At 45.4% G+C, this 69,897-nt stretch overlaps 5 protein-coding genes across 5 annotated transcripts in view; 3 read left to right on the plus strand and 2 right to left on the minus strand.

Moving 5' to 3' along the window:
• Window positions 1-6,217, plus strand: part of LOC143834474 (vomeronasal type-2 receptor 26-like) — a 6,416-nt gene extending 199 nt beyond the window's left edge. The window contains exons 1-5 of the mRNA XM_077331300.1: window positions 1-83; window positions 477-1,289; window positions 2,948-3,175; window positions 4,687-4,813; window positions 5,307-6,217. The exon at window positions 1-83 is cut by the window's left edge and continues 199 nt beyond it. Coding sequence (XP_077187415.1) covers window positions 1-83; window positions 477-1,289; window positions 2,948-3,175; window positions 4,687-4,813; window positions 5,307-6,217 — 2,162 coding nt within the window. The remainder of the gene's footprint in view (window positions 84-476; window positions 1,290-2,947; window positions 3,176-4,686; window positions 4,814-5,306) is intronic.
• A 6,439-nt stretch (window positions 6,218-12,656) lies between these two features.
• LOC143834475 (vomeronasal type-2 receptor 26-like) lies at window positions 12,657-23,939 on the plus strand. The gene is made up of 5 exons (XM_077331301.1): window positions 12,657-12,860; window positions 16,518-17,330; window positions 19,005-19,232; window positions 22,409-22,535; window positions 23,029-23,939. The coding sequence occupies exons 1-5, from the start codon at window positions 12,657-12,659 to the stop codon at window positions 23,937-23,939; spliced, it is 2,283 nt and encodes a 760-aa protein (XP_077187416.1).
• A 6,064-nt stretch (window positions 23,940-30,003) lies between these two features.
• LOC143834476 (vomeronasal type-2 receptor 26-like) lies at window positions 30,004-37,244 on the plus strand. The gene is made up of 5 exons (XM_077331302.1): window positions 30,004-30,207; window positions 31,558-32,370; window positions 34,030-34,257; window positions 35,720-35,846; window positions 36,334-37,244. The coding sequence occupies exons 1-5, from the start codon at window positions 30,004-30,006 to the stop codon at window positions 37,242-37,244; spliced, it is 2,283 nt and encodes a 760-aa protein (XP_077187417.1).
• Window positions 37,245-41,921: 4,677 nt separating this feature from the next.
• LOC143834259 (vomeronasal type-2 receptor 26-like) lies at window positions 41,922-52,607 on the minus strand. The gene is made up of 5 exons (XM_077330921.1): window positions 52,583-52,607; window positions 47,748-48,559; window positions 45,333-45,560; window positions 43,276-43,402; window positions 41,922-42,832 (listed from the first exon to the last, which is right to left on the minus strand). Exons 1-5 carry the CDS (start codon window positions 52,605-52,607, stop codon window positions 41,922-41,924), a joined length of 2,103 nt encoding a protein of 700 aa, XP_077187036.1.
• Window positions 52,608-58,350: 5,743 nt separating this feature from the next.
• LOC143834258 (vomeronasal type-2 receptor 26-like) overlaps window positions 58,351-69,897 on the minus strand; it is a 12,554-nt gene continuing 1,007 nt past the window's right edge. Inside the window, exons 2-5 of the mRNA XM_077330920.1 lie at window positions 66,712-67,524; window positions 62,889-63,116; window positions 59,971-60,097; window positions 58,351-59,267 (exon numbers count right to left, since the gene is read on the minus strand). Coding sequence (XP_077187035.1) covers window positions 58,357-59,267; window positions 59,971-60,097; window positions 62,889-63,116; window positions 66,712-67,524 — 2,079 coding nt within the window. The 3' untranslated portion in view covers window positions 58,351-58,356. The remainder of the gene's footprint in view (window positions 59,268-59,970; window positions 60,098-62,888; window positions 63,117-66,711; window positions 67,525-69,897) is intronic.

The raw sequence follows: 69,897 nt of genomic DNA on the forward strand, positions 1-69,897 counted from the left end.
AGCTCTTGGCCGTTCTTGAAGGGGCCAATTCTGAAACCTCCAAGGAGATTTCCACCATCTTAAGCAACTATAAAGTGGCTCAGGTATGGGTCCAAGGGGGAAAGGGGCCGAATCCAACACTGCCAATTGAAGTACAGTGGTATTCTAACTTCACGAGGTGCCATGGACTTAGAAGGGTGTGTGGTCAACTTTTCTTGGATGCTTTAGGATGCTTTGGTCTGATCCTGCGTTGAGCAGGGGGTTGGACTAGATGGCCTGCATGGCCCCTTCAAACACTATGATTCTATGATTCTACGATTCTATGATTCTATGATTCTATGATTCTACGATTCTATGATTCTATGATTCTATGATTCATGTAATCCCCACATGGAGGGTCTGAACTAAGAAGGACACTGATGAATGCTTCTATGTCAACAACTGCATCAGTTTCTCTTAGATGTAATCAGTCACCAATTTCTCCCTTTCCCAACTAGATCAACTACAGTGTGGATAATCTCATGCTCAAAGATGAGCCTCAGTCGCCTTTTGTGTACCGGATGGCCCCAAACCAAGAGGTATATTTCATGGGGATTACCAAGATGCTCCTGCATTTCCAATGGACCTGGATCGGACTTGTGACTCGGGATAATGCCCAAGGAGAACGATTCCTGAGAACGATGACCCCCGTGGTCATTGGGAGTGGGATTTGCATTGCCTTCACATTACGCATCCCAGCACATTTTTTTGGTATGCAGAGGTTATCTTCCATGACAAAATCCATTTATGTGCAAAGAAAATGTAATGTATTTGTTTACCATGGAGACGTCCACTCTATCACGGTTCTTGGGATGTTGATTATACAAGATGAAAAAACAGAAAACTCCCTTGTGGGGAAAGTTTGGATTACGACAGATTTGCACGATATCAACTTGAGGGTCTTTTTGAGGGTGCTTGAGACCCACCACATTCATGGTGCTTTTTCCTTTTTGACCCAGGCAAATGTGTACACTAACTATGACAATTTCGATTCCTTCCTCTTGACTGTCAGTAATATTGGAGTGGAAGCATTCCACTGTTTCAATTCAAATCCTGGGTTATCTGTGAAAAGCTGGAAGAGATGCAGAGAGAAAGAGGAACTGGAGGCCCCATCCAAGGATGTGCTTGAAATGATCCTGTCTCAGGACAGCTACAGCATTTACAACTCCATCCAGGTGGTGGCTCAAGCCTTGAATGCCGCCTGCTCAACCAGATCCCATTGGACGTTGAAAGGAATATGGAAGGGACTTCAGAAGCTGCAGCCATGGCAGGTAATAGTTTTCTCTAAAAACAAGGGGAAACCTGAGTAGTTACACAGTATCAGAGTAATACACTTCCATGTCCCATCTAATCTTTCCAACAGTGGCCTGTCTGATGCCCCCATGAAGATGGCTAGAAGGGCCCATTGACCTCAGCCCTCAGCTGTTAACTGTTTCGCAGCCTGTGATAATCAGAGGAATTCAGCCTTTGAAGCTGGAAGTCTCCTTCCACTGTTGTGCCTCATACCCTACTGTCTTCTCCTCCATCAATCTGTCCATTCCCTTTGAATTACAGTTAATGTGTGGAGGTCCACCACATTTTGTGTAGGTGTGTTTCAGGAGACAACTGACCCTGTGGTCAAATGCTCTTAGGTTATTCCTAGATCAGCTTTATCCTGAAAAGATTCCCAGATGATTTAGAATATATTAAAATGCAAATTCATTAAAAAAAACAATTTCATTGGTGGACCCCAGGTTCTACTCCATTCATTTTCTATATACAACACATAATTATATATTCCTTGTTTATTAACTAAATTAGAACAGTACACAGAATGGAGGAGAGCCAATGTTATCCCAGGCTTCTAAAACTGGAGGCGACCCACGAAAGTACAGGCCAGTGACTCTGACCTCAATTGCAGGAAAGATAATGGAGTAGATTTTAAAGGGTATAATGTGGAAACATCTGAAAGATAATTTCTGGATCCAAGAAAGTCTGCACGGATTTGTCTGGAGCAAGTCGTGCCAGACCAATCTGTTTCCTTCTTTCATTGAGTGACAGGCTTATTACATCATGGAAACCCAATTGATGTTATTCATCAGAATTTCAGTATGGCATTTGACAAGGTTCTCCATTGTGTTCAGATGAGTAAAATAGAGGACGGTAAACTGGAGTTTTGGATGGTTAGATGGAGAGAAACTGGATAGAAGACCGCACCCAAAGTGTGGTTGTTCATGGTATTTCATGAGATTGGAGGAAGGGGAGCAGTGGTGTGCCACCGGGTTTTGTAATGGATCTGGTATTTTTAGATCTGGATGATCTGGTGGAGGGAATCCTCTTTAAATTTGTGGATGGCACCAAATTGGGAGTTTCAGAGGAACAAAAATATGAAATGGATAATCTAAAAGATACACATTTCAAATTTCATAATCATTGCAGATATATGGGGTAGAATAGGGTGTGGGTAGGCATTGAGGTGGGGACGGACGTTGGTGGAGCATAATGCTATGGAGTCCACCCTCCAAAGCAGCCATATTCCCAGGGGAAACGTTCTTTCATCTGAAGATGAGCTATAATTCCAGGGGATCTTAAAGTCACATCCCAGTTCCTTCACTTCCTCTACTGGGCTCAGGTTTCCACTTTTTTAAACAATTCCCTCCAGAGAGCAAAACCAACCTTACATGTCTGATGAAACTAACGTTACAAAATGCTGGTGCAGAATTGGAATTGGGGTAATTGGAAGAGTATTGTATTTGTAGCCTGTCAAAATGCTGAAGCAGGAAAAGTAGACTCAGAAGAGAGGCCTCGGATCTATCGTCAGTGTCTGATAGAAATTTCTGAGTCTGGAGGCCATTGGCAATGATGCCGAAGCAGAAGAGAATGCCACAAGTATGCAAGGCTGCAGAGACCGATATGGCTTCCTGTGTTTCTATTTTGCATGTTCTCCTAGCTTCATCCTTTCCTGAAAAACTTCCAGTCTTACAATAATGCCACTGAAGGAGTCTATTTTGATGAGAACGGGGACATGGCTGTGGATTTCGATATCGTGAACTGGGTGGCAACGTCCAATCGGTCCGTCAAGAGGGTGAAAGTTGGGAGTGTGGAGAGACGTGGTGCGGAAGACATCAAGTTTACCATCGATCAAGACATCGTTGTGTGGCCCGAATGGTTTAATGAGGTGGGGGGAGAATGTATTTCACTTTATACCTCATAAAAACTCTTTAACATTTCAAGTTCTATAATCATTTTACAGCCTAAGAATGCACAGAACAAGAGCGGTAGAAGAAGAAGAAGAGTTGGTTCTTATATGCCGAAGGAGGCTCAAAGCGGCTTACAGTCGCCTTCCCATTCCTCTCCCCACAGCAGACACCCTGTGAGGTGGGTGAGGCTGAGAGAGCGCTGATATCACTGCTCGGTCAGAACAGTTTTATCAGTGCCGTGGCGAGCCCAAGGTCACCCAGCTGGTTGCATGTGGGGGAGTGCAGAATCGAACCTGGCATGCCAGATTAGAAGTCCGCACTCCTAACCACTACACCAAACTGGCTATCTGGTAGAGAGGAGTATGATGAGAGAAAGGTGTGGCAATGGGCTGCCAACAACATTCACCGTTAATGGTGGTCTAAGGGTCCAGTCAGGGTTATGGCCAACAGCCGCCACATCCACATCCCAAAGGGGCACTTTCTAATGGTCACAGCCAAGTACACCGAGCCTGAGCCATCTCTAATGAAAGTTTCTGAGGATCCCATTGTCTTTATTATCACTATTCAGGGTATCATCAAGAGAATCATATAGTCTTGGATTTGGAAGGTCTTGATCTTGGAGGTCATTGAATTCAACTTCTGTGCAGGTTTCCCATCCAGGCACTGTCAGGCCCACTTATCTTTCCCTGGAAATACTGTCCCTTCAGTGTTCAATGCCAAATACTTGGGTGGCCCAGGGAGTACCAATTTAGAGCAATTAGGGGTGTGGCTTATTAATGTGGCTCCTAAAGGCATTGGACTGGAACGATGAATCAGCTTCTGCAAGCCATGCAACATCTGGGCCTCATAAGGCCCTTTTATTCCTCAGTTATGTTCTCTATTGGCCAAACTATTTTTTTACAAAAATGTAAGCTGAAAATTGCATGACAGTGGGCTACAACAAGCTGAAAAGTGAGTCAGCCTGGGGTAGTGGTTTAGAGTGATGGCTTCTAATCTGGTGAGTCTGGTTTGATTCTCTGCTCCCTACATGCAGCCAGATGGGTGACCTTGGCCTCATCATAGCTTTGATCGTGCAGTTCTCACAGGACAGTCCTGTCAAATCTCTCTCAGCCTCACCTACTTCACAGCATGCCTGTAGCTGAAAGAAGAAGGGAAGGCAATTGTAAACTTCTTTAAGACTCCTGGTAGAGAAAAGCAGGGTATTAAAAACAACTCTTCTGTCCAAAATGAAGGCCTGGTTCACTTGATGATAAAATCGAAAAAGGGAATTGAGATTGTAGTGAGTGGTTTCTATAGAGCAGGGGTAGTCAAACTGCGGCCCCTCCAGATGTCCATGGACTGCAATTCCCAGGAGCCCCTGCCTGGGAATTGTAGTCCATGGACATCTGGAGGGCCGCAGTTTGACTACCCCTGCTATAGAGAAAGCTCACAGACACACAAAAGAAACTTCTAATGTATTCTACTTGATGCTCCTTGTCCTTCTGCCTAGACCCTGCCTCAGTCCAGGTGCACTCCAAGTTGTCCACCTGGATACGCTAAGTTGATTAAGGAAGGAGAACCCCTCTGCTGCTACGATTGTTCTCCATGTGTCGAAGGGACAATCTCTACTCAGGAAGGTAAGTCACATTCCCCAGTTCAAATTTTAGAGAAGAGGAAGTGTGGGGAAAATAATTCCCCCACAGCCTGTCCCCTTTGGATTACTTGGCACCCAATACGGATTATAGATCACCTACCAAGAGCCTCATGTCGAGTCTGATGTTCAGATCACTTTGCCAGCATTTTCCATACTGTGCTTGACATTCCTTGTCCAGATTCGGTGGGCTGCTCCTGCAGTATTATCAGAGGCTGAATTTGTTTGTGGAGCAATGAAGGATCCCAATCAGAAAGTCTCCCAACTCCATCCTTATTAGGCAAGGTTGTTACTGGACTTTTCCCTCATCTCTGTCTGGTGCTGCTTTTCTGGCAAATGTGTTCAATTGTGAATATATTCTCATGGTGAGCCTGTTTAAACAGTGGCAGGAAATGAATCAAATAATAATAATGATGATGATGATGATGATGGTGATGATGGCAGATATGGTGATATTGAAGTTAATATGTTCTTTTCAGACTCAACAGACTGTCTTAGGTGTCCCGAAGTTCAATATCCAAACAAGATCCGAGATCAATGTGTTCCCAAGCATATTGCCTTCCTAAACTACAAGGAACCATTGGGGATCCTCCTAAATGTTCTCACTCTTTTCTGTACCCTAGCTACGGGTTTTGTTTTGGGAATCTTCATTAAATACTTAGAAACGCCGGTAGTCAAAGCCAACAATCGGGACCTCTCCTATGTTCTCCTCATCTCCCTCCTGCTTTCCTTTTTGTCCTCTTTTCTCTTCATTGGTCAGCCTCACAAGATGACCTGCCTTCTCAGACAAACTGTCTTCAGCATCATCTTCTCAGTTGCCGTCTCTTCTGTGTTGGCCAAAACTGTCACTGTGGTGGTGGCCTTCATGGCCTCAAAGCCTGGGAGCAGGATGAGGAAATGGCTGGGGAAGAGATTGGCCAATTTCATTGTCTTTTCCTGTTCCAGCATTCAAGTGGGCATCTGCATTCTCTGGCTGGGCATTGCTCCCCCCTTCCCAGACTCTGACATGCACTCCCAGCCGGGAGAGATTGTACTGCAATGTAACGAAGGGTCTGTCGCCACATTCTATGCTGCCCTTGGCTACATGGGCTTTCTGGCCGCCATCTGCTTCACGGTGGCCTTCCTAGCCAGGAAGCTGCCTGGTGCCTTCAATGAGGCCAAGCTGATCACCTTCAGCATGTTGGTGTTCTGCAGTGTGTGGGTGTCCTTTGTGCCCACCTACCTGAGCACAAAGGGGAAATACATGGTTGCCGTGCAGATCTTCTCCATCTTGGCCTCCAGTTTGGGCTTACTAGGTTGCATCTTTTTCCCCAAATGCTACATTATTCTACTGAGGCCTCATCTGAATACAAAGGAACAACTCATGGTGAAATATGAAGATGGGATCTGAAGGAGTACATATAGAGCATGCTTTGTAATGCTAGTGATCTTTCTCCCTACAATTATGAATCCCGTGTTCCCTATTTATTATTGTTGTTATTATTATTGTTGTTGTTGTTGTTATTATTATCATTATTATTATTTCGATTTATTTCCCGCCGCTTCCAAATGGCTCGTGGCGGGTTACAGTGTCTTAAAACCCCATTCAAACTCCCATTAAAAGACTTTAAAATGTCACAGCATGGCGGCACAATAATAAGATCCACTTCCTACCTCCCTTCCTAAAAAAAGAGGGGGTGGAGGAGAAGGAGGTCAACGGTGTCCAAGAAGAAGCCCGGGGGGAGACCAGTCGATGTACCACCAAAGCCCCAGCCTCAACCATAGACCTGGCGGAAGAGCTCCGTCTTGCAGGCCCTGCGGAACGTTGAAGGGTCCCACAGGGCCCACAGCTCTCCCAGGAGCTCATTCCACCAGGTGGGGGCCAGGACCGAAAAAGACCTGGCCCTGGTCGAGGCTAGGCGTGCTTCCCTAGGGCCGGGAACGACCAGAAGATTCTCACTCGCAGAGCCTTGCGGGGGGCATAGGGCATTTGGAACTTTGCTTTGCTAAACTGCTATTAGATCAAGTAAATCTGCCTCTATAATACCTCTGTTCATCTATACCTATAATAATATATCTACAAGTACAACTAAAAGTACAATGATATAGGCTAGATATCAGGGAAAAAATGTTCACAGTCAGAGTAGTTCAGCAGTGGAATAGGCTGCCTAAGGAGGTGGTGAGCTCCCCCTCACTGGCAGTCTTCAAGCAAAGGTTGGATACACACTTTTCTTGGATGCTTTAGGATGCTTAGGGCTGATCCTGCGTTGAGCTGGGGGTTGGACTCAATGGCCTGTATGGCCCCTTCCAACTCTATGATTCTATGATTCTATGATTCTATGATTCTATGATTCTATGATTCTATGATTCTATGATTCTATGATTCTATGATTCTAGATCCACACTAACTAGGTAGAAATGAGAGCAAACTGCAGGAAAAACAAACTGTCACACAGAGGACTCTGGGAAGCAGGAGGTGCTGACCCAAGGCAGCCAATAGAAGAAGAAAGCATAGCAGGGAAATGGACAGCCCAGTCCTCTTAGTCAGCAATTCCTGCCAGAGAGGTCAGTTGGTGTCAGTGGGTGTGCCAGATGGAGGAGACCAGCAAAGACTTGGCCACCTGTTGATACCCAGATGCCTCAGAAGACAAGACGGAATATTATTCACAAGTCAGAAAGGCTGTTCCTCCCAACGAAGTACAGTAGCTGATCCCTACCTAACCAATATAAATGCTTGAACGTTGAATGAGGCATCAACCTGTCAGGATCAGTCCCCTGCTCTCTGCCATGGTTGCTTCAGGCTGACCAGAGAGACTCAATTTTTGTGTGTGTGTACCATCTTATGAGCCTCTTGTGGCGCAGAGTGATAAGGCAGCCGTCTGAAAGCTTTGCCCATGAGGTTGGGAGTTCAATCCCAGCAGCCGGCTCAAGGTTGACTCAGCCTTCCATCCTTCCGAGGTCGGTAAAATGAGTACCCAGCTTGCTGGGGGGTAAACGGTCATGACTGGGGAAGGCACTGGCAAACCACCCCGTATTGAGTCTGCCATGAAAACGCTGGAGGGCGTCACCCCAAGGGTCAGACATGACTCAGTGCTTGCACAGGGGATACCTTTACCTTTACCTTTACCATCTTATGCTTTATGACTCTGTAGCAACTCTTTGAACCTCTACCCTCCTTTGATGACCCTGAGCTTTTTCACACTGCATTCTCCCCTGCTGTGATACTCTGTTGCAAGTACCCCTGTAAACATCTTATCTACAAAGAGAGGCGCCAATTTGACCAAGGCCGTGGAGCCAGAGACGGTCTGGCAGGAAGCCCAGGATGGCACCTTGTGTGTGTGGGGGGGAATATTCCTCCCTGGGAACTGGGGACCGTTTGGGCGGGAGAATTGTATTGATAACTGCTTGCTTTCCCAATATCGAACAGTCTTGACTTCAGATGTTAGAGTGATCAGAACTACTTCCAATTAAAGCTTTCTATTAAACCAGAAGCCTTGTTGTGAGTCTGTCTGCCTTTGACATAACCTTCCATCACTGCTCTTTGACACTGAATCAGGAAGTGTACTTGTCCTTTTTGATCAGCAGGACGTGCCTGTTGGTTCATTCCCCACAAGCAGGGTAGTGACTGAGTCTCCAAATGATACCCAGGTATCCAGGATATGGAAAACAAAATGGGATTTTTAAGAGCTGAAAGAGGATCTCTCCTACAGTGGGCTTGATGATGATGTCAGCCATTCAGCCGTAACCGAGGGCCATTCCGCACAAAGGGCAATGTGGCTAAATCTGTGCACTATTGAAAAACGCTGCAGGCAAAAGTGGCAGATCGCGGTAACGCACACAGCCGTTTCTAGCGAGAAAAGGCTCTCCCACTAGCGCTGTTCTCGTAACGCACAAGTTTCTGGTCTCGCCGAAATCGCAATAGGGGAGGCGATTTTTTTTCATGCTTCCTCCCGCCCCTTAACAGCCAATTAACTGTTGTGTTCGTGTTTCCCTTTAAGAACTCTTTTTAAAAACCTGAAAACACCTGTAGCAACGCATATTCGTTCCTTCAGTGTATCAGAAAGACCTTTCCCGCAGGCGTAGGAGCTGGCGCTTCATCGTTTACAGGCTCCTCCAGTTAACCCCCTCCCCATGGGCGAGATTTGTGGCTGAAATTATGGGCAGTGTCGAACAGGGGGCTGTGTTGTGCTTGGGAACGTTAAAGACACTTGCAGTAGGGAGCTTTGTTTAACTTTTAATCACTTCTGTGGAGGGACTTTAGCCGGAGAAGCCTCTGAGAAGCCTCGCTCGTTCGTTGCTTTCCCCATCTAAGGGGAAAAAATGGCGATCGCTTGACTGGAAGTTCGGCGGCGAGAGCGGGGGAGGGACTTTCTTTCTACCGCTACATTGAAAACGCACATGCCTTTCACTGATGTGTTGCAGCTTGTGCGCAGAAGTGTAGCGGTTTTCTCAGGGGGAATCCACTTTTCCCGATTTCCTGAAAAGCGCTACAACGAAGCGCTTTTTGCAGGAGTGTTGCAGGAGCGTTGCAGATTGTGTGCGACGTCATGCGGAACCTTGAATCAGTAGCGTTGACCATAGGTAAGACTTCTGCTGCATTAAAGTCATGCGGAATGGCCCTGACTTTTCACAGTCCTGTGGCTCAGCTGTTTCCATGTCGTTGTACCACTTCTTGTGGCTGTTTGATGCTATGGCCAGAGTCCATTCTGATTGTATGTTGCCACAGTGTTTTTTGTTGGCTGGGTTTCCTTTTACCACTGAGGAGTCTTAGCAACACAGCTTTCTCCATCGGGCCAGATCGCATGATATGGCCAAAGTAAGTGCATCAGAGTCTTGTGATTATATCATGCAGTATGCGCTCTAGCATTTCCTTGTTTGTGACTGTTACTGTCCATAGAATCTGCAAAAGCCTTCGCCTGCACCAGAGTTCAAACAAATCAACTCTCCTCCTGTCTGACTTCTTCCCTGATTAGTAGAAGCCCCAGTTACAGATCAATCCGATTCCTTAAGTACAACTTGTGTACGCTTCCATATAAATAATAATGGATCCGCTTTGATGCATATTCCATATTCCATACCAATGAAACAGCTTTCATCCATGTTGCATATCGATCCATTTGATCCATCATAGAATCATAGAGTTGGAAGGGGCCATACAGGCCATCTAGTCCAACCCCCTGCTCAATGCAGGATTAGCCCATGTTTGATTTGATCCATAGTCAATGGGCCAGATTTGACCCACAGATGTGACCTATTGAAGACTTGGACAACCACAGTGACGGGACTCAAAAACATGTTGTTTCTCCTGCGCATGGAGGAGCAGAGTGTTGAGCTTTGCCTGGTAATGACGAAAATCATGGTAATTTCCTCTTCCTAATACTCCGGGGATTTCTCCAAGCCTCATCTTTGGAGACAACAATTGAACCACCAGAGCGAAGAACAACACGAAGCCACTTCTTGAACTGAGCTTGAAAAGGCTGCTGCACAAAGATCTCCTGAAGACTGGACAGGAGTGTGACAAGGCTGACACATGATTCAGAGTCATCCTGCTGGATCAGAAGCCATCAGAGGGCTACATATAGACTGGTAGTTGTCTCTGCATCTTGGCCTGACAGAAGAGGGTTGTGCTTCTTCTGCTCAGTGGGGTATTAGGTTGACATCAGTCACAGGAGACATGGCTTCAGCAGGCATACACAGGCTGCCTCTAATGTTCTTGCTGCTTTCTGATCTGCTTCCCCATCTCTCCTGCGGGGTTCTGAAGGCAAAATGTCCATTCAGTGTGATCAATGAAAGAAGCTACCCACTGAATTATTACAGGCTGGGTGACGTGGCCATTGGTGGAATCACTTCTACATCAATGTCTCTGCTTGCACCATTTGTGTTTTCAAGGCCACCCAGGATAGATTTTCAGAGGTAAGTAATCCCATTTCCATGGGTGTCGTGCTGCTCAACCTGATTCTGGTTTTACACTCAATGTTCCATGGACAGTCCGTGTGTTCTGGGATCCACCCTGGGAAAACTGTATCCCTCTTTTGCCTGATGGTTTCTCGCACTGTTTCTCTGCTCTTATGTCCTCATATTTCTGTGTTGTCTCGTGGGGATATTTGCAAAGGTATGAAAAGGGAACCTAGATGCTTCTCTGAACGACTCCCAAGGTGCCGGTAGAGAGCTCGTTCTCCACTGTTAAATATGATAAAGCATTAATCTATAAAAAGCTTTTGTCTGGATCTGCAAGCAAACTTTCGGGAGACGTGTAATTACAAAATGCCAATCCAGACTGTTGTCCATTAAGCATGAGCATACCTATTGTCAAATTAAATGTGCAATTTAACAATGTTAATTGTTAAACTTTATTCTTATGGCCAGTTCATTAACGCATTTCTTACTGTCCCAGGCTGACCACCCCCACCCACCCCCATTGCGTAGGCTGTGCTTGGCTTTCAGCCTTTATCGGTAGTTCTGGTATAAAGCAGAGACAGAGAAGCACAGGGAAACGGAGCTCAAGGCAACCAACTAGATGCTCTAGAATAGCGATCTCCAACCTGTGGGCCGCGGACCACATGTGGTCCTTCGACTAATTGGAGGTGGGCCCCGAAGGATGCCTTCTCCCCCCCCCCCCCGGCCCTTTATTTCATCCCCCCTGGCCCTTTATAACACACTTCATTGTTGTGGAGTGTCTGTATCTTATTTTGAAGGGATGTTTAAACATTACCATAGTGATCAGAGAGCGTTAGGGCAGTGGTTGAGAGTAGAGGAGTAAACTACTCCCCCCCCCCCCACCGGGCCTCAGTAAAAGGCGTTGAGTGGTCCCCGGCGTTGAGTGGTCCCCGGTGATAAAAAGGTTGGGGACCACTGCTCTAGAAGACATAAAAGCAAACTCTGGAGGTCCCAGGCGTTTCCCTATTGTGGTCCCCCAGCAATTGGTATTCAGAGAAGGACTGCAGTAGACCAATGAAGAGAGTGATGGACAGTAGCAAGAAATGGTTGTACCTACAGAAAAATGATATAGCTTACGCAGAGTCAAAAGTGGGGTGTAAATAATGAACTCTTCTTCTTTTCTAATGCAGCGAGTAGCCAACCTTTCTATTGCAAGCTTCAATCTAAGTCTTTAACATAATGCTATTTTATAAGTAAAACTGTGTTTTAGCCATATTATTTATGTAACTGTGAAATTGTTTTGACTTTGCTGGTGTATGACCGTAATAAAGAATACTACTACTCCTATTGCAAGCTTCAGAAATGGCAATCAGTTTAATTATTTCTTAAATTACGTATTTTCAAGGCATATGTATTACCCCAGATGACCGTTTAAATATAGCAGACGGTAGAACAGATAGCCTGCCTTGCAAAAATTCCACCACCACCCCCATTAGATCATGAACTTTCAAGGAACATTGTTATAATGTCTTCATTTGTCAAAGGCTGTGCTCTTCTCTCTGGCAACAGGACTGACCGGAGGCCTCCTATCCGATTAAGAGCCAAAAGACCACACCCCTCCCAACACTTCTGTCTTAGGATCAGCTGTTCCACTTCATGCTCTGAATATGAGGAACATGGTGTTACTTATGAGGGAAGGGCCCAGAGACTTCAATTGTCTGTAAGGGACACTACTAGTGCATGCTGGTAGGGGCTCATGGGAATTGCAGTCCATGGATATATGGAGAGCCACAGTTTGGCCACCCCTGCCCTAGTAGAAAAGAAGCCAGATTTTAGCATGGGATCTCTGAATACCAGGAGAAATATTAATAAACTTATTATGTTGCAGGGTAGGTCCAATGAAGTATCTGGAACTGCTGCCATTCATGTTTGCCTTTGAGAAAATCTATAAACATTCAAATCTCTTACTCAACATGTCTCTGGGGTACAACATCTATGAGAACTATTTAAATGCAAGAGTGACTTCGGATGCGGTGATAGACCTGCTCTCTGGGGGACAGAAGACTGTTCCAAACTACAGCTGCGGACAGAACAAGCTCTTGGCCGTTCTTGAAGGGGCCAATTCTGAAACCTCCAAGGAGATTTCCACCATCTTAAGCAACTATAAAGTGGCTCAGGTATGGGTCCAAGGGGGAAAGGGGCTGAATCCAACACTGCCAATTGAAGTACAGTGGTATTCTAACTTCACGAGGTGCCATGGTCTTAGAAGGGTGTGTGGTCAACTTTTCTTGGATGCTTTAGGATGCTTTGGTCTGATCCTGCATTGAGCAGGGGGTTGGATTAGATGGCCTGCATGGCCCCTTCCAACTCTATGATTCTATGATTCATGCTCTATCGGCCTCCTGAAGTAACATGATAAATGTTGATGTCAGAAGAAATATAGACAAGCCATCCGTGCCTCAAGTCTCCACTTGCTGTGCACGGAGGGGGAGTGGGGATGCTCACCAGGGCTCTGTAATCCTGCCTTAACCTTCCCATCTTAGCAATTTCTTTTTTCAAGTCAAGGAGGATGCTCAACTCTTTCTTTCAAAAAATATTGTAAGGCGCATTTTAATTCCTTCTTTTCAAAACTGACTCATCAGTCAACCTTGTGAAGAGGACCACAGGCAATCAACTTCAGCATGGCTAAGGTGGCCGAATGAGTCAGGTGTTTGCTTTGAGACTGCAACTTTAGGAGTTTAAGATTTGTTTTTCCTCTTCCAAGAGTTTGTTTTTTTTTACTTTTTCAAAAGTAAGAAAATGATCAAAAGTTAAAAACATGAACATTTCAAAAGTAAAACACACACACACACAACAGCGTGCGGAAGGGTAGAGAAAGGTTTTTCAAGTGCAAAAAAACCCTCCTTTGCAGGGGAGAAGGTCAACCTCAGCTAGGCTTGAATCTACAAAATTGTGGTTCCCAAGCAAGAGTCTTCACTGAACACACATTGTGGTTAAAGCCTCCACGCCAGGCTTTCTGCTTTTCCCCCTTAGTTTCTGTTTCCAAAGGAAGACAAGGAGGGCTCCTTAGATTTTTTTTTTTTTAATTCAAAGTTTTTTATTTTATTTTCCAAGATTAAAGATAGTACAATGCAAGTAATCTACATTATTGATACAGAAAGAAAAAGATTATGCTCTTCGTTTGATACACTTGATAGCCCGTTTCAATCCCCTTTTAACTTATTTTCTTAGGTAAATCAGATAAGGGCCCCATTGTTCTTGAAAAGACTCTTCTGTTCATTTAAGAGTATAAGACTCCACATGGCTACAATATTATGGACTTTTACCCAAAGCTTATAAACTTTTTATAAACTTTTTCACGTTTCCACCACATTTAAAAAGAGAAGCCTACTTTGTTACCATCGTTTCAACATTTGTTTGCATAGTTTTTAACAATTTTAGCAGTCATAAACAATTTATACTTAACGCAGTCTTAGAGCCATCCACATTTCCACTAGGGAAAAGAAAAAAAAAAGCCTACTTAGTTGTACGGAAAGAAAAAAAAAATATATATATATAGGTTAAGGTTGTTAAGTTATATAAGTGTAAGTTATTAATACAAAAAATGGTAAAATAGAGTCTTCATTAGTTACTTAGTTGTACAGAGGAAAAATATATGAGTTGTTAGATAAGTATAAGTTATATAAATATAAGCTGTTAATACAAAAATAGTAAAATAATAGTAAAATAAAGTCTTCGTTAGTTACATTTACATCTCCTCAATTAGGTGCCTCTTTTTAGTTATGCTTTAAGTTTAAGCTGAGAGTCACTACAGAGATATGTTAAATAATTCAAATTCAGCTAACATAGGAAATCTAAGACCCCACACTTACATGATAGTATAGACTTACAATGAACAGTAAAGTATAGTCTTCATCTGTTATTCTTAAACCCATTCCATTAGGTGTCTCCTTTTAGTTAAGGTTTAATTTTGGGCTGGGAGACACTACGAAGTTAGATTTAATAATACAGATTCAGCTTACTTAGAAGATCTTAGACCCCAAATTAACTTCTTAACTAGTTATATTGCCTATGTGGCTACAGAAAAAAGGAAAAGGAGGAAAAGAATTTCAACCACTGTTTCTCATTTCTGTTCCCCAGACTTCTTAAGGGGGTCTCATATCGAGGCTTGTTGTATCTTGTTGTTCCCATTGACTTATGTTCTGTCCAGTTGGCCTTTGGCTTAGAAAGTGCAGTTGTAGTCTTTCCCTCGAAGTATACATCGGTGAATCTTGAAGCAGTTGTACCTCCTGGGCTCCAATATCAGTACAGTTTTTTTTCCAAGAAGCTCCTTTAAATCGATTACTTTCACAGCAGATCCATATATCTTTTGATTGGTTCTTGTGTACTGTTGCTTTGGAGTGGCTGTATATCTTCTTAGGTAGGGTGTCCTTATCTGAGCTACAAGGCTCCGACATCCCCTTTTCCATCTCCATAGTTTCAGATTTCTCTTCTGCTGGTAATTTTCCACCTTGTTTAGAGCTGTCATCAGCCACTGTTATTGATTCATCATTCCTGTTAGAGACTTCTTCCTTGCCGCCTTTGATCTCCTTGAGCATATTTTTAAGCAAGCCATCTGTAAATGCTTTCAGATCTTGAGTTTGTTTCTCTATTAGATGAGCAATTTTTTTTAGCATAGACATGTTTTAGACTTGAAAATTTGTTAGTCTTAGGCAATTTTGCAAATAACCAGTAGAGATCCTACAGAGTCCTAACGAAAGCAACAGTCTATTTTGATCTCCGACGTATTGACGCTGCCAAGTGACGTATTGAAGTCAGTAAAGCAATGTCTCATACTGGAACAGAATTCTCGCGAGATCTTCCCACCCACGGCTCTTATCTCTTATCTCCGAAAACTAAAACAAATGCAGTAAGAGCTATTACTAATTAGTTTGAGTTCATTTAAGTCCTTCTTCTACTTAGAAAAGAGAATTAGCCTGCCTCATATCAAGGTGGCTTCAAGCAGAGTCAGAAACGGGGGGAAAAGGAGAAACGGAGAAACGGAGAAATACTTGCATCTCTGTGCGTTCATTGATGTATTGATATCTTGGAATTTAGCAGATGTCCTCCCCTCAGTTCACAGCATTCGTTTGCAGTAAATCGTAGTAGAGGGTCAAAGTAGATTCTTGAAAGAAAGAAAGGAAAGAAAAGTCCAGAATATGGCCGGTGTCCTCTTGGCCCGAAACGTTGACAGCCTATAATCCAGGGAGATATACACCCTAAAGGATTGGAGATGGCCCCAAGAATTCCCTAGAGCTTCCTGGGTAGAAAGGTGAGGTGGGGTTTGCGTACCCCTCCTCTTTTCTGCTAATTGCTTCTGCAATTAACCCCTGTCAGGCTTCAGAGAGATTGCTCTGTAATCCCCTCAGGACGCCATCTTAAGCCATACCTCCTGGAGGGCTCCTTAGATTGATTTAAAAAAAATGGAATCCAGCATCTCCTTCACTTTAAAAAAAAGAAACGACCAAGCTGGAAAGGAAACAGCAGAGAGAGGACACCTCTGGTAAGCGTTTCTCCCATTCCCTCATGTGAAGCATGTTGTTGGAATTAAACAGTCTGTAAATTGCCAGTTCATTCCCCCAAAACCTGGACCCAGCATGGAGGTTGATCAGAAATGGCTCCTCTGCAGTGGACCTCCTGGGTGTGCTCCATAAACATTCAGTCTCTTCACATGGTTGTAATCCCCACATGGAGGGTCTGAACTAAGAAGGACACTGATGAATGCTTCTATGTCAACAACTGCATCAGTTTCTCTTAGAGGTAATCAGTCACCAATTTCTCCCTTTCTCAACTAGATCAGCTACAGTGTGGATAATCTCATGCTCAAAGATGAGCCTCAGTCGCCTTTTGTGTACCGGATGGCCCCAAACCAAGAGGTATATTTCATGGGGATTACTAAGATGCTCCTGCATTTCCGATGGACCTGGATCGGACTTGTGACTCGGGATAATGCCCAAGGGGAAAGATTCCTGAGAACAATGACCCCTGTGGTCATTGGGAGTGGGATTTGCATTGCCTTCACATTACGCATCCCAGCACATTTTTTTGGTATGCAGAGGTTATCTACCATGACAAAATCCATTGATGTGCAAAGAAAATGTAATGTATTTGTTTACCATGGAGACGTCCACTCTATCATGGTTCTTGGGATGTTGATTAAACAAGATGAAGAAACAGAAAACTCCCTTGTGGGGAAAGTTTGGATTACGACAGATTTGCACGATATCAACTTGAGGGTCTTTTTGAGGGTGCTTGAGACCCATCACATTCATGGTGCTTTTTCCTTTTTGACCCAGGCAAATGGGTACACTAACTATGACAATTTTGATTCCTTCCTCTTTACTGTCAGTAATATTGGAGTGCGAGCATTTCACTGTTTTGATTCAAATCCTGGGTTATCTGTGAAACACTGGAAGAGATGCAGCGAGAAAGAGGAACTGGAGGCCCCATCCGAGGATGTGCTTGAAATGATCCTGTCTCAGGACAGCTATAGCATTTACAACTCCATCCAGGTGGTGGCTCAAGCCTTGAATGCCGCCTGCTCAACCAGATCCCATTGGACGTTAAAAGGAAGATGGAAGGGACTTCAGAAGCTGCAGCCATGGCAGGTAATAGCTTTCTCTAAAAACAAGGGGAAACCTGAGTAGTTACACAGCATCAGAGTAATACACTTCCATGTCCCATCTAATCTTTCCAACAGTAGCCTGTCTGATGCCCCCATGAAGATGGCTAGAAGGGCCCATTGACCTCAGCCCTCAGCTGTTGACTGTTTCGCAGCCTGTGATAATCAGAGGAATTCAGCCTTTGAAGCTGGAAGTCCCCTTCCACTGTTGTGCCTCATACCCTACTGTCTTCTCCTCCATCAATCTGTCCATTCCCTTTGAAATACAGTTAATGTGCAGAGGTCCACCACGTTTTGTGTAGGTGTGTTCCAGAAGACAACTGACCCTGTGGTCAAATGCTCTTAGGTTATTCCTAGACCAGCTTTATACTGAAAAGATTCCCAGATGATTTATAATATATTAAAATGCAAATTCATTAAAAAAAAACAATTTCATTGGTGGACCCCAGGTTGTACTCCATTCATTTTCTATATACAACACATAATTATATATTCCTTGTTTATTAACTAAATTAGAACAGTACACAGAATGGAGGAGAGCCAATGTTATCCCAGTCTTCTAAAACTGGAGGCGAACCACAAAAGTACAGGCCAGTGACTCTGACCTCAATTGCAGGAAAGATAATGGAGTAGATTTTAAAGGGGATAATGTGGAAACATCTGAAGGATAATTTCTGGATCCAGGAAAGTCTGCACGGATTTGTCTGGAGCAAGTCGTGCCAGACCAATCTGTTTCCTTCTTTCATTGAGTGACAGGTTTATTACATCATGGAAACCCAGTTGATGTTATTCATCTGAATTTCAGTATGGCATTTGACAAGGTTCTCCATTGTGTTCAGATGAGTAAACTAGAGGACAGTAAACTGGAGTTTCGGATGGTTAGATGGATAGAAACTGGATAGAAGACCGCACCCAAAGTGTGGTTGTTCATGGTATTTCATGAGATTGGAGGAAGGTGAGCAGTGGGGTGCTACAGGGTTTTGTAATGGATCTGGTATTTTTAATCTAAGATCTAGATGATCTGGTGGAGGGAATCCTCTTTAAATTTGTGGATGGCACCAAATTGGGAGTTTCAGAGGAACAAAAATATGAAATGGATAATCTAAAAGATACACATTTCAAAATTCATAATCATTGCAGATATATGGGGTAGAATAGGGTGTGGGTGGGAATTGAGGTGGGGAAGGACGTTGGTGGAGCATAATGCTATGGAGTCCACCCTCCAAAGCAGCCATTTTCCCCAGGGGAAACGTTCTTTCATCTGAAGATGAGCTATAATTCCAGGGGATCTTAAGGTCACATCCCAGTTCCTTCACTTCCTCTACTGGGCTCAGGTCTCCACTTTTTTAAACAATTCCCTCCATAGGGCAAAACCAACCTTACAGTTTGATGAAACTAACTTTACAAAATGCTGGTGCAGAATTGTTGCAGGGTAATTGGAAGAGTATTGTATTTGTAGTCTGTCAAAATGCTGAAGCAGGAAAAGTAGACTCAGAAGAGAGGCCTCGGATCTATCGTCAGTGTCTGATAGAAATTTCTGAGTCTGGAGGCCATTGGCAATGATGCCGAAGCAGAAGAGAATGCAACAACTATGCAAGGCTGCAGAGACCGATATGGCTTCCTGTGTTTCTAAGTGCGGCTGTTTTGCATGTTCTCCTAGCTTCATCCTTTCCTGAAAAACTTCCAGTCTTACAATAATGCCACTGAAGGAGTCTATTTTGATGAGAACGGGGACATGGCAGTGGATTTCGATATTGTGAACTGGGTGGCAACGTCCAATCGGTCCGTCAAGAGGGTGAAAGTTGGGAGCGTGGAGAGACGTGGTGCGGAAGAGATCAAGTTTACCATCGATCAAGACATCGTTGTGTGGCCCGAATGGTTTAATGAGGTGGGGGGAGAACTTATTTCACTTTATACCTCATAAAAACTCTTTAACCTTTCAAGTTCTATAGAGAGGAATATGATACAGAGAGGTAGAGAGGAGTATGATGAGAGAAAGGCGTGGCAATGGGCTGTCAACAACATTCACCGTTAATGGTGGTCTAAGGGTCCAGTCAGGGTTATGGCCAACAGCCGCCACATCCACATCCCAAAGGGGCACTTTCTAATGGTCACTGCCAAGTACACCGAGCCTGAGCCATCTCTAATGAAAGATAGTGAAATACAGGCAATCTACATTGTTAGTACAAAAAAAAAGAAAAAAGGTTACGCTCTTCATTTAATACATTTAGTTCCCCATTTCAATCCCCTTTTATAATATTAAAAGATAATCCAATGCAAGTAGTCTACATTATTGCTACAGAAAAAAGAAAAGATTATACTCTTCGTTTAATACACTTGATACCCCGTTTCAATCCCCTTTTAACTGATTTTCTTAGGTAAATCAGATAAGGGCCCCATTGTTCTTGAAAACCCTCTTCTCTTCATTTAAGATTATAAGACTGGCTACAATATTATGGACTTTTACCCAAAGCTTATAGACTTTTTCACGTTTGCACCACATTTAAAAAGAGGAGTCTACTTTGTTACTTAACGTGGTCTTAAAGCCCTCCACATTTCCACTAGGGAAAAGAAAAAAGGAAAAAAATACAAGCCTACTTAGTTGTACGGAAAGAAAAGAAACAAATATATATATATATGGGTTGTTAAGGTTATTAAGTTATATAAGTGTACATTATTAATACCAAAAATGATAAAATGGAGTCTTCATTAGTTAGTAGAATAAATTCTTTGTTAGTTACATTTACACCTCCTCATTTAGGTACCTCCTTTTAATTATGCTTGAAGTTTAGGCTGAAAGTCACTACAGAGATATATTAGATAATTCAAATTCAGCTAACATAGGAAATCAAACACCCCACACTTACATGATAATATAAACCCATTCCATTAAGTGTCTCCTTTTAGTTAGGCTTTAATTTTGGGCTGGTAGACACTACGAAATTAAATTTAATAATACAAATTCAGCTTACTTAGAAGATCTTAGACCCCAGATTAACTTCTTAACTAGTTATATTGCCTATATAGCTACGGAAAGGAGGGGAAAAAGGAAAAGAATTTCAACCACTGTGTCACATTTCCGTTCCCCAAGCTTTTTAAGGGGGTCTCCTATCGAGGCTTGTTGCGTCTTGTTGCTCCCATTGACTTATGTTCTGTCCAGTTGGCCTTTGGCTGAGAAAATGCAGTTGTAGTTTTTCCCTCGGAGTATACATCGGTAAATCTTGAAACAGTTGTACCTCCTGGACTCCAATATCAGTACAGATTTTTTTCCAAGAAGCTCCTTTCAATCGATTGCTTTCACTGCAGATCCATATATCTTTTGATTGGTTCTTGTGTACTGTTGCTTTGGAGTGGCTGTATGTCTTCTTAGGTAGGGAGTCCTTATCTGGGCTACAAGGCTCCGACATCCCCTTTTCCATCTCCATAGTTTCAGATTTCTCTTCTGCTGGTAATTTTCCATCTTGTTTAGAGCTATCATCAGCCACTATTATTAGTTCATCATTCCTGTTAGAGACTTCTCCCTTAATGCCTTTAAATTCCATGAGCATATTTTTAAGCAAGCCATCTGTAAATTCTTTCAGGTCTTGGGTTTGTATCTCTAATAGATGAGCACATTTTTTTAGCATAGACATATTCCAGGCTTAGAGTTTTGTTAGTCTTAGGCAATTTTGCATATGTTGTCTCCGAAATATATTTGCAATTTTGCAAATAACCAGTAGAGGTCCTACAGAGTCCTAACGAAAGCAACAGTCTTTTTTGATATTAAAGCAATGTCTCGTACTGGAACAGAGTTCTCGCGAGATCTTTCCACCCATGGCTCTTATCTCTTATCTCCGAAAACCAAAACAAATGCATTAATAGCTTTTACTTATTAGTTTGAGTTAATTTAAGTCCTTCTTCTACTTAGAAAAGAGAATTAGCCTGCCTCATATCAAGGTGGCTTCAAGCAGAGTCAGAAACGGGGGGAAAAGTTGAGACGAAGAAGCGGAAAAGCATCTCTGTGCGTTGATTGATGTCTTGGAATCTAGCAGATGTCCTCCCCTCAGTTAAATCGTAGTAGAGGATCAAAGTAGATTCGCTTATCTTCCTGTCACTCTAGCTTGCTTAAATTAAAGAAAACAGCTTTCCACACCGAGAGTTTATTCCAGGGGAGAGGGTGCCGGGGGAAACCCCACTCACTGTTTATAGGATCGATCTGATGTCTGCCAGATGTTTTCACTCCAGAGTTGTGATGAGTTGAAGGTCTTTCAGGGAAGTATCCAATTAGCTTTGTAGATTGAAATAAGAGCTTTGTAGATTGCAGAGTTGAAAGAAGAGAAAAAGATTTTAAAATGGCGGACGGCACTTTCTGGACCCTGTGCACACTGAGCTTACGTTCCAGTGGGATATTAATTTCCCTGCGGAACAGAGAGGCCCCAGAGATTCACAAGGAATTCCTGAGAAGATTGTGGGTGGGTTAGTGTACCCAAAACCCGATTCTGTCAATCACAGCAACGATTGACCCTCAGTGGAACAGGAGCTCGAAGTATTCGAGCTATCCAAGTGCCATATCTCCGCCCTGGTGGCTTCTAATATGGTGAGTCTGGTTTGATTCTCTGCTCCCTACATGCAGCCAGATGGGTGACCTTGGCCTCATCATAGCTTTGATAGTGCAGTTCTCACAGGACAGTCCTGTCAAATCTCTCTCAGCCTCACCTACTTCATAGCATGCCTGTAGCTGAAAGAAGGGAAGGCAATTGTAAACTTCTTTAAGACTCCTGGCAGAGAAAAGCAGGGTATTAACAACAACTCTTCTGTCCAGAATGAAGGCCTGGTTCACTTGATGATAAAATCGAAAAAGGGAATTGAGATCCTAGTGAGTGGTTTCTATAGAGCAGGGGTAGTCAAACTGCGGCCCTCCAGATGTCCATGGACTACAATTCCCAGGACCCCCTGCCTGGGAATTGTAGTCCATGGACATCTGGAGGGCTGCAGTTCGACTAACCCTGCTATAGAGAAAGCTCACAGACACACAAAAGAAACTTCTAATGTATTCTACTTGATGCTCCTTGTCCTTCTGCCTAGACCCTGCCTCAGTCCAGGTGCACTCCAAGTTGTCAACCTGGATACGCTAAGTTGATTAAGGAAGGAGAACCCCTCTGCTGCTACGATTGTTCTCCATGTGTCGAAGGGACAATCTCTACTCAGGAAGGTAAGTCACATTCCCCAGTTCAAATTTTAGGGAAGAGGAAGAGTGGGGAAAATAATTCCACCACAGCCTGTCCCCTTTGGATTACTTGGCACCCAATACGGATTATGGATCATGTACCATGTGCCTCATGCCAAGTCTGATGTTCAGATCACTTTGCCAGCATTTTCCATACTGTGCTTGACATTCCTTGTCCAGAGTTGGTGGGCTGCTCCTGCAGTATTATCAGAGGCTGAATTTGTTTGTGGAGCAATGGAGGATCCCAATCAGAAAGTCTCCCAACTCCATCCTTATTAGGCAAGCTTGTCACTGGACTTTCCCCTCATCTCTGTCTGGTGCTGCTTTTCTGGGAAACGTGTTCAATTGTGAATATATTCTCATGGTGACCCTGTTTAAACAGTGGCGGGAAATGAATCAAATAATAATAATGATGATGATGATGATGATGATGATGATGGCAGATATGGTGATACTGATACTGATATGTTGTTTTCAGACTCAACAGACTGTCTTAGGTGTCCCGAAGTTCAATATCCAAACAAGATCCGAGATCAATGTGTTCCCAAGCATATTGCCTTCCTAAACTACAAGGAACCATTGGGGATCCTCCTAAATGTTCTCACTCTTTTCTGTACCCTAGCTACGGGTTTTGTTTTGGGAATCTTCATTAAATACTTAGAAACGCCGGTAGTCAAAGCCAACAATCGGGACCTCTCCTATGTTCTCCTCATCTCCCTCCTGCTTTCCTTTTTGTCCTCTTTTCTCTTCATTGGTCAGCCTCACAAGGTGACCTGCCTTCTCAGACAAACTGTCTTCAGCATCATCTTCTCAGTTGCCGTCTCTTCTGTGTTGGCCAAAACTGTCACTGTGGTGGTGGCCTTCATGGCCTCAAAGCCTGGGAGCAGGATGAGGAAATGGCTGGGGAAGAGATTGGCCAATTTCATTGTCTTTTCCTGTTCCGGTATTCAAGTGGGCATCTGCACTCTCTGGCTGGGCGTCTCTCCCCCCTTCCCAGATTCTGACATGCACTCCCAGCCCGGAGAGATCGTACTGCAATGTAACGAAGGGTCTGTCGTCATGTTCTATGCTGCCCTTGGCTACATGGGCTTTCTGGCCGCCATCTGCTTCACGGTGGCCTTCCTGGCCAGGAAGCTGCCTGGGGCCTTCAATGAGGCCAAGCTGATCACCTTCAGCATGTTGGTGTTCTGCAGTGTTTGGGTGTCCTTTGTGCCCACCTACCTGAGCACGAAGGGGAAATACATGGTTGCCGTGCAGGTCTTCTCCATCTTGGCCTCCAGTTTGGGCTTACTGGGATGCATCTTTCTTCCCAAATGCTACATTATTCTACTGAGGCCTCATCTGAATACAAAGGAACAACTCATGGCGAAATATGAAGATGGGATCTGAAGGAGTACATATAGAGCATGCTTTGTAATGCTAGTGATCTTTCTCCCTACAATTATGAATCCCGTGTTCCCTATTTATTATTGTTGTTATTATTATTGTTGTTGTTGTTATTATTATCATTATCATTATTATTATTTCGATTTATTTCCCGCCGCTTCCAAATGGCTCGTGGCGGGTTACAGTGTCTTAAAACCCCATTAAAACTCCCATTAAAAGACTTTAAAATGTCACAGCATGGCGGCACAATAATAAGATCCACTTCCTACCCCCTTCCTATAAAAAGAGGGGGTGGAGGAGAAGGAGGTCAACGGTATCCAAGAAGAAGCCCGGGGGGAGACCAGTCGATGTACCACTGCAGCCCCAGCCTCAACCATAGACCTGGCGGAAGAGCTCCGTCTTGCAGGCCCTGCGGAATGTTGAAGGGTCCCGCAGGGCCCGCAGCTCTCCCGGGAGCTCATTCCACCAGGTGGGGGCCAGGACCGAAAAAGACCTGGCCCTGGTCGAGGCTAGGCGTGCTTCCCTAGGGCCGGGAACGACCAGAAGATTCTCACTCGCAGAGCCTTGCGGGGGGCATAGGGCATTTGGAACTTTGCTTTGCTAAACTGCTATTAGATCAAGTAAATCTGCCTTTATAATACCTCTGTTCATCTATACCTATAATAATATATCTACAAGTACAACTAAAAGTACAATGATATAGGCTAGATATCAGGGAAAAAATGTTCACAGTCAGAGTAGTTCAGCAGTGGAATAGGCTGCCTAAGGAGGTGGTGAGCTCCCCCTCACTGGCAGTCTTCAAGCAAAGGTTGGATACACACTTTTCTTGGATGCTTTAGGATGCTTAGGGCTGATCCTGCGTTGAGCTGGGGGTTGGACTCAATGGCCTGTATGGCCCCTTCCAACTCTATGATTCTATGATTCTATGATTCTATGATTCTAGATCCACACTAACTAGGTAGAAATGAGAGCAAACTGCAGGAAAAACAAACTGTCACACAGAGGACTCTGGGAAGCAGGAGGTGCTGACCCAAGGCAGCCAATAGAAGAAGAAAGCATAGCAGGGAAATGGACAGCCCAGTCCTCTTAGTCAGCAATTCCTGCCAGAGAGGTCAGGTGGTGTCAGTGGGTGCGCCAGACGGAGGAGAAAAGACTGGGAGAGCCAGGAGAGACCAGCAAAGACTTGGCCACCCGTTGATACCCAGATGCCTCAGAAGACAAGACGGAATATTATTCACAAGTCAGAAAGGCTGTTCCTCCCAATGAAGTACAGTAGCTGATCCCTACCTAACCAATATAAGTGCTTGAACGTTGAATGAGGCATCAACCTGTCAGGATCAGTCCCCTGCTCTCTGCCATGGTTGCTTCAGGCTGACCAGAGAGACTCAATTTTTGTGTGTGTGTGTTCCATCTTATGCTTTATGACTCTGTAGCAACTCTTTGAACCTCTACCCTCCTTTGATGACCCTGAGCTTTTTCACACTGCATTCTCCCCTGCTGTGATGCTCTGTTGCAAGTACCCCTGTAAACATCTTATCCACAAAGAGAGGCGCCAATTTGACCAAGGCCGCGGAGCCAGAGACGGTCTGGCAGGAAGCCCAGGATGGCACCTGGTGTGTGTGGGGGAATATTCCTCCCTTGGAACTGGGGACCGTTTGGGCAGGAGAATTGTATTGATAACTGCTTGCTTTCCCAATATCGAACAGTCTTTTCAGATGTTAGAGTGATCAGAACTACTTCCAATTAAAGCTTTCTATTAAACCAGAAGCCTTGTTGTGAGTCTGTCTGCCTTTGACACAACCTTCCATCACTGCTCTTTGACACTGAATCAGGAAGTGTACTTGTCCTTTTTGATCAGCAGGACGTGCCTGTTGGTTCATTCCCAATGAGCAGGGTAGTGACTGAGTCTCCAAATGATACCCAGGTGTCCAGGATATGGAAAACAAAATGGGATTTTGAAGAGCTGAAAGAGGATCTCTCCTACAGTGGGCTTGATGATGATTTCAGCCATTCAGCCGTGACTGAGGGCCATTCCGCACAAAGGGCCATGTGGCTAAATCTGTGCACTATTGAAAAACGCTGCAGGCAAAAGCGGCAGATCGCGGTAACGCACACAGCCGTTTCTAGCGAGAAAAGGCTCTCCCACTAGCGCTGTTCTCGTAACGCACAAGTTTCCGGTCTCGCCGAAATCGCAATAGGGGAGGCGATATTTTTCCATGCTTCCTTCCGCTCCTTAACAGCCAATTAACTGTTGTGTTCGTGTTTCCCTTTAAGAACTCTTTTTTAAAAACCTGAAAACACCTGTAGCAACGCAGATTCGTTCCTTCAATGTATCAGAAAGACCTTTCCCGCAGGCGTAGGAGCTGGCGCTTCATCGTTTACAGGCTCCTCCAGTTAACCCCCTCCCCGTGAGCGAGATTTGTGGCTGAAATTATGGGCAGTGTCGAACAGGGGGCTGTGTTGTGCTTGGGAACGTTAAAGACACTTGCAGTAGGGAGCTTTGTTTAACTTTTAATCACTTCTGTGGAGGGTCTTTAGCCGGAGAAGCCTCTGAGAAGCCTCGCTCGTTCGTTGCTTTCCCCATCTAAGGGGAAAAAATGGCGATCGCTTGACTGGAAGTTCGGCGGCGAGAGTGGGGGAGGGACTTTCTTTCTACCGCTACATTGAAAACGCACATGCCTTTCACTGATGTGTTGCAGCTTGTGCGCAGAAGTGTAGCGGTTTTCTCAGGGGGAATCCACTTTTCCCGATTTCCTGAAAAGCGCTACAACGAAGTGCTTTTTGCAGGAGTGATGCAGGAGCGTTGCAGATTGTGTGCGACGTCATGCGGAACCTTGAATTAGCAGCGTTGACCATAGGTAGGACTTCTGCTGCATTAAAGTCATGCGGAATGGCCCTGACTTTTCACAGTCCTGTGGCTCAGCTGTCTCCCTGTCTTTGTACCACTTCTTGTGGCTGTTTGATGCTATGGCCAGAGTCCATTCTGATTGTATGTTGCCACAGTGGTTTTTGTTGGCTGGGTTTCCTTTTACCACTGAGGAGTCTTAGCAACACAGCTTTTAACATTGGGCCAGATCGCATGATATGGCCAAAATAAGCACGTCAGAGTCTTGTGATTATATCATGCAGTATGCGCTCTAGCATTTCCTTGTTTGTGACTGTTGCTGTCCATGGAATCTGCAAAAGCCTTCGCCTGCACCAGAGTTCAAACGAATCAACTCTCCTCCTGTCTGACTTCTTCCCTGATTAGTAGAAGCCCCAGTTGCAGATCAATCCGATTCCTTAAGTACAACTTGTGCACGCTTCCATATAAATACTAATGGATCCGCTTTGATGCATATTCCATATTCCATACCAATGGAACAGCTTTCATCCATGTTGCATATCGATCCATTTGCTCCATCATAGAATCATAGAGTTGGAAGGGGCCATACAGGCCATCTAGTCCAACCCCCTGCTCAATGCAGGATTAGCCCATGTTTGATTTGATCCATAGTCAATGGGCCAGATTTGACCCACAGATGTGACCTATTGAATACTGGACAACCACAGTGACGGGACTCAAAAACATGTTGTTTCTCCTGCGCATGGAGGCGCAGAGTGTTGAGCTTTGCCTGGTAATGAAGAAAATCATGGTAATTTCCTCTTCCTAATACTCCGGGGATTTCTCCAAGCCTCATCTTTGGAGACAACAATTGAACCACCAGAGCGAAGAACAACACGCAGCCACTTCTTGAACTGAGCTTGAAAAGGCTGCTGCACAAAGATCTCCTGAAGACTGGACAGGAGTGTGACAAGACTGACACATAATTCAGAGTCAGCCTGCTGGATCAGAAGCCATCAGAGGGCTACATATAGACTGGTAGTTGTCTCTGCATCTTGGCCTGACAGAAGAGGGTTGTGCTTCTTCTGCTCAGTGGGGTATGAGGTTGACATCAGTCACAGGAGACATGGCTTTAGCAGGCATACACAGGCTGCCTCTAATGTTCTTGCTGCTTTCTGATCTGCTTCCCCATCTCTCCTGCGGGGTTCTGAAGGCAAAATGTCCATTCAATGTGATCACTGAAAGAAGCTACCCACTGAATTATTACAGGCTGGGTGACGTGGCCATTGGTGGAATCACTTCTACATCAATGTCTCTGCTTTCACCATTTGTGTTTTCAAGGCCACCCAGGATACGTTTAAATGCGTAAGTAATCCCATTTCTATGGATGTCGTGCTGCTCAACCTGATTCTGGTTTTACACTCAATGGTCCATGGACAGTCCCTGTGTTCTGGGATCCACCCTGGGAAAACTGTATCCCTCTTTTGCCTGATGGTTTCTCGCACTGTTTCTCTGCTCTTATGTCCTCATATTTCTGTGTTGTCTTGTGGGGGATATTTGCAAAGGTATGAGCCTAAAGGGAACCTAGATGCTTCTCTGAACGACTCCCAAGGTGCCGGTGGAGAGCTCGTTCTCCACTGTTAAATATGATAAAGCATTAATCTATATAAAGCTTTTGTCTGGATCTGCAAGCAAACTTTCAGGAGACGTGTAATTACAAAATGCCAATCCAGACTGTTGTCCATTAAGCATGAGCATACCTATTGTCAAATTAAATGCGCAATTTAACAATGTTCATTTTTAAAGTTCATCCTTATGACCAGTGCATTAACGCATTTCTTACTGTCCCAGGCTGACCAACCCCCACCCACCCCCATTGCATAGGCTGAGCTTGGCTTTCAGCCCTTATTGGTACTTCAGTGATAAAACAGAGCCAGGGAAGGACAGGGAAACGGTGCTCAAGGAAACCACCTAGAAGCTCTGGAAGACCTAAAAGCAAACTCTAGAGGTCCAAGGCGTTTCCCTATTGGGGTCCCCCAGCAATTGGTATTCAGAGAAGGACTGCAGTAGACAGATGAACAGTGTGATAGATAGCAGCAAGAAATGGTTGTACCTACAGAAAAATAAGAGCCTCTTGTGGCGCAGAGTGGTAAGGCAGCCGTCTGAATGCTTTGCCCATAAGGCTGGGAGTTCAATCCCTGCAGCCGGCTCAAGGTTGACTCAGCCTTCCATCCTTCCGAGGTCGGTAAAATGAGGACCCAGCTTGCTGGGGGGTAAACGGTCATGACTGGGGAAGGCACTGGCAAACCACCCCGTATTGAGTCTGCCATGAAAACGCTAGAGGGCGTCACCCCAAGGGTCAGACATGACTCGGTGCTTGCACAGGGGATACCTTTACCTTTACCTTTACAGAAAAATGATATAGTTTACGGGGAGTGAAAAGTGGGGTGTAAATAATGAACTCTTCTTCTTTTCTAATGCTATTGCAAGCTTCAATCTAAGTGTTTAACATAATGCTATTTTATGAGTAAAACTGTGTTTTAGCCATATTATTTATGTAACTGTGAAATTGTTTTGACTTTGCTGGTCTATGACCGTAATAAAGAATACTACTACTACTATTGCAAGCTTCAGAAATGGCAATCAGTTTAATTATTTCTTAAATTACGTATTTTCAAGGCATATGTATTACCCCAGACGGCCGTTTAAATATAGCACATGGTAGAACAGATAGACTGCCTTGCAAAAATGCCACCCCCCCATTAGATCATGAACTTTCAAGGAACATTGTTATAATGTCTTCATTCGTCAAAGGCTGTGCTCTTCTCTCTGGCAACAGGACTGACCGGAGGCCTCCTATCCGATTAAGAGCCAAAAGACCACACCCCTCCCAACACTCCTGTCTTAGGATCAGCTGTTCCACTTCATGCTCTGAATATGAGGAACATGGTGTTACTTATGAGGGAAGGGCCCAGAGACTTCAATTGTCTGTAAGGGACACTACTAGTGCATGCTGGTAGGGGCTCATGGGAATTGCAGTCCATGGATATATGGAGAGCCACAGTTTGGCCACCCCTGCCCTTCTAGAAAAGAAGCCATATTTTAGCATGGGATCTCTGAATACCAGGAGAAATATGAATAAACTTATTATGTTGCAGGTTAGGTCCAATGAAGTATCTGGAACTGCTGCCCTTCATGTTTGCCTTTGAGAAAATCTATAAAAATTCAAATCTCTTACTCAACATGTCTCTGGGGTACAACATCTATGAGAACTATTTAAATGCAAGAGTGACTTCGGATGCGGTGATAGACCTGCTCTCTGGGGGACAGAAGACTGTTCCAAACTACAGCTGCGGACAGAACAAGCTCTTGGCCGTTCTTGAAGGGGCCAATTCTGAAACCTCCAAGGAGATTTCCACCATCTTAAGCAACTATAAAGTGGCTCAGGTATGGGTCCAAGGGGGAAAGGGGCTGAATCCAACACTGCCAATTGAAGTACAGTGGTATTCTAACTTCACGAGGTGCTATGGACTTAGAAGGGTGTGTGGTCAACTTTTCTTGGATGCTTTAGGATGCTTTGGTCTGATCCTGCATTGAGCAGGGGGTTGGACTAGATGGCCTGCATGGCCACTTCCAACTCTATGATTCTATGATTCTGTGATTCTATGATTCTATGATTCATGCTCTATCGGCCACCTGAAGTAACATGATAAATGTTGATGTCAGAAGAAATAAAGACAAGCCACCCGTGCCTCAAATCTCCACTTGCTGTGCATGGAGGGGGAGTGGGGGTGCTCACCAGGGCTCTGTAATCCTGCCTTAACCTTCCCATCTTAGCAATTTCTTTTTTCAAGTCAAGGTGGATGCTCAACTCTTTCTTTCAAAAAATATTGTAAGGCGCATTTTAATTCCTTCTTTTCAAAACTGACTCCTCAGTCAACCTTGTGAAGAGGACCACAGGCAATCAACTTCAGCACGGCTAAGGTGGCCGAATGAGTCAGGTGTTTGCCTTGAGACTGCAACTTTAGGAGTTTAAGATTTGTTTTTCCCCTTCCAGGAATTTTTTTAAACTTTTTCAAAAGTAAGAAAATGGTCAAAAGTTAAAAACATGAACATTTCAAAAGTAAAAAAAACACACACACACACAAAACAGTGTGCGGAAGGGTAGAGAAAGGTTTTTCAAGTGCAAAAAAACCCTCCTTTGCAGGGGAGAAGTACAACCTCAGCTAGGCTTTAATCTACAAAATTATGGCTCCCAAGCAAGAGTCTTCACTGAACACACATTGTGGTTAAAGCCTCCATGTCAGGCTTTCTTCTTCTTTTTCTTAGTTTTTGTTTCCAAGGGAAGACAAGCAGGGCTCCTTAGATTGCCTTTAATTTAAAAAAAAAAAACGGTATCCAGCATCTCCTTCACTTAAAAAAAAAAAGAAACGACCAAGCTGGGAAGAAAACAGCAGAGAGAGAACACCTCTGGTAAGCGTTCCTCCCATTCCCTCATGAGAAGCATGTGTGGAGACTTGGAAATAACTTATATAGTCCATGGAGCTAAACAGTCTGTGAATTGCCATTTCATTCCCCCAAAACTTGGACTCAGCAGGGAGGTTGATCAGAAATGGCTCCTCTGCAGTGGTCCTCTTGGGTGTGCTCCATAACCATTCAGTCCTTTCATGTGGTTGTAATCCCCACGTGGAGGGACTGAACTAATAAGGATGTGTAGGAATGCTTCTACACCAACAACTATATCAGTTTCTCTTAGAGACACTCTATCAGTCGCCAATCTCTCCCTTTCCTGACTAGATCAGCTACAGTGTGGATAATCATGTGCTCAAAGATGAGCCTCACTTGCCTTTCGTGTACCGGATGGCTCCAAAACAAGATGTGTATTTTATGGGGATTGTCAAGATGCTCCTGCATTTCCGATGGACCTGGATCGGTCTCCTGACTCGGGATAATGCCCAAGGGGAAAGATTCCTGAGAACTATGACCCCCGTGGTCATTGGGAGTGGGATTTGCATTGCCCTCACATTCCGCGTCCCAGCACATTCATTTGGTATGCAGAGGTTATCTTCCGTGACAAAATCCATTTTTGTGCAAAGAAAATGTAATGTATTTGTTTACCATGGAGATGTCTACTCTATCATGGTTCTTGGGACATTGATTAAACAAGTTGAAAAAGCAGAAAACTCCCTTGTGGGGAAAGTTTGGATTATGACAGATTTGCACGATATCAACTTGAGGGTCTTTTTGAGGATGCTTGAGACCCACCACATTCATGGTGCTTTTTCCTTTTTGACCCAGGCAAACGTGAACACTAACTATGACAATTTCGATTCCTTCCTCTTGACTGTCAATAATATTGGAGTGGGAGCATTTCACTGTTTTGATTCAAATCCTGGGTTATCTGTGAAACACTGGAAGAGATGCAGAGAGAAAGAGGAACTGGAGGCCCCATCCGAGGATGTGCTTGAAATGATCCTGTCTCAGGACAGCTACAGCATTTACAACTCCATCCAGGTGGTGGCTCAAGCCTTGAATGCCGCCTGCTCAACCAGATCCCATTGGACGTTGAAAGGAAGATGGAAGGGACTTCAGAAACTGCAGCCATGGCAGGTAATAGTTTTCTCTAAAAACAAGGGGAAACCTGAGTAATTACACAGCATCAGAGTAATACACTTCCATGTCCCATCTAATCTTTCCAACAGTGGCCTGTCTGATGCCCCCATGAAGATGGCTAGAAGGGCCCATTGACCTCAGCCCTTAGCTGTTGACTGTTTTGCAGCCTGTGATAATCAGAGGAATTCAGCCTCTGAAGCTGGAAGCCCCCTTCCACTGTTGTGCCTCATACCCTACACTCAATCGGTCCATTCCCTTTAAAATACAGTTAATGTGCGGAGGTCCACCACGTTTTGTGTAGGTGTGTTTCAGAAGACAACTGACCCTGTGGTCAAATGCTCTTAGGTTATTCCTAGACCAGCTTTATACTGAAAAGATTCCTAGATGATTTAGAATATATTAAAATGCAAATTCATTTAAAAAAAACAATTTCATTGGTTCTACCCCAGGTTCTACTCCATTCATTTTCTATATACAACACATAATTATATATTCCTTGTTTATTAACTAAATTAGAACAGTACACAGAATGGAGGAGAGCCAATGTTATCCCAGGCTTCTAAAACTGGAGGCGAACCACAAAAGTACAGGCCAGTGACTCTGACCTCAATTGCAGGAAAGATAATGGAGTAGATTTTAAAGGGGATAATGTGGAAACATCTGGAGGATAATTTCTGGATCCAGGAAAGTCTGCACGGATTTGTCTGGAGCAAGTCGTGCCAGACCAATCTGTTTCCTTCTTTCATTGAGTGACAGGTTTATTACATCATGGAAACCCAGTTGATGTTATTCATTAGAATTTCAGTATGGCATTTGACAAGGTTCTCCATTGTGTTCAGATGAGTAAACTAGAGGACGGTAAACTGGAGTTTTGGATGGTTAGATGGAGAGAAATTGGATAGAAGACTGCACCCAAAGTGTGGTTGGTCATGGTATTTCATGAGATTGGAGGAAGGTGAGCAGTGGGGTGCCACCGGGTTTTGTAATGGATCTGGTATTTTTAGATCTGGATGACCTGGTGGAGGGAATCCTCTTTAAATTTGTGGATGGCACCAAATTGGGAGTTTCAGAGGAACAAAAATATGAAATGGATAATCTAAAAGATACACATTTCAAAATTCATAATCATTGCAGGTATATGGGGTAAAATAGGGTGTGGGTGGGAATTGAGATGGGGAAGGACGTTGGTGGAGCATAATGCTATGGAGTCCACCCTCCAAAGCAGCCATTTTCCCCAGGGGAAACGTTCTTTCATCTGAAGATGAGCTATAATTCCAGGGGATCTTAAAGTCACATCCCAGTTCCTTCACTTCCTCTACTGGGCTCAGGTTTCCACTTTTTTAAACAATTCCCTCCATAGGGCAAAACCAACCTTACATGTCTGATGAAACTAACGTTACAAAATGCTGGTGCAGAATTGGAATTGGGGTAATTGGAAGAGTATTGTATTTGTAGTCTGTCAAAATGCTGAAGCAGGAAAAGTAGACTCAGAAGAGAGGCCTTGGATCTATCGTCAGTGTCTGATAGAAATTTCTGAGTCTGGAGGCCATTGGCAATGATGCCGAAGCAGAAGAGAATGCCACAAATATGCAAGGCTGCAGAGACCGATATGGCTTCCTGTGTTTCTAAGTGCGGCTGTTTTGCATGTTCTCCTAGCTTCATCCTTTCCTGAAAAACTTCCTGTCTTACAATAATGCCACTGAAGGAGTCTATTTTGATGAGAACGGGGACATGGCAGTGGATTTCGATATCGTGAACTGGGTGGCAACGTCCAATCGGTCCATCAAGAGGGTGAAAGTTGGGAGTGTGGAGAGACGTGGTGCGGAAGACATCAAGTTTACCATCGATCAAGACATCGTTGTGTGGCCCGAATGGTTTAATGAGGTGGGGGGAGAACATATTTCACTTTATACCTCATAAAAACTCTTTAACCTTTCAAGTTCTATACCTGTTTAATCATTTTACAGCCTAAGAATGCACAGAACAAGAGCGGTAGAAGAAGAAGAAGAAGAAGAGTTGGTTCTTATATGCCGAAGGAGGCTCAAAGCGGCTTACAGTCGCCTTCCCATTCCTCTCCCCACAACAGACACCCTGTGGGGTGGGTGAGGCTGAGAGAGCGCTGATATCACTGCTCGGTCAGAACAGTTTTATCAGTGCCGTGGCGAGCCCAAGGTCACCCAGCTGGTTGCATGTGGGGGAGTGCAGAATCGAACCTGGCATGCCAGATTAGAAGTCTGCACTCCTAACCACTACACCAAACTGGCTCTCTGGTAGAGAGGAGTATGATGAGAGAAAGGTGTGGCAATGGGCTGCCAACAACATTCACCGTTAATGGTGGTCTAAGGGTCCAGTCAGGGTTATGGCCAACAGCCGCCACATCCACATCCCAAAGGGGCACTTTCTAATGGTCACAGCCAAGTACACCGAGCCTGAGCCATCTCTAATGAAAGTTTCTGAGGATCCCATTGTCTTTATTATCACTATTCAGGGTATCATCAAGAGAATCATATAGTCTTGGATTTCGAAGGTCTTCATCTTGCAGGTCATTGAATTCAACTTCTGTGCAGGTTTCCCATCCAGGCACTGTCAGGCCCACATATCTTTCCCTGGAAATACTGTCCCTTCAGTGTTCAATGCCAAATACTTGGGTGGCCCAGGGAGCACCAGTTTAGAGCAATTAGGGGCGTGGCTTATTAATGTGGCTCCAAAAGGCATTGGACTGGAACGATGAATCAGCCTCTACAAGCCATTCAACATCTGGGCCTCATAAGGCCCTTTTATTCCTCAGTTATGTTCTCTATTGGCCAAACTATTTTTTTACAAAAATGTAAGCTGAAAATTACATGACAGTGGGCTACAACAAGCTGAAAAGTGAGTCAGCTTGGGGTAGTATTTTAGAGTGATGGCTTCTAATCTGGTGAGTCTGGTTTGATTCTCTGCTCCCTACATGCAGCCAGATGGGTGACCTTGGCCTCATCATAGCTTTGATAGTGCAGTTCTCACAGGACAGTCCTGTCAAATCTCTCTCAGCCTCAACTACTTCATAGCATGCCTGTAGCTGAAAGAAGAAGGGAAGGCAATTGTAAACTTCTTTAAGACTCCTGGTAGAGAAAAGCAGGGTATTAAAAACAGCTCTCCTGTCCAGAATGAAGGCCTGGTTCACTTGATGATAAAATCGAAAAAGGGAAAATCGAAAAATCGAAAAAGGGAGCCCCTGCCTGGGAATTGTAGTCCATGGACATCTGGAGGGCCGCAGTTTTACTACCCCTGCTATAGAGAAAGCTCACAGACACACAAAAGAAACTTCTAATGTATTCTACTTGATGCTCCTTGTCCTTCTGCCTAGACCCTGCCTCAGTCCAGGTGCACTCCAAGTTGTCAACCTGGATACGCTAAGTTGATTAAGGAAGGAGAACCTCTCTGCTGCTACACTTGTTCTCCATGTGTCGAAGGGACAATCTCCACTCAGGAAGGTAAGTCACATTCCCCAGTTCAAATTTTAGGGAAGAGGAACAATGGGGAAAATAATTCCACCACAGCCTGTCCCCTTTGGATTACTTGGCACCCAATACGGATTATGGATCATGTACCATGTGCCTCATGCCAAGTCTGATGTTCAGATCACTTTGCGAGCATTTTCCATACTGTGCTTGACATTCCTTGTCCAGAGTCGGTGGACTACTCCTGCAGTATTGTCAATGGCTGAATTTGTTTGTGGAGCAATGAAGGATCCCAATCAGAAAGTCTCCCAACTCCATCCTTATTAGGCAAGGTTGTTACTGGACTTTCCCCTCATCTCTGGCTGGTGCTGCTTTTCTGGCAAAAGTGTACAATTGTGAATATATTCTCATGGTGAGCCTGTTTAAACAGTGGCGGGAAATGAATCAAATAATAATAATGATGATGATGATGATGACGATGGTAGATATGGTGATACTGAAGGTAATATGTTCTTTTCAGACTCAACAGACTGTCTTAGGTGTCCCGAAGTTCAATATCCAAACAAGATCCAAGATCAATGTGTTCCCAAACATATCACCTTCCTAAACTACAAGGAACCTTTGGGGATCCTCCTAAATGTTCTCACTCTTTTCTTCATCCTAGCTACGAGTTTTGTTTTGGGAATCTTCATTAAATACTTAGAAACGCCAGTAGTCAAAGCCAACAATCGAGATCTCTCCTACATTCTCCTCATCTCCCTCCTGCTTTCGTTTTTGATCTCTTTTCTCTTCATTGGTCAGCCTCACAAGGTGACCTGCCTTGTCCGACAAACTGTCTTCAGCATCATCTTCTCAGTTGCCGTCTCTTCTGTGCTGGCCAAAACTGTCACTGTGGTGGTGGCCTTCATGGCCTCAAAGCCTGGGAGCAGGATGAGGAAATGGCTGGGGAAGAGATTGGCCAATTTCATTGTCTTTTCCTGTTCTGGTATTCAAGTGGGCATCTGCACTCTCTGGCTGGGCGTCTCTCCCCCCTTCCCAGATTCTGACATGCACTCCCAGCCTGGGGAGATCGTACTGCAATGTAACGAAGGGTCCGTAGCCATGTTCTATGCTGCCCTTGGCTACATGGGCTTTCTGGCCGCCATCTGCTTCACGGTGGCCTTCCTGGCCAGGAAGCTGCCTGGGGCCTTCAATGAGGCCAAGCTGATCACCTTCAGCATGTTGGTGTTCTGCAGTGTTTGGGTGTCCTTTGTGCCCACCTACCTGAGCACGAAGGGGAAATACATGGTTGCCGTGCAGGTCTTCTCCATCTTGGCCTCCAGTTTGGGCTTACTGGGATGCATCTTTCTTCCCAAATGCTACATTATTCTACTGAGGCCCCATCTGAATACAAAGGAACAACTCATGGCGAAACATGAAGATGGCCTCTGACTTGGAGTACTCACAGTGCATGCTTTATAATGTTAGTAATCTATAACTCGGTACAATTATGAATTCCATGTAGCATGCTGGGTAATTTACTTCTCCTAAACTGCTTTTAGGCCAAGTATATCTAAAAACCTGAGAAGGTTAAGAAAACTGCTACTTTATATAATAAAAACATATTTCATTTGAATTTTATTTATGGAACTCAAATATATATATATGTGATCGTTGTCCTCTGAGACTCTTGTTGTGTAGTAGTGATAGTATCTTACTGTAATGAGTACCAGGTTTCACAGAAGATACTATTCCTGGTTTCAGGAGACTGAGAGCCAGTTTGGTGTAGTGGTTAGGAGTGCGGACTTCTAATCTGGCATGCCGGGTCCGATTCTGCGCTCCCCCACATGCAACCAGCTGGGTGACCTTGGGCTCGCCATGGCTCTGATAAAACTGTTCTGACCGGGCAGTGATATCAGGGCTCTCTCAGCCTCACCCACCTCACGGGGGGTCTGTTGTGGGGAGAGGAAAGGGAAGGCGATTGTAAGCCGCTTTGAGACTCCTTTGGGTAGAGAAAAGCGGCATATAAGTACCAACTCTTCTTCTTCTTCTTCTTCTTCTTCTTCTTCTTCTTCTTCTTCTTCTTCTTCTTCTTCTTCTTAAATGGTCTGAACAACTGAACAACCTATTACTTCAATCCTTCAAACATTCAGAACAGGAATCTCTGCGGCTAATTCAGAAAGCCCATGTAGCCCTTGGCTACATGGGCTTTCTGGCCGCCATCTGCTTCACGGTGGCCTTCCTAGCCAGGAAGCTGCCTGGGGCCTTCAATGAGGCCAAGCTGATCACCTTCAGCATGTTGGTGTTCTGCAGTGTTTGGGTGTCCTTTGTGCCCACCTACCTGAGCACGAAGGGGAAATACATGGTTGCCGTGCAGGTCTTCTCCATCTTGGCCTCCAGTTTGGGCTTACTGGGATGCATCTTCCTTCCCAAATGCTACATTCTTCTTCTGAGGCCTCAGCTCAATACAAAGGAACAACTCATGGTGAAACAAAAAGATAGCCTCTGACTTGGAGTACATATAGAGCTTGCTTTGTAATGTTAGTGATCTTTCTCCCTACAATTATGAATCCCGTGTTTGGAACTTTGCTTTGCTAAACTGCTGTTAGACCAAGTACATCTGAGAACCTGAGAAGGCTGAGAAAGCTGCTACTTTGTGGAATATAATCATATTTCATTTGAATTTTATTCATGAAGTTTAAATATATCAAAGTATAAAAACAATAAAACAGCAGGATGTGTTACATGTCACACATATATTAGTTATGTCCTAATCTCCAAAGTATGAGCCTCTTGTGGCGCAGAGTGGTAAGGCAGCCGTCTGAAAGCTCTGCCCATGAGGCTGGGAGTTCGATCCCAGCAGCCAGCTCAAGGTTGACTCAGCCTTCCATCCTTCTGAGGTTGGTAAAATGAGTACCCAGCTTGCTGGGGGGTGAAATGGTAATGACTGGGGAAGGCACTGGCAAACCACCCCGTATTGAGTCTGCCATGAAAATGCTGGAGGGCGTCACCCCAAGGGTCAGACATGACTCGGTGCTTGCACAGGGGATACCTTTACCTTTAATCTCCAAAGTGGGGAAGGCACTGGCAAACCACCCCGTATTGAGTCTGCCAAGAAAACGCTGGAGGGCGTCACCCCAAGGGTCAGACATGACTCGGTGCTTGCACAGGGGATACCTTTACCTTTACCATCTCCAAAGACCTAATCCATTTTGACGTATACGGGTGTTCCTCAGAGTTCAATATTAAGAACACACTAATGTTCTAGAAAAACATACAGCTATATATAAAATATGTTTTTGCATCATTTTTGAATCACCAGGGGGGTAAACCAATTTCTATATTCAAGTGGAGGTCCCTTGCTAAGCCACTGGATGTTAATAGTTCTTAAACAGATAAGGGCATTTCAAGGGGCTGTCTTCAGGAACCTTCCCTTGTGTTGAAGAAGCCCTGCTGGGTGCTCTTGTGTGCCTATCACACTAACTGGGTAGAAATGAGAGCAGGAAAAGCAAACACTTACTGTTAAATAGACGTCCCTCCCCATTGCTCTTTTTTTTTTTTAAAGGAGCTGTATTAATTAAAGGAAGGCCAAGCGTCAAAGAATTGAGGCTTTTGAACTCTGGTGCTGGAGAAGAGTCTTGCGAGTCCCTTGGACTGCAAGGCGAACAAACGGGTCGGTCCTAGAGGAGATCAGCCCTGCCTGCTCCTTAGAAGGCCAGATCCTGAAGATGAAACTCAAATACTTTGGCCACCTCATGAGAAGGAAGGACTCCCTGGAGAAGAGCCTAATGCTGGGAGCGATCGAGGGCAAAAGAAGAAGGGGACGACAGAGAATGAGGTGGCTGGATGGAGTCACTGAAGCAGTCGGTGTGAACTTAAATGGACTCCGGGGAATGGTGGAGGACAGGAAGGCCTGGAGGATCATTGTCCATGGGGTCGCGATGGGTCGGACACAACTTCGCACCTAACATATAACAACATTAACTAGCGAGCTTGTGCAAAGCATTAGCATTGTACTGTTGGGTTCCCGTTCTTCTTGATGCCATAGAACTAGGGGTTCCCTAGTTTTTTGCCAGGTCTTCTTATTCTTAGTCCTTGTTCTTATTCAACACTGGAGACAACAGACAGGAATGCTCAGCAGGGCAGTCATTAGCAGCACCTGAACCCTGCTGTGCAACTCACGTACTTTTTAAAAATTATACTGTCATGGCCCATCATGGAGTTTTGGACTGTACAAAATCTTGGAAGGCTATATTATTACACAGGCTTTCTCCACCAAGGTTTCGTGGTGTTTGAACATGGGAAATACGGGTGGAGTCCTATTTGCTTGGATCTTGATGCTGTAAGGTGTGTGGCTGAGCCTGGGAAATAGGGGTAGAGAGGTATGGGCACTGGCAGGTTAAAAATCAAAACATAAAGAATAATAATAATAAGAGTTGGTTCTTATATGCCACTTCTCTCCACCTGAAGGAGTCTCAAAGCGGCTTACAGTCCCCTTCTCTTTCCTCTCCCCACAACAGAGACCCTGTGAGGGAGGTGAGGCTGAGGGAGCCCTGATATTACTGAAGAAGAGGAGTTGGTTCTTATATGCCGCTTTCCTCTACCTGAAGGAGTCTCAAAGTGGCTTACAGTCGCCTTCCCTTTCCTCTCCCCACAACAGGCACCCCGTGAGGGAGGTGAGGCTGAGAGAGCCCTGATATTACTGAAGAAGAAGAAGAGTTGGTTCTTATATGCTGATTTCCTCTACCCAAAGGAGTCTCAAAGTGGCTCCCAATCACCTTCTCTTCCCACAACAGTCACCCTGTGAGGGAGGTGAGGCTGGGAAAGCCCTGAGATTCCTGCTCAATCAGAACAGCTTTCTCAGTGCTGTGGCGAGCCCAAGGTCACCCAGCTGGTTGCCTGTGGGGGGAGGAGCAGGGAATCAAACCCGACTCGCCAGACTCCTAACCACTGCACCAAACTGGCTCTCAAGGATGTCAGCGAAGGTATTTTGCCAATGCGATATGGCTGGTGTAGATGAAATAACTCCAGAAACCTTACTGAAATACTCAAACCAAACTTTCCCTGGGATTTGTGCTTCAAATTGACACAATGAACTACTTTAACCCATTTGAGCCCAGTTCCCAGAAACATGGTTCATTCTTTTCGAAGACTGCCAATTCCAACTCTCATTCCATAACTGTCAAGCAAGATCTTTTATATTGAGATCTGAGTTGGAAAAGATGAGACATCAAGACACCAGAGTTACCACTTCTGACCTGTCTCATACAAGAGGTCAAGGTTTTTTCTGAATGCTTTGCGTTCTCCATCAAACCATCCATTGCTTGTACAAGGTATAGCTTTTACTGGACTATTGTTTATTAATAGTGGTTTGAGGCGATGGCCTCATTGGATTTAATAGCATCATTATGACAGTGTAAAAGAATTAGCCGCAGAGATTCCTGTTCTGAATGTTTGAAGGATTGAAGTAATAGGGTGTTCAGTTGTTCAGACCATTTAAGAAGAAGAAGAAGAAGAAGAAGAAGAAGAAGAAGAAGAAGAAGAGTTGGTACTTATATGCCGCTTTTCTCTACCCAAAGGAGTCTCAAAGCGGCTTACAATCGCCTTCCCTTTCCTCTCCCCACAACAGACCCCCCGTGAGGTGGGTGAGGCTGAGAGAGCCCTGATATCACTGCCCGGTCAGAACAGTTTTATCAGAGCCATGGCGAGCCCAAGGTCACCCAGCTGGTTGCATGTGGGGGAGCGCAGAATCGAACCCGGCATGCCAGATTAGAAGTCCGTACTCCTAACCACTACACCAAACTGGCTCTCAGTCTCCTGAAACCAGGAATAGTATCTTCTGTGAAACCTGGTACTCATTACAGTAAGATACTATCACTACTACACAACAAGAGTCTCAGAGGACAATGATCACATATATATATATTTGAGTTCCATAAATAAAATTCAAATGAAATATGTTTTTATTATATAAAGTAGCAGTTTTCTTAACCTTCTCAGGTTTTTAGATATACTTGGCCTAAAAGCAGTTTAGGGGAAGTAAATTTCACAGCATGCTACATGGGATTCATAATTGTACCGAGTTATAGATTACTAACATTATAAAGCATGCACTGTGAGTACTCCAAGTCAGAGGCCATCTTCATGTTTCACCATGAGTTGTTCCTTTGTATTCAGATGGGGCCTCAGTAGAATAATGTAGCATTTGGGAAGGAAGATGCATCCCAGTAAGCCCAAACTGGAGGCCAAGATGGAGAAGACCTGCACGGCAACCATGTATTTCCCCTTTGTGCTCAGGTAGGTGGGCACAAAGGACACCCACACACTGCAGAACACCAGCATGCTGAAGGTGATCAGCTTGGCCTCATTGAAGGCCCCAGGCAGCTTCCTGGCTAGGAAGGCCACCGTGAAGCAGATGGCGGCCAGAAAGCCCATGTAGCCAAGGGCAGCATAGAACATGGTGACGGACCCTTCGTTACATTGCAGTACGATCTCTCCAGGCTGGGAGTGCATGTCAGAGTCTGGGAAGGGGGGAGTGATGCCCAGCCAGAGAGTGCAGATGCCCACTTGAATGGTGGAACAGGAAAAGACAATGGAGTTGGCCAAGCTCTTCCCCAGCCATTTCCTCATCCTGCTCCCAGGCTTTGAAGCCATGAAGGCCACCACCACAGTGACAGTTTTGGCCAACACTGAAGAGACAGCAACTGAGAAGATGATGCTGAAGACAGTTTGTCTGAGAAGGCAGGTCACCTTGTGAGGCTGACCAATGAAGAGAAAAGAGGACAAAAAGGAAAGCAGGAGGGAGATGAGGAGAACATAGGAGAGGTCCCGATTGTTGGCTCTGACTACTGGCGTTTCAAAGTATTTAATGAAGATTCCCAAAACAAAACTTGTGGCTAGGATGAAGGAAAGAGTGAGAACATTTAGGAGGATCCCCAAAGGTTCCTTGTGGTTCAGGAAACTGATATGCTTGGGAACACATTGATCTCGTATCTTGTTTGGATGTTGATCTTCTGGACACCCGTGACACTGAGTTGAGTCTGAAAATAACATTTTAGCTTCAGTATCACCACATCTATGACAATATTTGCTTTTTTTCTGTTGCGAGAATTTATTCACAATTGAACACCCCTTTGCCAGAAAGGCAGGACAAGGCAGAGATGAGGGAAAAGTCCGGTAACAACCTTGCCTAATAAGGATAGAGTTGGGAGGCTTACCGATTGGGATCCTTCATTGCTCCACAAACAAAATCAGCCTCTGATAATACTGCAGGAGCAGCCCTCAGACTCTTGCCAGGGAATGTCAAGCACAATATGGAAAATGCTGTCAAGGTGATCTAAACATCAGACTCGGCATGAGGCACTTGGCAGATGATCCATAAACCGTAATGGGTGCTAAGTAATCCAAAGGGGAGAAGCTGGGATGGAATTATTTTCCTCGCTCTGTCTCCTCCCTACAATCAGAACTGGGGAATGTGACTTACCTTCCTGAGTAGAGATCGTCCCTTCCACACATGGAGAACAATCGTAGCAGCAGAGAGGTTCTCCTTCCTTAATGAACTTAATGTATCCAGGTGGACAGCTTTTCGTGCATCTGGAATGAGGCCGGGTCTAGGCAAAAAGACAAGGAGAATCGAGCTGAACACATTAGAGGCTTTGTTTTGTGTGCCTGTGATTTTTCTCTGTAGAAACCACAAACCGGGAATGGATAGATCTTTGATGGAGAAACTTCTGCTAATTTAGGGCATGGGGCAAAAGGAGTCCGAAGGCTCATTTGTATTCTCATTTTTACAGGTTGTGTCTGTTTATTACTCAGAATTTTGTTTTAGCATTTCACAGCAGAGTTTCCTGCGTGCTGGTTAATAAGCATGACCTGATTGGTGAGCTTAGCACTACCCACTGCACCTCAGAGCGTACGGAATACTATTGGAACCTCAATACCAGAACTCACCGAGAAATGGAAGAAGAGCAGCTTGATGGAAAATACAAGTAGAAGAGTTGTTTTTTAGACCCTGGAGTCTCAAAACGGTTAATAATTGCCTTCCCTTACTCTCCCCACAACAGGCATGCTGTCAGGTAGGTAAGCTCAGTGATTTCTGAGCGGACTGTTCTCTGAGAACTGCACTATCAGGGTTGTGACAAGGTCACATATCTGGCTGCGTGTGGGGGAGTGGGAAATCAAACTCGACTTGGCCAATTAGAAGTCACTGCATGAAACCTCTACCCCAAGCTAACTATCCTTTCATCTTTTGCTAGCCCACTATCATTCAATTGTCAGTGTATATTTTTGTTGGAAAGAGTTTGGCCAATAGAGAACAGAATAGAGGAATAAAAGGATCTTATGAAGCCCAGATGATACAGAGGCAGAAAGGAGAATTCAGTATCCCAGTCCAATGTCTTTGGCAGCCAGGTTCAGTTGCTCCATCCTGGATTCCTCTAAATTGGTTCTCCTTGGGTGTCCCAAATATTTGGCATTGAACACTGAAGGCACTGTAGACCCCAGTTAAGCTAAGCAAGTCTCACAGTACCTGGATGGAAAACCTGGGTGTAAACTGCACGGAGCTTTTATTCCAACCCCAGATCGATTCAGTCCCTGCCCTCTACACAGAATGCGATTTCCGTTTGGATTTGGGGCAATTTTAATTTTCCTTCTGCAGCAAGAAGGATTGATCTGGAGTGACCCTACCTTTATTGTGCGATAACTCAGACTGCTGCTAATCCTGAATATATTCAGAAAATCGCATTGTTTTGAATCTGGGCTCTCCTCCGTGGTAGAGGACCCGTGATTGGCTACAGGTGGTCACGTGACAAGCCTGCCTCAAAGGAGAAGCCCCTAATTTCAACTTCTGTCGGCCTTGGATATTTTTTTGTGCCTTCTTCGTCCGTCCCCCCCTTCAAGAAAAGAAGGGATTTTTTCCTCCCTCCTCTGACTTCTTGGATCCTCTTCCCCCCTTCAAGAAAACAAAGAAAGAGTCTCCATTTGCCTCCCCACCACCACCTTCTGAGCCTCCCTAACCACGTGCAGAAGACTTTCCTGTTTCAATGGGGAGGGGGGGAAGAGGAAGACCCGAGTTCAAAGCGATCTGAATTCAACAGGATTGACAATGGAATAAAGAAAGTAAGTGCAGACTCTGCCCTGGACAAAAGGTTAATTCAATGACCTCCAAAATCAAGATCTTCCAAATCCAAGACTCTATGATTCTCCTGATGACATCCCGAAAAACTGATAATGAAGACAATGTGCTTTCCAGAAACTTTCATTAGGGATGGCTCAGGCCCGGTGCTCTTGGCTGTGAGGATTAGAGAGAGCCCCTTTGGGATGTGGATTTGGGGTCTGTTGCCCATGCCCCGGACTGGGCTATCAGACCACCATTAATGGTGAATGTTGTTGGCAGCCCACTGCCACGTATTTCTCTTATCATACACCTCTCTACCACTCTCGTTCTCTATGTTCTTAAGCTGGAAAATGATTAAACAGGAATAAGAGTTCAAAAGTTGAAGAGTTTTCAAAAGGTATAAAACGAAATAAGTTTCTCCCCACCTTATTAAACCATTCTGGCCACACAATGATGTCTTGATCAATGGTAAACTTTATCTCTTCAGAACCATGTCTCTGCACACTCCCAACTTTCACCCTCTTGAGGGACGAATTGGGTGTTTCCACCCAATTCACAATATCGAAATCCACTGCCATGTCCCCATTCTCACCAAAATAAATTCCTTCAGTGGCATTATTGTGAGACTGGAAATTTCTCAGGAAAGGATGAAGCTAGGAGAACATGCAAAATAGCAGCACTTAGAAATACAGGAAGCCATCTTGGTTATTGCAGCCTTGTATATTTGTTTCCTTCCCTTATGCTTCATCATCTGTGCCAATGGCCTCCATGCTCAGAAATACATCAGATAAGAACAACAAGATGTGGCAAAACCATTAAATCCCCAATTCTATCCCCATAGAGAAGGCAAGGAAGGGCAGATAACTCTAACTCCGCCATGCAACTAGCAATGTCTTTGTCCTAAGGGGGGGGGGGTCAGACAGATCTTCCTTAGCGATAGGTGTACAGGTCCCAGGTATACAGGTCCCAGACGGCGCAGGGCCTTAAAGGTTAATACCAAAACCTTGAACTGGATCTGGACCACAACTGGCAACCCAAGCAGCTGCCTCATCACTGGCTGGATATGGGTCCTCCATGGTGTTCCTGTAAGGACCCTAGCTGCTGCATTTTGTACCAGCTGCAATTTCCGGATCAAGCTCAAGGTCAGGCCCGCACAGAGCGAGTTACGGTAATATATTCTGGAGGTGTGGCCAGGGGTCCAGGAGATAGGGAGGGTGCTAGAAACCGAGCCTGGCGAAGATGGAAAAATGCCTGTCCAGCTACCTTTTTGACCTGAACCTCCATAGTTAGGGAGGCATCGAAGGTTGCTCCCAAGTTCCTGGCCTGGGACGCGATGGTCTGTTGTTTTCCTGCCAAGGTGGGGAGACGCGCTTCCTGGACTGCCCCCGTCCTCCCCAGCCACAGGATCTCCATCTTGGAGGGGTTGAGTTTCAGGTGACTCTGCTCTAACCATTCTGCCAGGGCTTCCAAACATCTGGCAAATGGTTCCGGGAGGAATCCGGGCGGCCGTCCATAAGGAGATACAGCTGGGTGTCATCCGCATACAGATGACACCCCAATCCGAAGCTCCGCACCAATTGGGCCAGAGAGCGCATAAAGATGTTAAATAGCATTGATATGCGCTCAATAATTCCTCCCCCCACTGCCACCCTCTGGCTCCGGTTATGGAGGAAGGAGCATAATCAGCTGAGTGCTGTGCCCCTTCTCCCAGTACTGGCGGGGTGGCAAGCCAGCAGTTCGTGATCGACCACGTCAAACGCAGCTGACAGATCTAATAGATTAATCATTTCTTATTAATCAATTCTTATTTAATTTAATTCCTCTGAACTCCTCCCAATTTGATGTCATCCACAATTTGATGAGTCTCTCAGAAACAGCCCTGTGGCACCCCACTGCTCCCCTCCCTCCAGTTTGATGAAATATCATTGACAACCACTCTTTCAGTGCGGTTTTCTAGTCAATTCCCTATCTACCTAACCATCTGAAAATCCAGTCTATAGTCCTCTAGTTAACCATCAGAACACCATGGGGATGCTTTTCTAAAGCCTTACTGAAATTCAGGTGAAGAACATCAATTGAGTATCCACGTTACAATAAGCTGATCACTCAAAGAAGGAAACCAGGTTGGTCTGACAGAACGTGTTGGAGATGAATCCATGCTGACTTCCTTGGATCAACCAATTGTCGTTCATATGTTTGCAGATTGTCCCCTTTAAAATCTATTCCATTATCTTCCTTGCAATTGAGGTCAGACTCATTGGCCTGTAGTTTCCCGGGTCACCTCTCCTCCCTTTTTGAAGACTGGGATGACATTGGCTCCAGTCTGTGTACTGTTCTAATTAAATTTCGTAAACAAGAAACATGGAGGGATCCACCAATGAGAATTTGGTGGAATTTGTATTTTAATATATTATAAATCACCTGGGAAAAGGTGAACTGGTCTAAGAATATCCTAAGTATATTTCAGTGTTAATTGGTTTAAAGAAGAAAAAAGAGAAGAATTTGACCCCAAAGACAGTTGACTTCTGACACACACGAACACAAAATGTGGTGGCAGTTCAACACCTTACATGGATTTCAAAAGGGACGGACAGATGGGTGGAGAAGACAGTGTAGGGTATGAGGCACGACAGTGGAAGGAGCTTCCAGCTTCAGAGGCTGAATTCCTCTGGTTATCACAGGCTGTCAACATCTGAGGGCTGTGGTCAATGGGCCCTTCTAGCCAGTTTATTGGGTGCATCAGACAAGCCAGTGTAAATGGCAATTACATGGGACTTGGAAGAATATTTGATGCAACGTAGCTACTCAAATGTTCCCATGTTTGTAGAGAAAACCAATACCTGCCATGGCTGCAGCGTCTGATGTCCCTCCCATCGTCCTTTCAACGTCCGATCAGCTTGGGATGAAGTGGCAGCCTTCAAGACACGAGCCACCACCTGGATGGAGTTGTAAATGCTGTAGCTGTCTTGAGACAGGGTCATTTCAAGCACCTCCTTGGATGGGGCCTTCAGTTCCTCTTTTTCTTTGCATACTTTCCACCGTTTCACAGATAACCTAAGATCTGAATCGAAACAATGAAATACTCCTTTTATAATTTTACTGAGAGTCAAGAAGAAGGAATCCAGATATTCGTAGTCAGTATTCACCTTTCCCCGGATCATGAAGGATAACGCACCATAAATGGGAAACATCTGAAAAACCCTGAAAATCACCCCCAAGCTCACATCGTGAATAACCGTGGTAATCCAAAGTTTCCAAAAAAACTTTATTCCTCTCTCATCATGTCTCATGAAAAGCAGAACAGTCATCACATAGTCGATGTCTCCATGGTAAACCAGTACATTCCATTTTCTTTGCGTTTGAATGGGATGTGACCAGGAATGCAGTACCTTCTCATCAAGATATTGTATTGGGATGCGTACGGTGAAGGCAATGCAAATCCCACTCTCGATGACCAAGGGGGTCATTGTCCCGAGGAATCTTTCTCCTTTTTCATTGTCCAGGGTCATGAGTCCGATCCAGGTCCATTGGAAATGCAGGAGCATCTTGACAATCCCCATCAAATACACTTCTTGATTTGGGGCCATCCGGTACACAAAAGGCGACTGAGGCTCATCTTTGAGCACGTCATTATCCACACTGTAGCTGATCTAGTTTGGAAAGGGAGATATAAGGGACTGACTGAGTGTCTCTAAGAGGAAGTGATATAGTTGTTAGTGCAGAAGCATTCATACAGTTAGGTGTCTATGGTAGCCTGTGTCTGAGTGGGTATCCTTCTTAGTTCAGTCCCTTCAAGTGGGGATTAGAACCAGACTGTTTTTTTCCTCAAAAGATACGGAGCGCACCCAGGAGGACCACTGCAGAGGAGCTATTTCTGATCAGCCTTCCTGCTGAGTCCAAGGACTTTTCTGCATGCGTAGGATAATGCACTTTCAGTGTACTTTTGCTGCTGGACTTTCCTGTGCAGAACAGGAAAATCTACTCCTAAAGTGCACTGAAAGTGCATTAACTAATGTGTGCAGAAGGGGCCCAGGTTTTTTGGGGGTGAAATGGCAATTTACAGACTCTTTCGTTCCACCAACAGCCCAACTTATTTCCCAGTTTCCATAAGTGCTTCACACCCGGGGGTGGGGGGAGAGAAATGCTCACCAATCCTGTCCTCTCTGCTGTTTTCTTCCCAACTTGGTAGTTTCATTTGTTAAGGAGATGCTGGATTCTTTTTGTAAAAAATTAAAACCAATATAAGCAGCCATACTTCTCTCCCTTTGCCATAAAAGTGAGAGCATATGCAGAAATCCTGGCAGAAAGGCTTTAATTACAATGTCAGTAAAGACACTTGCTTGGGAATCATAGTTTTGTAGGTTGAAGCCTAATTGAAGGTTGCCTTTTTTCCCCACATAGGAAATTATCTTGAAAAGCATCCCCCTCTCCCTGCTGTGCATTTTCTCTTACTTTTGAAATTGTTGTTGTTATGTGCGAAGTCGTGTCCGACCCATCGCGACCCCATGGACAATGATCCTCCAGGCCTTCCTGTCCTCCACCATTCCCCGGAGTCCATTTAAGTTTGCACCTACTGCTTCAGTGACTCCATCCAGCCACCTCATTCTCTGTCGTCCCCTTCTTCTTTTGCCCTCGATCGCTCCCAGCATTAGGCTCTTCTCCAGGGAGTCCTTCCTTCTCATGAGGTGGCCAAAGTATTTGAGTTTCATCTTCAGGATCTGGCCTTCTAAAGAGCAGTCAGGGTTAATCTCCTCTAGGACTGACCGGTTTGTTCGCCTTGCAGTCCAAGGGACTCGCAAGAGTCTTCTCCAGCACCAGAGTTCAAAAGCCTCAATTCTTTGTCGCTCGGCCTTCCTTATGGTCCAACTTTCGCAGCCATACATTGCAACTGGGAATACCATAGCCTTGACTAAACGCACTTTTGTTGGCAGGGTGATGTCTCTGCTTTTTAGGATGCTGTCTAGATTTGCCATAGCTTTCCTCCCCAGGAGCAAGCGTCTTTTAATTTCTTTGCTGCAGTACCCATCTGCAGTGATCTTGGAGCCCAGGAAAATAAAATCTGTCACTATCTCCATTTCTTCCCCATCTATTTGCCATGAATTGAGAGGGCCGGATGCCATGATCTTTGTTTTCTTGATGTTGAGTTTCAAGCCAACTTTTGCACTCTCCTCCTTCACCCGCATCAACAGGCTCTTTAGTTCCTCTTCACTTTCTGCCATTAGAGTGGTATCATCTGCATATCTGAGGTTGTTGATATTTCTCCCTGCAATCTTGATCCCAATTTGTGACTCCTCTAATCCCGCATTTCTCATGATGTGCTCTGCATACAAGTTAAATAGGCAAGGCGACAGTATACAGCCTTGCCGAACTCCTTTCTCAATTTTGAACCAGTCAGTGATTCCATGTTCAGTTCTCACTGTTGCTTCTTGACCTGCATATAAATTTCTCAAGAGACAAATAAGATGCTCTGGTATTCCCATCTCTTTAAGAACTTGCCACAATGTGTTGTGCTCCACACAATCAAAGGCTTTAGCATAGTCAATGAAGCAGAAGTAGACGTTCTTCTGGTACTCCCTAGCTTTCTCCATGATCCAGCGTATGTTGGCAATTTGATCTCTAGTTCCTCTGCCTCTTCGAAATCCTGCCTGTACTTCTGGAAGTTCTCGATCCACATATTGCTGGAGCCTAGCTTGTAGGATTTTGAGCATAACTTTGCTAGCATGAGAAATTAGTGCAATGGTGCGGTAGTTTGAACATTCTTTGGCATTGCCCTTCTTTGGGATTGGAATGTAAACTGACCTTTTCCAATCCTGTGGCCATTGTTGAGTTTTCCAAATTTGCTGGCATATTGAGTGTAGCACTTTTACTGCATCGTCTTTTAAGATTTTGAATAGTTCAACTGGAATGCTGTCACCACCACTAGCTTTATTGTTGCTCAGACTTCCTAAGGCCCATTTGACTTCACATTCCAGGATGTCTGGCTCCAGGTCAGTAACTACCCCACTGTGGTCATCAGGGATGTTAAGCTCGCTCTTGTATAGTTGTTCTGTATAATTTTGCCACCTTTGTTTAATCTCTTCTGCTTCTGTGAGGTCCCTACCATTTTGGTCCCTTATCATACCCAACTTTGCATGAAATGTTCTCTTCATATCTCCAATTTTCTTGAAAAGATCTCTGGTCCTCCCCATTCTATTGTTTTCTTCTATTTGTTTGCACTGTTCATTTAAGAAGGCATTCTTATCTCTTCTAGCTTTTCTCTGAAATTCTGCATTCAATTGGGTGTATCTTTCTCTTTCTCCCTTGCCTTTCACTTCCCTTCTCTCCTTAGCTATTTGTAAAGCTTCCTCAGACAGCCATTTTGATTTCTTGCATTTCTTTTTCTTTGGGATGGTTTTAGTTGCTACCTCTTGTACAATGTTGCGAACCTCAGTCCATAGTTCTTCAGGCACTCTGTCTATCAGATCTAATTCCTTAAATCTATTTGTCACCTCTACTGTGTATTCGTCGGGGATATGATTTAGTTCATACCTGAGTGGCCTAGTGCTTTTCCCTACTTTCTTCAATTTAAGCCTAAATTTTGCAACAAGAAGCTCATGATCTGAACCACAATCAGCTCCTGGTCTTGTTTTTATTGACTGGATAGAACTTTTCCATCTTTGGCTGCAGAGCACATAGTCAATCTGATTTCTGTGTTGACCGTCTGGTGATGTCCATGTGTAGAGTCGTCTCTTGGGTTGTTGGAAAAGAGTGTTTGCTATGACCATTGTATTCTCTTGACAAAATTCTACCAGCCTGTGCCCTGCTTCATTTTGTACTCCAAGGCCAAACTTGCCTGTTATCCCGGTTATCTTTTGGCTTCCTACTTTAGCATTCCAATCCCCCATGATGATAAGCACATCATTTTTTGGTGTTGCTTCTAGAAGGTGTTGTAGGGCTTCATAGAACTGATCAACTTCATCCTCTTCAGCAGCAGTGGTTGGGGCATAGACCTGGATCACTGTGATGTTGAATGGTTTGCCTTGGATTCGAACTGAGATCATTCTGTCATTTTGGGGATTGTATCCCAAGACTGCTTTTCCTACTCTCTTATTGATTATGAAGGCTACTCCATTTCTTCTGCGAGATTTTTGTCCACAGTAGTATACCTGATGGTCATCTGAATTAAATTCACCCATTCCTGTCCATTTTAGTTCACTGATTCCTAAAATGTCGATGTTCAGTCTTGTCATCTCTTGTTTGACCACGTCCAGCTTACCTTGATTCATGGATCTGACGTTCCAGGTTCCTATGGAATAAAAATCTTTACAGCATCGGACTGTCTTTTCGCCACCAGTTACTTCCACAACTGAGCGTCCTTTCGGCTTTGGCCCAGTCGCTTCATTCATTCTGGCACTACTCGTACTAGCCGTCTGCTCATCCCCAGTAGCATATTGGACACCTTCCGACCTGAGGGGCTCATCTTCCAGCGTCATATCGTTATGCCTATTGGAACTGTCCATAGAGTTTTCATGGCAAAGATACTGGAGTGGTTTGCCATTTCCTTCTCCAGTGGATCACCTTTTGTCAGAGCTCTCAGCTATGACCTGTCCGTCTTGGGTGGCCCTGCACGGTATAGCTCATAGCTTCACTGAACTACGCAAGCCCCCTTGCCACAACAAGGCAGCGATCCTTGAAGGGGGTACTTTTGAAATGCTCATCATTTATCCATTGTTGTTCCTCTTAATATTTGTGAAACAGCCTTGTGGGTGGAGAGTGTCTGGCTGTCCCAGTTGCAATAGGGCCCTGCCCCTAATGCTCCTGCCCTCCATCCCTGCATGCTAGCCAATTTGCTTTCAGATGCCTCAGCAGACGTGTGAGAGAGAGACACACACACACAGACAGCCTTGCCAAACCGCACACAAGCGGTCTGATAACCCTCCATATCCCTGCTGCGATGGAGAGAGAGACAGACTCTGAGAGAGTTGCCCTAAATGGCTAACGAGGCCTCTCCTGCAGGACAGACCAAGAGAGAGAGAGAGAGTTGCATCTGCCAGTGTCCCCTGGGTCCTAGCGCCCATTGCATTCCTGGTTGCAACGGGCTTTCTTGCTAGTGTTTTAATAATGGACAATTTTAAACTTTTGACTATATTTTTACTTTTTAAGATTAAAGTAAAGTAAAAAGAAAGAAAGAAGAACACCTTCATGGGTTAAAAAAAAAACAACCCTCAAAATAAAAGAAATAAAAAAGAAATAAAAACTCCTGCATGCTAGGGAAAAACCCCTCAAACTCCACAGTCAACTTAGAAAGTCACAGAAAGTCACAGTCTGAAGGTGACCCGACTCAGTCAGCCACCTCAGCTACGTCGAAGTTTATTGCCTGCGGGTCCTCTGCACCAGGTTCAGTGATGGTTTAAAAAAAAATAAAGAAGTAAATGAATACAACAATCTTTAAAACATAAGTGTTATGAGGCGCCTTCACTTTAAAAAAGAAATTGTGAATTTGGGAGGGGAAAGGCAGGAGAAAAGAGCCCTGGTGAGCTCCAACCCCCCTTCCCCTAAAGCACGGACTCGAGGCAAGAATGCCTTGTCTTTACCTCTTCTGACATCAGTGTTTATCACATGACTTAAGGGGGCTGGTAGAACAGGAAAAATTCTTCTTCAGCATAAAAGTTGACATAAAATAAAGGAAGCCCTGAAATGCAGTAAAAAGAAAAGTCTGGAAATAAAATCTCTGCTACTGCCAGCAAACAATCAGCAGCATTCAACAGCTCAAACAAAGGGAGGAGGAGGGGAAAGAATAAATGCAACCACTTTTTCTTATTAGCATGCAGATTTAAACTGCGATCTGGAGAAGAAAATCTGAGGAAGAAGATAAGTGGAGAATGCAGGGACAGATGAGAATAGGATGTGGATTAAAGAGGCACTGCTTCAATTCTGTGAGAATCAAAATTGAACTGTGAATGCAGATAGCACCCTGGACTCCTGTGTGCAGTTCTGGAGGCCACACTTCAAAAGGAATGTGGACGAAATTGAGAGGGTTCATGGGAAAGCAACGAGGATGATCTGGGGCCTGGGGACCAAAAACTATGAGGAAAGACTGAGATAAGTGGTAATCTTCATCCTGGAGAAGAGGAGATGGAGAGGGGACATGATTGCTCTCTTTAAGTATTTGAAATGCGGTCAGAGGAGGGCAGGGAATTGTTCCTGTTGGCAGCAGAGGATAGAGCCTGCAGTAATGGGTTTAAACTATTATTTTTAAGATGTAGAAAAGTGTCTTAATTGATGATAACAGAAGGTCTGGTTTCATGTTTCGTGTTTCCAGACGAATGCACCTGTAGCTAACGTCTGCTTGGTGGGAGTGGAGAAAGGTCCCTGTCAGGCAGGGGGGTGCTGGCCCTGAGCTCAGGAAGGGATCTGTTCAGTTTGGTCCAGCTGCTTGACACCTGGGTCAGGTGAGGAAACACTGCATTCCCTATGGCTAAAACGGGCACTTAAGGGCACTCTAAGTCCTTGGCATCTCATGAGCTTAGAAGAACACCATACTTAGAAGAAGCCATACTTAGATAGGTATTGTTGGATTCATCCTCCTTCCCCCTCGGACCCATACCTGAGGGATTTTGTAGATGCTTAACATGGTGGAAATCTGCTTGGAGATTTCAGAGTCGGCCCCTTCAAGAACGGCCAAGAGCTTGTTCTGACTTCCACAGCTGTAGTTTGGAACCGTCTTCTGTCCCCCAGAGAGCAGGTCTATCGCCGCTTCAGAAGTCACTCTTGCATTTAAATAGTTCTCATAGATGTTGTATCCCAGAGACATATTGAGTAGGAGACTCGAATGTTTATAGATTTTCTCAAAGGCAAACATGAAGGGCAGGACTTCCACATGCGTCATTACCTCTAAACTGGAACATAGTATGTTTAGTCACATTTCCCCTGTTATTCAGTGCTGCCTGGGGTGGTGAAACTGTAGCTCTCCAGATGTCCATGGACTACAATTCCCATGAGCCTCTGGCAGCATGCACTAGGGCCCCTTACAGGCAATAGAGTCCTTCCCTCAGAACTAACACCATGCTGTTCCCTTTTTGAGCATGAAGCATGAAGCTGATCCTAAGACAGAAGTGTTGGGAGGGGTATGGTCATTTGGCTCTTAATAGGAAAAGAGGACTCAGTTCAGTCCTGATGCCGGAGAGAAGAAGAGCACAGCCTTTGAAAAATGACGATGTTATAAAAACGTTCCTTAAAAGTTCATAATGTGGCGCAGAGTGGTAAGGCAGCAGACATGCTGTCTGAATCTCTGCCTATGAGGCTGGGAGATCAATTCTAGCTCAAGGTTGACTCAGCCTTCCATCCTTCTGAGGTTGGTAAAATGAGTACCCAGCTTGCTGGGGGGTAAACAGTAATGACTGGGGAAGGCACTGGCAAACCACCCTGTATTGAGTCTGCCAGGAAAACGCTGGAGGGCGTCACCCCAAGGGTCAGACATGACCTGGTGCTTGCACAGGGGATACCTGTACCTTTAAGGGGTGGGCGGTGGCCTTGTTGCAAGTCATACTAACTGTTCTACCATGTGCTAAATTTAAATGGTAGTGTGGGGTGATACATATACCTTGAAAGTAAGTAATCTTCAAAAAAAGATTAAACTAGTTGCCAATTTTGAAGCTTTCAATAGAGAGTCTGGCCTCTCACTTCATCAGAAAAGAAGAAAAAGAGTTCATTATCTACACCCCACTATTCACTCCCTTAAGTCTGTATCAATCTCTGCAGTAACAACCATTTCTTGTTACTATCCCTCTCCCTGCCCAGCTGTTGATTGCAGTTTGTCTCTGAATACCAGTTGCTGGGCGACCACTATAAGGGAGAGGCTTTCACCTCCAGTGTTTGCTTTTCTGTCTTCCAGAGCATCTAGCTGCTTTCCTTGAGCACGTTTTCCCTGTAATTCTCTGTCTCTGTGTTATCACCGTGACAAGCCAATGACGGCTGAAAGCCAAGCTCAGCCTCGGCGATGTGGTAGGGGGTGGTTAGCCTGGGACAATAACAAATGCATTAATGAACTGCTCGTGAGAATAAACTTTCAAAATGAACAATGTTAAATTGGCCGCTTAATTTTACAACTTATGAGACTAGGGAGTTTTCCAGGAGAACAAAAAGACAGAGAGTTGTACTGGTATTTTTTAATGACACGACTCCCAAAAGAGGACTCACGCGATCCAAATAAAAGCTTTTGACTTCATATCGTATTTAAGAGTGGAGAATGAGCTCTCCAGCTGCCCCTTGGGAAATGATGAGGTAAGCATGTAGGATGGCGTCAGGCTGATACCCTTCACAAATATCTGCACAAGTCAATACAGAAATATAAGGACCTAAGCGCTGAGAAACAGTGGGAGAAACCATCAGGAGAAAGAGGGATACAGTTTTCCCAGGGGGGGATCCCAGAAAACAGCGATTGTCCATGATAACTAGAGTGTAAAAGCAGAATCAGGCTGAGCAGCAGGACATTCATGCAAACAGGACTACTTACACGTCAAAAGGAGTCTTGGGAAGCGTTTTAAAGTCGTGCAGGTAAACCACAGATTTTGTTGTCGAAGTGATTCCACCAATGGCCATGTCACCCAGCCTGTAATAATTCATTGGCTTTTCTAGTTCATTAATTGCATGGACCACACACTTTCCCTTCAGAACTGTGCAGGAGCAATCAGGAAGCAGCCAGAAGAGCAGCAATAGCAGCAGGAACATTCTGGTCATGCTCACTGAAGCCCTCCAATGGCTTCTGATCTAACAGGCTGACTCCAGATCTGGCATCAGCCTTTTTGCTCTCCTGGCCAGGTCGTCGGGAGTTCTTTGTGCAGCCGTCTTTTCAAGCTCAGTTCAAGAAGTGGCTGCGTGTTGTTCTTCACTCCGGAGGTTCAATTATTGTCACCAAGGATGATTCTTGGAGAAATCCCTTAGGTATTAAGAAGAGGATGAGGAAATTACCATGCGCCGCCATGCGCAGGTGCATGGTTGGACAAACAACATGTTTTTGTGTCCCAGCATTGTCGTTTTCCAGTCATCAATAGATTAGATCTGTGGGTCTAATCTGGCCCATTGAATACGGATCAAATTGAACATAGATCAAATGGGTCAATATAGAATGTGCATCAAACGTGTTTCATTAGTATTTATATGGAAGTGTACACAAGTTGTACTTAAGGAACCGGAGTGAACTGCAGCTGGGCCTTCAATTAAACAGGGAAGAAGTCAGACAGGAGGAGAGTTGATTCGTTTGAACCCTGGTCCCGAAAAGGATTCTGGACAGCAATAGTCACAAACAAGGAAATGCGAGAGCGCATACAGCCTGATATATCACTGGAAGGCAAAATCATGACATTGACCGTTTATGCACTGGAGGTTTCATGCTGGGCTGCAGGCTGGAGTTTTAGTCGTGGCAGGTTGTCCCACCTCTTCCTGCACCCACATGGGGGAGCATTTGGCCTGGTCCACGTCATCCGCCCCTGATTTGTGCTCCTACACAGGAGCTGGGGCAGTGAAGTTCCCAGTGCATAAACAGTCATTGGCAGTCGTATGTGCGAAAAGGATCTAGGAGTTTTAGTAGACCATACATTGAACATGAGTCAGCAGTGTGACTCGGTGGCTAAAAAAGGCAAATGGGACTTTGGGCTGTATCAAACAGAGGTGATGGTACCACTTTACTCTGTTCTGGTTCGGCCCCACCACAGTGGAAGAGGGATGTAGACAAACTGGAGCGTGTCCAAAGGAGAGCAACAAAGATGGTGAGGAGTTTGGAGACCAAGACATATGAGGAAAGGTTGGGGGAGCTTGGTCTGTTTAGCCTGGAGAGGAGACGACTGAGAGGGGATCTGATAATCATCTTCAAGTATTTAAAAGGTTGCCATGTAGAGGATGGAGCAGAGTTGTTCTCTCTTCTTGCCTCAGAGGGACGGACCAGAACCAATGGGATGAAATTAATTCAAAAGAAATTCCTTCTAAACATTCGGAAGACGTTACTGACAGTTAGAGCGGTTTCTCAGTGGAACAGGCTTCCCCAGTAGGTGGCGGGTTCTCCATCTTTGGAAGTTTTTGGATAGCCATCTGATTCTGTGAAGGTTCAGGGGGGTGGCAGGTGACAGTGGATGAGTAATAGGGTTGTGAGTGTCCTGCACAGTGTGCACTTACTGAACACAATTCCAAATACTTTTATAGTCTTTGCATGTTAGAACAAAACTAATATATGCATGGCTTGTACTACACCCTGCTGTTTCTATTGTTTTTATAGTTTTATATATTTAAGCTCTATAAATAAAATCCAAATGAAATAGGTTTTTAGTAGCAGTTCTCTCAATCTTTTCAGGTTCTCAGATGCACATGGTCTAACAGAAGTTAGGGAAGTACATTTCCCAGTATAGTACACGGGCTTAATAATTGCATGGAGACTAATTACTAACATTACATTGTATGCACTGTAGGAACTCCAACTCAGAGCCCATCACTTAGTTTCACCATGAGTTGTTCCTTTGTATTGAGCTGAGGCCTCAGAAGAAGAATGTAGCATTTGGGAAGGAAGATGCATCCCAGTAAGCCCAAACTGGAGGCCAAGATGGAGAAGACCTGCACAGCAACCATGTATTTCCCCTTCGTGCTCAGGTAGGTGGGCACAAAGGACACCCAAACACTGCAGAACACCAACATGCTGAAGGTGATCAGCTTGGCCTCATTGAAGGCCCCAGGCAGCTTCCTGGCTAGGAAGGCCACCGTGAAGCAGATGGCGGCCAGAAAGCCCATGTAGCCAAGGGCAGCATAGAACATGACGACAGACCCTTCGTTACATTGCAGTACGATCTCTCCAGGCTGGGAGTGCATGTCAGAGTCTGGGAAGGGGGGAGCAATGCCCAGCCAGAGAGTGCAGATGCCCACTTGAATGCTGGAACAGGAAAAGACAATGAAGTTGGCCAAGCTCTTCCCCAGCCATTTCCTCATCCTGCTCCCTGGCTTTGAGGCCATGAAGGCCACCACCACAGTGACAGTTTTGGCCAAGACTGAAGAGACAGCAACGGAGAAGATGATGCTGAAGGCAGTTTGTCGGAGAAGGCAGGTCACCTGGTGAGGCTGACCAATAAAGAGAAAAGAGGACAAAAAGGAAAGGAGAAGGGAGATGAGGAGAATATAGGAGAGGTCCCGATTGTTGGCTTTGACTACCGGCGTTTCTAAGTATTTAATGAAGATTCCCAAAACAAAACCTGTTGCTAGGATGAAGAAAAGAGCAAGAACATTTAGGAGCATTCCCAAAGGTTCTTCATAGGTTAGGAAGGTGATACGCTTGGGAAAACATTGATCTCGTATCTTGTTTGGATGTTCATCTTCTGGACACCTAAGACACTGAGTTGAATCTGAAAAGAACATATTCGCTTCAGTATCACCATAGCTAGATTACATCCATGTAGCTTACATACATTTGTTTTTTTTCCATTAAATGAGAATATATTCACAACTGAACACTTACAACAATGTTGCATAATTAGGATGGAGTCAAAAGCCTTTCAGTTTGGGATCCTTCATTGCTGTACAAACAAAATCAGCCTCCGATGATACTGCAGGACCAAGGAATGCCAAGCACAGTATGGAAAAGGCTGGCAAAGTAATCTGAACATCAGACTTGTCATGAAGCACTTGGTAAAGGTAAAGGTATCCCCTGTGCAAGCACGGAGTCATGTCTGACCCTTGGGGTGACGCCCGCCAGCGTTTTCATGGCAGACTCAATACGGGGTGGTTTGCCAGTGCCTTCCCCAGTCATCACCGTTTACCCCCCAGCAAGCTGGGTACTCATTTTACCGACCTCGGAAGGATGGAAGGCTGAGTCAACCTTGAGCCAGCTGCTGGGATCGAACTCCCAGACTCATGGGCAAAGCTTTCAGACGGCTGCCTTACCACTCTGCGCCACAAGAGGCTTACCACTCTGCGCCACAAGATGCACTTGGTACATTGTCCATAATCCGTAATGGGTTTAAATAATCTAAAGGGGACATGGTGTGATTGAATTATTTCCCTCACTCTGTTTCCTCCCTACAATTAGAACTGGGGAATGGAACATACCTTCCTGAGTAGAGATCGTCCCTTCCACGCATGGAGCACAATCGTAGCAGCAGAGAGGTGCTCCTTCCTTAACTAACTTTACGTATCCAGGTGGACAGCTTTCAGTGCACCTGGACTGAGGCAGGGTCTAGGCAGAAGCACAAGGAGCATCAAGCAGAACACATTAGAGGCTTTGTTTTGTGTGCCTGTGATTTTTCTTTGTACAAACTACAAACCAGGAATATGGACGACGGGATAAAGGAGGAGTGGAATCCATAGGGCCATTTGTACAGGTTGTCTCTCCATATTATTCAGAATTTTGTTTCATCATTTCCACATATTCCATAGGGGAATCTGATGGAGGTACAGCTACTTAATATTAAATCAACCTCTACAGTGAGCAAAATTTGTGTGAAAATGGAAAAAAGGACCCCCAAAGCAATAGGGTCACACAATGGACAAATATATGAATGTGGAATAATATGTACATTATATGGATCCTGGAGGGGCAGATGTACATGTGTCTACTTTTGAGTGAGCCCTGAAGAATGAATTTCTCTTGCCTTCAGTAAGGTCTGTATAGGAAGAGTCTCCCTTCACATCTGTGTTCTGTTCTGCTTGCTGTCTCCGAGTTGTGAGAATTACTTGGCGCATGAAAGAGATCAATTCTTGAAACCACCAGAGTTTCTTGTGTGCTGCTGACTAAGCATGAGTGAAAGGTATCCTGACAGGTAAGCGTACGACTATCCACTGTACATCAGAACATATATAAGACTATTGGAACCTGAGCACCAGGACTCATGAAAAAAAGAAGGGAAGAAAAGCCGTCTCAAACCAGTTTAAAATTGCATTCCCTCCTTCTCCCCACAACACGCCCTCTGTCTGGTCTCTGACAGGACTGTTCTGTGAGAACTGCACAATCAGGGCTGTGACAAGCCCAAGGACACCCATCTGGCTGCACGTGGGGGCGTGGGAGATAAAACCCGACTTGCAAGATTAGAAGCTGCTGCTCTAAACCACTATACCAAGCTGATTCACTTTTCAGCTTTTTCTAGACCACTGTCATTCAATTCTCAATCTAAATTTTTGGAGGAAACATTTTGGCCAATAGAGAACAGAATGCAGGAATAAAAGGAACTCATGAGGCTCAGGTTTGCAGAGGCAGATAGGAGAATTCAGCCTTCCACTCAGCCAGGTTCAGTTGCCCCATCTTGGATTGCTCTAAATGGGTGCTCCTTGGGTGTCCCAAAGATTTGGCATCAAACACTGAAGGCACAGAAGACCCCAATTAAGCTGACTGTGCCTCTACAGGAAACCTGCACAGAAGTTAAATTCAATGACCTCCAAGAACATGATCTTCTAAATCCAAGACTCTATGATTCTCCTGATGACACCTCGAAAAACTGATAATAAAAACAATGGACTCCCCAGAAACGTTAATTAGGGATGGCTCAGGCTTGGTGCTCTTGGCTGTGACAATTAGAAAGTGCCCCTTTGGGTTATGGATTGGGGGGCTGTTGCCCATTGTGGCAAAATGAGTCCTGGAGGGGGATTGGTGCTCTGAAATGGCTGCCTTGGGCCTGTATTTTAAAATGGCTGCCAGGGGGGCGGAAAGGTTGGAATGGCCTACACTTCCCAGGAGACTCAGGACAGGGAGAGGGTCACATGCCCCAATGGGAATGGAGGAGTCAGGCTCCACCAGGGGGCGGAGCATGTGAGTATTTAGGCTCCAGACCTCCTGGGAGAGGCCAGTCCCTCCAGGATCTCCAAGGGAGAAGGTGGCTGATCTCCTCTCCAGAGGCAAGACCCTGCTTGCCCCAGGCTGAGGGACGGGGCCTGTCTTGTCCACTAGAGAAGCAGTCACCAAGGAGCTGAGCAGTGAGATTGGCAGGCAAGTGGCCACAGGAGCCACTCCCCCTCTTCACCAGGGAGTGAAGGAGGAGTGCGTTTAGGTATCCAGTTAAGTTCATGCCTGTAGTGTGTATAAGAGTTGTGGCTTGATGTCATGTGGTGTGCTGGAGGGCGTGTCAAGGTATCTGAGTCCTAATATAGTTTCATAGACTTGAGTTTTTCACATAACCAAGTGGCTGGTGCTCTGGACCAGTGGTCCCCAACCTTTCTGAGGCTGGGGACCGGCAGGGCATCGGGCCGTGCCCGCGGGCCACGCCCGCGCATCGGGCCACGCCCCCGGGCCACGCCCCCACACCGGGCCACGCCCGCGGGCCACACCCCCGCATTGATGCGCGATGCGCGGCCCGGCCCTGATTCCCTCTCCCCGGCCTCCTGCAGTAAGAAGCTTCCCGGGCCGCAAGCTTGCGGCCTGGAAAGTTTTTTAGTGCGGGAGGGGGCGGGGAGAGGGAGCCGTGGCCCGGCGCCATGGCCTTTGCAGACCGACACCGGGCCGCAGCCCGCAGGTTGGGGACCACTGCTCTGGACCACCTAGTCTTCCCCGCTAAGATACTACTAATGTGTTGAGAAGGCCCAGGGGAGGAAAACCAGGCAAAACCGAGTGGTTGCCAACTCTCTAGGTGGGACCCAAAGCTTGATGGTATTGACTATAAAACACCAGGAACCCAGCGAAGGGGTCTCACTGTCCCTCAGGACGAGGTATTACAGTCAGTGAGAGTTGGGAGCGATGGACAGGAAGAGATAGGACCCATCTGGGGAAAGGGTGAATGGGAGGAACAGGGCCTACAGGCTTGGCATCTGACAAGCAGGTAGCTGGTTCTGCCACACCCACAGTCCTGATTGGGCCTTCGGAACACCAATAATGGTGAATGTTGTTGGTAGCCCATTGCCAGATATTTCTCTCATCACACTCCTCTCTACTGCTCACATTCTGTGCGTTCTTAGGTTGTAAAGTGATTAAACAGGAATAGCACTCGAACAGTTAAAAAGATTTTTTTTAAGGTATAAAGTGAAATAAGTTTTTCCCCCACCTCATTAAACCATTCGGGCCACACAACGATGTCTTGATCGATGTTAAACTTGATCTCTTCAGCACCACGTCTCTCCACACTCCCAACTTTCACCCTCTTGACGGACCGATTGGGTGTGGCTACCCAGTTCACGATATCGAAACCCACTGCCATGTCCCCGTTCTCATCGAAATAAGCTCCTTCAATGGCGTTATTGTAAGACTGGAAGTTTTTCAGGAATGGATGAAGCTAGGAGAACATGCAAAACAGCCGCACTTAGAAACACAGGAAGCCATATTAGTTTTGCAGCCTTGCATAGTTGATGCTTTCTCTTCTGCTTCAGCATCTGTTCCAATGGCCTGCAGGCTCAGAAATTTCAACTGGACACTGATGATAGATTGGAGGCTCCTTTTCCTTTTCCGATTTCAGCTTTCTGAGAGACTACAAGTACAGTACTCTTCTAATTACCCCGCAACAATTCTGCACAAGTGTTTTGTAAAGTTAGTTTCATCAGACACATAAGCTTGGTTTGGCTCTCAAAAGATAATTGTTTAATCAAGTGGAAACCTGTGTCCAGTAGAAGAAGAGAAATAACTGGGGTGTTCTCTGTAAGGAAAATGAGCGTTCATTTCCCTTGGGGATTGGAGGGCTACAGCTAGAGATGCCGGTCCCTGGATGGGAATTTGGGATCTCCTGGAATTATAGCTCACCTGTATATCATAGAATCATAGAGTTGGAAGGGGCCATACAGGCCATCAGCCCTAAGCATCCTAAAGCAGTGGTCCCCAACCTTTATGAGGCTGGGGACCGGCAGGGCATTGGGCCACGCCCGCGGGGACAGCACCCACGCATCGGGCCGCGCGGGCACGGCCCGGCCTTGATTCCCTCTCCCCGCCCTCCCGCAGTAAGAAGCTTCCCGGGCCGCAAGCTTGCGGCCTGGGAAGTTTTTTACTGCGGAGGGGGGAGGGGAGAGGGAGCCGCGGCCCGGCGCCATGGCCTTTGCGGCCTGGCACCGGGCCGCGGCCCGCAGGTTGGGGACCACTGTCCTAAAGCATCCAAGAAAAGTGTGTATCCAACCTTTGCTTGAAGACTGCCAGTGAGGGGGAGCTCACCACCTCCTTAGGCAGCCTATTCCACTGCTGAACTACTCTGACTGTGAAATTTTTTTAAACCCATTACTGCGCGTCCTCTCCTCTGCAGCCAACAGAAACAGCATCCTGCCCTCCTCCAAGTGACAACCTTTCAAATACAAAGAGGGCTATGAAAGAACAGTTTCTCTGGAGAAAATAGCTGCTTTGAAGGATGGACTCCATAGCATTATGCCACACTGAATTTCTTCCCCACCCCAAATTCCCCCACTCCCAGTTCCACCCCATATATTTGCAGCTAGAAATTAAGCCCGCTGTGCTGTGAATACAGCGGGCACTAGCTGGAGGGGCATGGGGGTTGGGCTGCGACCCCGTGGCGGTGCATACCTGACAGTATTGGCATGGATGCTGTCCGGCGGTTCCTGGGAGTCCCGGGGCAATCGTGGGGTCCGGGCATGGCTCAGGGTACGCCGAGGCAGCGCTGGAGTGGGTGGGGGTGGGTGGTGAGGGGGCGACAGTCGGAGTATGCCTGTTGTGTGTGGGGGGCGGAGCAGGGGGGAGGCAATGGGGGATAGGAACCAGGCATGCGTAGTTCAGTGTGAGCAACGGGCGGCGGCCAGGCAGGTCGGACGGCCTGTTGGCAGCCATGTGGCGGTGCGGCTGGGACGTGTGGCTGGAGGGGCAAGTAGGGGCAAGGGGGCGGCCGGCTGACGGGGTGGCGGGGTGCAGCGAGCGGAGGGTGGGGGAGTGGGTCGTCGAGGTGTCGGAATGGGTGTGTGCGGGTGTTAGGAGGGTGGGAAGTGGCAGCGAGCGGGGTCGTCAGGGGGGTGTTCAGTAGGTAGGCTTACCTTCAGCATAGTAGGGTGCCGTTCTGCGACACCGCGGCCTGGCGACTCCCGGCAGGCACCTGTTTGCGGTGGGGGCGGCGCGAGCAGGAAGGGCGGCGTGGGGAGGAGGGCTGTGGAGAGGCTCTGCAAGAGCCCCCGGCCGGCGCTGTGGAGTCAGCGAGCTGGGTTGGTGGAAAGGAGCCGGGCCAGGGCATTGGCGACGCAGCGGCCACGCTCCTTTCCCGGCTGGGCTCTCCCAAGGCCAGGGCGTTGTTTTAGCAGTGGGAAAGGAGCAGGGCCGCCGCGTCGACCCTGCTCCTTTCCTGGCAGCGAACCATCTGGGCAGCCAATCCAGGACGGGCCAAGCGGCCGATAGGGAGGCGTGCTTCGCATGCCTCCCAATTGGCCACTTGGCCCCCGAGTGGCAGTCGGAGGGGCCCAATCAGCTTTGCGGCTCCTGATTGGGCCCCTCCGAGTTTTTTCCCCAGACTATGCCTGCCCTAACTCCTCCCCGGGAGCCCTTACCCTTTTATTTAATCTGCTCCACAGGAGCGGTTAAAGATGATTATGAATTTTGAAATGTATGTCTTTTAGAATAAACATTTCTTATTTTAGTTCCTCTGAAACTCCTCCCAATTTGATGTTATCCACAAATTTAATGAGGAATCCCTCCAATTGCTCATCCAGATCATTGATACAAATGTTGAAAAGTATCAGAACCAGCACCCAACTCTGTGGCACCCCGCTGCTCATCTCTCTCAAATCTGATGAAATATCATTGACAACCACTCTTTGGGTGCGGTTTTCTAGCTAATTCCCTGTCTAACTACCCATCTGAAAATCCAGTCTTCAGTCCTCCAGTTAACTAATAGAGCACCCTGGGAATCCTTGTCAAAAGCCTTACTGATATTCAGGTGAATGGGGTTTCCATGATCTAATATTTATGTATGTATAAGACCTTATTGTTTCCAGCCATAGGCCATTACAATGCAATCAATATCATATCAGTTGATATAAATAACAGTAAAAGAATTAGAATAATATATGCAGTAGTCCATTAGATCATAAAAGACAATAAGAATTCAGGTCTCTAGCTCTCTGGTGGCATAAATTTGGCTCGAATTTTCCTTGCTACTAATGCAAATAGTGAAACATTATAACTAATTAGGGGGTTGGTGTCCAATAATAATGAGGAGGCTCTTAATATAAATTACAACAAGACCAAAATCATGGTCTTTAGGAGAAGGCCAAAGAGATTTAAATGGAACATCCATGATCTAATACAGGGGTAGTCAAACTGCGGCCCTCCAGATGTCCATGGACTACAATTCCCAGAAGCCCCTGCCAGCGAATGCTGGCAGGGGCTTCTGGGAATTGTAGTCCATGGATATCTGGAGGGCCGCAGTTTGACTACCCCTGATCTAATAAGCAGGTCACTCGATCAAAGAAGGAAACCAGGTTGGTCTGACAGAACGTGTTGGAGACAAATTCATGCTGACTTTCTTGGATCAAAAAATTGTCATTCATATGTTTGCAGACTGTCCCCTTTAAAATCTATTCCATTGTCTTCCCTGCAAATGAGGTCAGACTCACTGGCCTGTAGTTTCCCGTGTCATCTCTCTTCCCTTTTCTGAAAACTGGGATAACATTTGCTCTCCTGCAGTCTGTGTACTGTTCTAATTTAGTCTCTAATTTATGAGGCACAACAGTGAAAGGGGGCTTCCAGCTTCAGAGGTTGAATTCCTCTGGTTATCACAGGCTGGGAAGCAGCCAACAACTGAGGACTGTGGTCAATGGGCCCCTCTAGCCAGCTTTTGGGGGGGCTTCAGACAGGCCACTGTTGGAAAGATTACATGGGACGTGGAATAATATTAGTCTGATGCAGCATAGCTACTCCAATGTTCCCACGTTTGTAGAGAAAACCAATACCTGCCATGGCTGCAGCTTCTGACTTCCCTTCCATTGTTCTTTCAATGACCGATCAGCTCTGGATAAAGAGGCGGCTTTCAAGGCTTCAGCCACCACCTGGATGGAGTTGTAAATCCTGTAGTTATCCTGAGACAAGATCATTTCAAGGACATCCTGGGATGGGGCCTCCTTTTCCTCTTTCTCTCTGCATATTTTCCAGCGTTTCACAGATAACCTATGGTTTGAGTTGAAACAGTGAAATGCTCCATCTCCAGTTTTATCGAGAGCAAAGAAGTAGGAATCCAAATCATCGTAGTCGGCATTCTTGTTTCCCCGGATCGTAAAGGAAAACGTGCCATGAATGGGTAAGACTGGAAACATCCCCAGAAAGACTCTCAAGCTCACTTCGTGAAAAAATGTGGTAATCCAAACTTTCCCCACAAGGGAGGTTATTGTACTTTTATCAGGTTTCATGAAAATCACAACAGTCATCACATAGTAGATATCTCCATGGTAAACCAATATGTTGCATTTTCTTTGCTGGTGAATGGGATGGGACCAAGAACGTACTGCCTTCTCATCAAGATATTGTATCGGGATGCGTATTGTGAAGGCAATGCAAATCCCACTCCCGATGACCATGGGGGTCATAGTCCTCAGGAATTTTTCTCCTTCATCATTGTCGAGAGCCAGGAGACCGATCCAGTTCCACTGGAAATGCAGGATCATCTTGACAATCCCCATGAAATACAAATCTTGGTTTGGGGCCATCTGGTACATAAAAGGCAAGTGAGGCTCCTCTTTGAGCACGTGATTATCCACATTGTAGCTGATCTAGTAAAGGAAGGGTGAGATTGGGGACCGATTGAGTGTCTCTAAGACTGTTTACTCCTGGAGGTTTCATGCCAGGCTGGAGTTTTAGTCGTGGCAGGTGGCTCCATCTCTTCCTGCCCCCACACGGGGGACCATTTGGCCCCATGTGCCTCATCCGCCCCTGATTTGTGCTCCTGCATGGGCGGGGACATTAGAATCATAGAATCATAGAGTTGGAAGGGGCCATACAGGCCATCTAGTCCAACCCCCTGCTCAACGCAGGAAGTGACCAGTTTGTAAACTGTGTAAGAGAAAGTGATATAGTTGTTGATGTATAGGCATTCATAAGTTAGCTGTGTATGGCAGCCTATGTCTGAGTGGGTATCCATCTTAGTATTTCTATTTTTTAAGGAAATGGGGAATTCTTTTTAAAAATTAGAACCAATATAAGCAGCCATACTTGTCTCCCTTTGAAAAAAAATTGAGAGAAAATGAAGGAAACCTGGCATAGAGGCTTCAAGTACAATGTCAGTAACCGCACTCGCTTGGGAATCATCATTTTGAGAATTTGAAGCAGGGATAGTCAAACTGCAGCCCTCCATATGTCCATGGACTACAATACTCATGGGAATTGTAGTCCATGGATATCTGGAGGACCGCAGTTTGACCACCCCTGGTTTGAAGCATAACACGGGCTTGTCTTATTCCCCCACATAGGATTATTTTTTGCACTTGAAAAGCATTTCCCCTCCTGTGCACATGTTTTAAAAAATGGACAATTTTAAATCTGTGAACATTTTGTTGCTTTTCAAGAAAGTAAAAAAGAAAAGAAAAGAAATTAAAACTCCTGCATGGAATAACCCCCCCCCCTCAAAATCCAAAGCCACACCTTAATTTAGAAAGTCACAATCTCAAGGTAAACGCCCGACTCAGTCAGCCAGTCTAGGTTGAAGTTTGTTGCCAGTGGTCCCTATGCAAAAGATTGAAAGGTATTTTTAATTAAATAATTTTAAAGTGTTATTGGGGACCTTTCACTTAAAAATGGGAGGGGGGGAAGGCAGGAGAAAAGAGCCCTTGTGACCTCACCCCCCCCCCCCCACTGTGTGAAGCACATGGAGACTTGAGGCAAGAAACGTCATCTGACATCAATGTTTATCATGTTACCTAAAGGAGCTGGTAGAGCAGGAAACAGCATAAAATCTAAGATAAAATAAAGGAAGCCCTGGAATGCAGTAAAAAGCGGAGCCTGGAAATAAAATCCCCACTACTGCCAGAAAACAATTCGACAGTGATCGACAGCACAAACAAAGCGAGGAGGGGGCAGCAAAGAATCTTGGCGACCATTTTTTCTTATTAGCATGCAGATTTAAGGTGCAATCTGGAGAGGAAAATCTGAGGAAGAGGATAAGTGGAGAACGCAGGAACGGATGCAAATAGGATGCAGACTAAAGAGACACTGCTTCAATTCTGTGGAGAATCAACATTGAACTGTGAATGCAGATAGCACCCTGGAGTCCTGTGTGCAGTTCTGGAGGCCACACTTCAAAAGGGACGTGGACAAAATTGAGAGAGTCCAGAGGAAAGCAATGAGGATGATCATAGAATCATAGAGTTGGAAGGGGCCATACAGGCCATCTAGTCCAACCCCCTGCTCAACGCAGGATCAGCCCTAAGCATCCTAAAGCTTAGGGCTCATCTGGAACCTGGTGACCAAAACCTATGAGGAAAGACTGGGTGACCTGCTGGTAATGTTCAGCCTGGAGAAGAGGAGACGGAGAGGGGACAGGATTGCTCTCTTGAAGTATTTGAAAGGTTGTCAGGGGAGGGTAGGCAGTGGTTCCTGTTGGAAGGAGAGGATGGATCCTGTAGTAAAGAGCAGCCATAAATTAACACGGGCCACCACTGAAGATGCGGCGTGCTGGGTGTGAAGGACGGGGCTCTAAGGGAGCGCCCGGGAAGGGCCACGCTGGTGCAGCACATCAGGCAACAGCGAGGAGTGTGGGTGGCACCTCTTCTCCCTGGCCAGCCAAGGAAACTGTTTCCAACCCTCCCATCCTGCTTTTCAAGGGATAGTGGATGTGTTTTGAATAATGGGGATTCTATGTTGAAAGAGTTAACTGTGCAATAAATTGACATGGCTGGAGGAGAACAAGGGGATGGAGCCTAACCAGGGAAGGAGAGTTCAGTAGAAATGGGAAGAACTAGGTGGGAAGAGGTAGCAATTCTGCCGGAGGCTGACCTGGCTGGGAAGGCCCAAAACCACCTGCAGAAGCAGGAGGCCTGGAGAGGGCAGAAGGAGGTTACGCTTTCTAAAGCATTCCAGGTCACCATTGGAGGGCACTCTATGCAGCAAGAGATCCTGTGGCCCAGCAGGGGGCGCTGCTAGGGTGAAAA

Source organism: Paroedura picta, chromosome 3, assembly GCF_049243985.1.
Source record: "Paroedura picta isolate Pp20150507F chromosome 3, Ppicta_v3.0, whole genome shotgun sequence".
Lineage (NCBI taxonomy): Eukaryota > Metazoa > Chordata > Lepidosauria > Squamata > Gekkonidae > Paroedura > Paroedura picta.

Excerpts from the sequence above, each read along its gene's own strand:
- LOC143834475 (XM_077331301.1), top strand. The coding sequence starts at position 12,657 with ATGTCTCTGGGGTACAACATCTATGAGAACTATTTAAATGCAAGAGTG. Across the intron at positions 17,331-19,004 it reads AGAAGCTGCAGCCATGGCAG|CTTCATCCTTTCCTGAAAAA; the intron begins GTAATAGCTTTC and ends ATGTTCTCCTAG. Across the intron at positions 19,233-22,408 it reads GGCCCGAATGGTTTAATGAG|ACCCTGCCTCAGTCCAGGTG; the intron begins GTGGGGGGAGAA and ends CCTTCTGCCTAG.
- LOC143834476 (XM_077331302.1), top strand. The coding sequence starts at position 30,004 with ATGTCTCTGGGGTACAACATCTATGAGAACTATTTAAATGCAAGAGTG. Across the intron at positions 34,258-35,719 it reads GGCCCGAATGGTTTAATGAG|ACCCTGCCTCAGTCCAGGTG; the intron begins GTGGGGGGAGAA and ends CCTTCTGCCTAG. Across the intron at positions 35,847-36,333 it reads GACAATCTCCACTCAGGAAG|ACTCAACAGACTGTCTTAGG; the intron begins GTAAGTCACATT and ends TGTTCTTTTCAG.
- LOC143834259 (XM_077330921.1), bottom strand. The coding sequence starts at position 52,607 with ATGATGAGCATTTCAAAAGTACCCC. Across the intron at positions 48,560-52,582 it reads GAGCATTTCAAAAGTACCCC|AGATCAGCTACAGTGTGGAT; the intron begins CTTCAAGGATCG and ends CCTTTCCAAACT. Across the intron at positions 45,561-47,747 it reads AGACGCTGCAGCCATGGCAG|CTTCATCCTTTCCTGAGAAA; the intron begins GTATTGGTTTTC and ends ATGTTCTCCTAG.